This window comes from Cyprinus carpio, chromosome A19 (assembly GCF_018340385.1).
Source record: "Cyprinus carpio isolate SPL01 chromosome A19, ASM1834038v1, whole genome shotgun sequence".
Taxonomy (NCBI): Eukaryota; Metazoa; Chordata; class Actinopteri; order Cypriniformes; family Cyprinidae; genus Cyprinus; species Cyprinus carpio.
The window spans coordinates 13,507,883-13,579,971 of NC_056590.1; the positions used below are offsets into that span (position 1 = coordinate 13,507,883).

The 72,089-nt window shown below is 38.7% G+C and overlaps 2 protein-coding genes across 5 annotated transcripts; one reads left to right on the top strand and one right to left on the bottom strand.

Annotated features, from left to right (window-relative positions):
* Window positions 1-440: 440 nt before the first annotated feature.
* Window positions 441-8,401, bottom strand: LOC109048080 (myelin basic protein-like). 4 transcript variants are annotated; one of them, XM_019065770.2, is made up of 6 exons: window positions 8,110-8,401; window positions 6,823-6,891; window positions 5,677-5,703; window positions 5,221-5,241; window positions 3,711-3,800; window positions 441-1,869 (listed from the first exon to the last, which is right to left on the bottom strand). In XM_019065770.2, the coding sequence occupies exons 1-6, from the start codon at window positions 8,227-8,229 to the stop codon at window positions 1,819-1,821; spliced, it is 378 nt and encodes a 125-aa protein (XP_018921315.2). In that variant the 5' UTR covers window positions 8,230-8,401; the 3' UTR covers window positions 441-1,818. The 4 variants fall into 4 exon arrangements, with proteins under 4 accessions (XP_018921315.2, XP_042632575.1, XP_042632577.1 ...); XM_042776641.1 differs by having other exon boundaries at window positions 6,823-6,927; window positions 8,110-8,399; XM_042776643.1 differs by lacking the exon at window positions 3,711-3,800 and having other exon boundaries at window positions 6,823-6,927; window positions 8,110-8,392.
* A 10,259-nt stretch (window positions 8,402-18,660) lies between these two features.
* LOC109048536 (galanin receptor type 1-like) lies at window positions 18,661-22,338 on the top strand. The gene is made up of 3 exons (XM_019066189.2): window positions 18,661-19,629; window positions 21,040-21,105; window positions 21,447-22,338. The coding sequence occupies exons 1-3, from the start codon at window positions 18,970-18,972 to the stop codon at window positions 21,762-21,764; spliced, it is 1,044 nt and encodes a 347-aa protein (XP_018921734.1). The 5' UTR covers window positions 18,661-18,969; the 3' UTR covers window positions 21,765-22,338.
* Window positions 22,339-72,089: the final 49,751 nt, after the last annotated feature.

A 72,089-nucleotide genomic window follows, 5' to 3' on the forward strand; every position in this document is an offset into this window, starting at 1 on the left:
TTCTTTTCAGCAGCTAATAACGGCTTATTATTACAATTATTATCATTAGCATTGTAGCAAATAAAATAGATAGCGTTCCTGGCAAATCCAGGTCTTAAGGCTAATATGTGCACTCTGTTTTGACACATAAATGTGGCATCTTGAAACGGTTTAAAGGCATTTCAGTGACCTTTCAAGAGACTTATTTTAAGGACACTTAAAGTGAAAGCACCAAGTGTCTGTCTATCTCATGCACAATTGACCAGATTGAGCACACCAAGCAAAGGTCATTTACTTCAGAGAGAATCTTCTAAATCAATTATTTTATTTCCCTTTTTTATTCTTTCAGTTCAGTGTTTTAAGTAAGAAAGAAAGATATAAACACTTAATAAGAGAAAGACAGAGAAACTGATTTTTGAGAACCTCAAAGGATGAACAGACACAATCAAACACAGACTGCATACATTTCTGATTCTTTATTTAAGTTACTTTATAAATAAAGGGAGGGTTAAAGATATTACATCAGAACACCTCGCCACTTGTAGCACCATTTTGGAGAAAAATCCAGCGCTGACAGGGAGAATATTTGACCTAATGTTTATTCAGCAGTATTTCAGAAACAGCACATACAGGAAGAGTCTATGAGACATGCAACAATGAACATTATTAAGACATGTGAGAAACATCACAGAAATAAAAATCAGCTGAATAAACTCCACCACACTCTTTCTTAATTCCTTCTCATTTCTCACATTATCCCTCATACACTTTCAGGTTTCCTTCCACCGGTTTCATACCCTTTATGCTCCCAGTGACTGTCCTAGATTTCTGCATGTCTGTTATTTAAATATTAATCCTACCCCTGGTGATTACATGAGACCTTTCTAAAATAACATCAAAATTGCAGACGTAATGACGCAGACAACATTTACAGGCTGTTTTAACACACATACTGCAGTGCAACATCTGAGGGCATACAATCCAAGCATCAGATATGCTTAGAATCTATACCCTATTCCACAAAATCATGTTTTTAGTCTTTGATTAATAATTTTAAGGCATGTTTCTAATAAAAGAGCTAAATAATTACTGAAATAAATCAAATTTAATATTAGGTCATTTTTTATGTTGCTCAAAACACAATAAAGAATCCTATATACATAGTTCTTGGTACAAAGGAAATAACCAATATATAACACAACACAAGGACCACAATTAACATAAATATACACTACACATCACTGAGGCTGAACACTGATCTCAACCATGGAGAGGCTTCTTCACTGTAGAACAAGGACTAATGTCACACATCAAATGCTGGATAGCACACAAGCAACCCACTGTGTAAGATACATCTGAGGTGAATTCCGAATTATACAATAATGGGGTCTTGATGGTCATTATATCCTAATTTTATGTTTAATGGTACAAACAGAGAAACAATCTGTCTAGTTCGGTCAATTAAGACTAATAATCAAACCTCTTAGTTAATCTGCATTTTTGAGGGATGATGATCTTCTTGGACATTTTCTAACTAAATTTTGGAGGGAGACTTCCAATATAGCAACTAGACATCCAACTATCGCATCTCCTGACCCTTGACAATTACTGCAGCAGTTTTGCACACATACAGTCCACACATGCTTATAAAACCCTGCAGGCATGTAACAACAAATACTTGGATTGCATCTCTATCTAGGAAGCGAAGATGGCTAATGTTAGTCTGTTAAACTTGCTGCGACTTGTGAGTGTAAAGGGCAGAGATCCTCCCTCTCAAGATTTTGCTTTGCGTCCGTTTCACTCTCTTCCATCTTGGTGTTTTTCTGGTCGGGGAAGGGCTCAGAAGATGGTGCTCCAGCGTTTGGGTGGAGAGCGAGATCGGCTTTCTCCCTGAGATCGGAGAGAAAATCGTCATTGTATGGTCATTGTCATGTCAATTGCGTAACACGAAACCTTCTCAACATTGATGTGTTGGATTATGCAAGGTCAAAATCAATGTTAGTTCTGAAACATATTATTACAAAAGAATAAATGCTGAAGCTTGCACAGAAATAGCACAGAGCATCAGCAGAATGGGTGAAGGACCATATGTTCAATGTCAAAACTAGTGAATTTAATAACAAAAAATGACCATGTTGAGTAATCCATATTGTAGAAGTATTTCTAAAAGAGTGATCTGAGCACTCAGCGTTTTAGTTCGACAGCACAATGGATGTGGAAAGCCAGTCTGATTTGATTGTGTCCTCTGTTCAGAAGAGATTGTCATGTGGAAAATGCAAAAGGGAGAAAAGGGAATTAGGAAAAGAGCTGATGAGGTAGATAATTGGAGCTAAACGAGAACACTTAAAACGTTAAAAACAGTACTTGTTTAAAAATTATATGGACCAGATACTTGCAAATATATACATTTATAAATATACTACCATTCAAATGCTTGGGGTCAGTAAGCTTGTTTGTTTGTTTATTTTATTTGCATTTAGCAAGGATGCCTTAAATTAATCAAAAGTGACATTTATAATGCTACAAAAGATTACTATTGTAAATAAATGCTGTTCTTTTGACTTATATTCATCATGATTTCAACATTAGAAAACAAAGTTTCTTGAGCACCAATACAGCATATTAAAATGATTTCTGAGGGATCATGTGACACTGAAGACTGGAGTAATGTTTAAAATGTAATCAAAAACATTCACCTTCTGAATGGTAGTTTATGTACAGTATACACATATAATACATACATATGCATATATACGAATAGTGAACTATGTTTTATCAGTGACCTATTTTCCTATTTTCATTGATTCCATATAATGGTGACCATGGCTGTCAAGCAAATAATAATAATTATTATAATATTATTATTATTTTGGTCCTTATATATTTTTTTGTCTTGGTCCCCCATCTGCTTTCTTTGCATGGAAAAAGCACCTCAGATGTGATGATTAACATCTTTACTTTCCATGGTGAAAGAAAGTCATACAGGTTTGGAAAGACATAAGGATGTGTGATTGATTGCAGAATTTTCACTTCAGTGTGAACGATTCTTTTTAGGAGCAGGTGATATTCCTTAATCCACTGAAAATCAAATGTTACTTGCAGTCAATGAGAATAAGCATGAAGAGATGTGAATACTTGCCCCGCATTGGGCAAAAGTTCAAAATGCTTATGACTGCTCAGTGAACATAAGCAAGGTTGAGGCACACAGAAAGACTTAACTTTGACTGTAAAATTAAAATAGATGAGACAGGCTTTCTTTATAACCTAAATATTGAATTTGAAAAGCTTAAGTGAATAAAAGACCTTCAGTGACTGCTGAAAGACTGCACAGCCCTCACTGACAGGATAGGTGTCATTACTTTAGTGAGAGATGGATATTATTGGACTTGCATACTGAAGGTGACTCTGGGTCAGAAACAGAAGCAGTCGATAGTCTTATCAAGGACATTCTCATTCACTTTTTCACATGCCTCTTCAAGCACAGAAAGAGAGTTCTAGATGGTTTCAAAGCTACAATCTATGCAACAACTCGTTATCGAACGTTTTTAATAGACTTAATTACATCTCGATGTTGAAATTGCTTTCCTTGTAGGCATTTGCATAAAGAAGCATCAATCAACTGTAATTGCGCTTAAATGAGAATAACCTTTTTTTTTAAACAGCTAAAAAAAAGATCTTAAATATGTATGATAGTCTTCTCAGAGAGTTGTTTTCTGCTGTTTTAGGCTCACCAGGTTGAAGATTCTGGAGAGTGTGTTCTGTTCCCTTCTGCGTCTGTGAGGCGATCTAATGCTCTCCGAGCCATGCGTTGATGGGGAAGCCTAAAATACAGTTTATGAAGAAAAGAAGATACCAGCCCACTGCTGTTTACTGATATACTATGAATATGTTTTTCTATGTGATGTTATTTCAAACTGTGAATAATAAAAAAAAAATGTTCTAGTGTTTCTAGTTCCAGTATACATTCTGTGCTATGTTTTGATTAGTGATGCATCAATGCATTTCTGCACCAATGTCTACAAATGAAGAGTGCAATAGGAGGTTGAAGCATAGAGAATGTTACATGTTTGCTACACATCAAGTATTATAGGAGGGGGTGATTTAGAGATGGCAAGAGTGCAGCATAGGAGGATAATCATAACACAGGTTATTTACATATTTTGATCTACAATAGGAAATGTTCTGAATAAAAGAGTTTTGCAGGCCAAAGAAAAACGCTTTTTGTGTCAGTTATTGCTGTCCAAATACATTCAATGCTGCATGCCTTTATGTATTTGAGCCTGTGGAGTTAAACATCACATGAAAAATACCCACAGGAAGCACTGGTAAGTCAGTGAATCAAGACCTGGTAAAGGAGTAGATGGGTTGGAGTATGAGTTTGCTGGAGGAATGAAGAGTTTGAAGACCCCTAGAGAGAAAGCTGCTTTACCGGCTGAGACTCAGAAAAAACCTTGCTGTTTCAAAGTCATCAAGAAGCAGAGAGTCGCTCTGGTTCAGGAGAAATCCCATCAGAAAAAAAGAGCACAACAATCAAGGCAAAAAAAAAAAGAAGAGAAAATTATAATAATTACAGAAAGAAAGAAAGAAACTGAAAAACGAGCAAAAACATGAAAACGCTAATAATGTTCTAATTATTTCAGTGCCTGAGATCACTCTTTTCTGTACTATAGCTCAGCTAAAAGCTGTGGAAATTCAGAATCACATGAAAGATTCAGTTAAAATTACAACTGATTTCTTAAGTAATCCCTATTTCATGCATTTTAACATTACAGTGCTCTGCATTGAAATTATGCATACATAATCTTATGAGAGTGTGCCTTAATAAGCACAATAATTGTATTGAAAGCATTGAATGTGGCTAAACTGAAAGCACAATTCAATAATGCTTAATAAACTCCACTAAAAAAAAAAATGGCATGGGCCTAAACGTCTTGGCCATCCACAAAGCTAAAAATTTGATAAATCTGTAGATTTGTGGAAAATGAACCCATTCAACCTATAAATCATCCAATCCCATAGGTTAACGAGAAGATCGCATGAAGCCCAGTAAAAAGTTCAGCAGCTGTAATTAGAGCGATGCATTGGTTAATTCACAAAGAAGAGAACAAATGATTAAGTAATGCGACAGATCTATTAGAAATGAGACAGGACAAGAAGACTTCCTGTAATCAACCAATCAGATCTGTTCATGAGGGTGTCTGTGAATGCAATTGTGAATCACGTCAAGGATGAGTAACATACCAGACCCAGCAGTTCTCTCCACTGCACATGAAAAAGAAAAAAGAAAAGAAAAGAAATAAAAAAAAAGTAGACTCATTAATTTTCTTCTTAGATGAATTTCTAATTTCATTGCTGGATATGAGAGGGCATAGAAAATGATTATGGGTCAAATCTATTCTGTCTGCTAGGAACCAGCTATATTATTAATTTAAGAGGGTGGTGGTAACCTCATGGTTAGAGGTAATTGTTGACTAATAAAGCATTACGGATATCACATTCTTTCTCTGTCACCATTTATACCCAAGGCAAAGCACTTTTTACTGAAGATTTTCACTGCAAATTTTCTTGTTTAAATTGTTATACTAAGCAAATAACAACTGTGAAAAACAAAGTTTATAACTAAAAATGCATATACCAACCCATTTTAAACAGTGGGATTAGATACATGCCAGTAGAAAAATGGGATGTAAGACTTACCCTCGACTTGGGACGAGGAGAGGACACCCAAGGAAACAAATTGAAACTTTTAGTCAAGGAACATTTTAAGCATTCAAAAGGCACAGGCACAGCTTTTAATTTAGAGGCCTGACTATTATAAAGAGACGTTGTGTTATCCAGTGTAATGCACACAAGATAAGCAATCCTTGAACAACCTTTACACAACTAATCCTTGAAAACTTTTCACTTTAAAGATGGGGGTCGATCATTAGGCTTCCTTGCAGTTCAGATGATTAATGACAGCAGAGACTGTATCTTTTTAATGAACAAGCCCACAGACCTAAGGAACAACTGTGCAATTAGTGCTTGCCAGAATACCATTTTTAATTTACGACTAGAAACGTTAACAGTCGTATCTACTTTCTATAGAATTGATTTTGTGTTTTCAAGAAAATGAGTAATGAGGTTAAATCTGCATGCTGGTTTGAAGTCAAATCATGTCATCTGAAAGTGGAATTTAATATTTACATATCACATCTTACATCACGAAAAAAAAAAGGTAATGTTAAAGCAGAATGATCATTTCAAATAAAATGCTAAACATGCTCTGTCAGGTAAGTTTCCACGAACACAAGAGTATATTCTCATCTTTTCATCTGAAACAGTGACTTTCAAAGAGTGACTCATTCTTTACTACAAACAAGAGAAACTAACACTAGTGATGTAAGTGAGTGTAATGTTTTCTGTCTCACACAAAAACAAGTCTGGATATTGTAGCAAAGAAAACACGGGCTGCATGTTCAACATGACGACAAACTTGGCATGCAAACTTAAGATAGCAAATGGCCAGACACAATGTGGCATGTCTAAGACCAAAGCATGTCTTTGGCATATGGAATTTTGATTAAAAAAGCACGCTTTTCAATAGTCTTCATCAAATATATATGCTCTTCTAATATATTTGAGCCAGCTGAGGTATTGTTTTCCTGCTGCTCAGTGCTTTGAGAGTGGTAACAAACTCTTAGGATCAGTGGGAGCTAAAGATGAGAGCAAGGGAGGTGTGAAAATGTCATTCTCATGTCTTGTGAGGAATTGATTTATTTTCTAGGGTTGCAATTGTTGGTTTCACGTCACTGTTTGAAGTTTGGCACTTAAAAATCCATGTCAGCACATGTGGATACTTACAAGGCTCCTGAAGAAATGCACCACAGGGTTAACATCTCCATGACGACGGGTGGAAGAGTGCTGGGGTCTCTGTGGAGAGGAGGATAGATGACCACGAAATGAGCCTTCATATAAATGAAAGAGAAATGTCTAAAGTCAAGTTGTAACATATATTAAAACAACTTCCGGGGCTGGAAAGTCTATTATTAAAGATTCAATAGATTTTACTACATTACCAATCTTTTTTATTTCTGTGGCAAAAGTCAGCCACAAATACACAGAAGAGGTAAAGATGGAAAAAAAAATATCATGCTAATCTAAATTTACATTTGCATTCAAATTGACATGCTCTAAACATTAAAATGAGAATGCAACAAGGAGGTATGAGTGTCAACAGTATAAAGCTCTATGTAGAGGCAGTAATTGAATCGCACTTTACCAGCAGAACAGCAAACCACTATAATGATATCACTTGCACTGCAAACAGCTGTGCCCAAAGCTTCTTAATGCTGTGAGAATTCAGTGGTTTTTACATTTGAGCCATTTTGCCTTCACTGATTGCTGCTGAAGCCAAATAAATAAATAAATAAACGCCCATAAATGTAATCAGTTGCTAAAGCAGACTTAACAGTGTTTGAACATTCATCTTGGAAGAAACATTATTCTGAACCATATTCAGCTATTTGTTCAACATCAGCAGGATTTAAGACCTAGTTCTTCAGTTGCTTCATGAAATTAAACTTGGGGAATCATCCTCTTATCTGGTAACATGACTGGAAAGGTTGTAAAAAAAAAATCATAATATAATAATAATACTCAATATATTTCACAGTATTTCACTGATATGCACGTTAACTTTTAAATTTAGCTTAAAAATTGTACATTATTCATAGATATAGACTGTATTTTGTGTAAATAAACAGAAACTCAAATACTAGAACTAAAATCATTAGCGATACACGCGTACAATACTATGGAAAACTGCATTCACATAGCAGAATACCATCATGCATGTCAGCCAATATGCAAAACAGAGAATAACGTACATTTTTGCAGATGTAAACTGAGACTCTATAATCAGAATAGTCAATCTATTTGCAGTGGAGAGTAATTTGAATTTGAGTTAAGTATTTCTGTTTATCTGTAGACCACATCCAATCCAATGCGACACAAATGCAATCATCTAATCTATATTCAAATTCAGCTTCTCAATCTGGAACCAATATATCCCCAAGAAATTTTGAGAAGTTGTTATTGACCATGACAATTTTTTGGAAAACAAGTAAAAAAAAAAAAAAACTGACTCACCTTTCCCTTTCTTTTTTTGTCTCCTCCAAAGAACCTGCCAATCTGATCCCGGAGACCAGGTGCCCTCTTCTTCCTGCCCAGCCCAAAGGTACTTTGTCCAGAGGTGCTTGAAGTGGCCATTCTAGGTGTTGATCTGTTTGGTGGTCTACAGTCTGGACAGCCCACGAATGTCCTTTTCCACTCAATCCAAAGTCCGCTCTGGGGACACTCTGCAAACTTTCTCGATAGTCTTCGGCGCTTCTAAGGAAGAAGGGCTGGCCTTTGAAGGTGTCGTCCCCTCTGTTGCACAGCATCACGGGAGATGAGGTGGGTCTCTAATAGCGTCAGTGATTCTGGGCCGGTGCCAGGCATTCTTTCGAGCCCTTGTGTGCCTGCGGAGGGTGTCACTACCCTGCTCTCTGATAAAAGGAGCTGCTATTGTTCTAGTCCACATCTGCCTCAACTTGGGCCGAGCACAACAAGGCCTGTCTATCAGAAAGAACTAGAGCACTGTGCTGAAGCTGTTCTTCACTATCAAACCATTGTTGTGGTGACTCATGTTCATTATATAAATAGTTTACATTGAGAAATTACATATGGTATATTGCAACGTATAGGATTTGGAATTGTTAGCTTCAGACAAATGTTGCCATGTGGTTTATCATACTGTATCAATGAAACGTCTCCAGAAGTTTAAACAACACAGACACACCCTGATGATGTCATGCTACGGTTGAAACACGCCTTCTAGTATTTCATTGATAAATTTTATTTTAAAATGCTGTGAACTAGTTCTTGGACTGATTTCTTAAAGTAAGTGTTGCAGTTTGTATCTTGGATAAATGGTGTAATCTGCACTTGCCTGCTCGCTCTGTTCCCTTCCCATCTTGAAATATCCACAAATGAATTCATTTTCAATGACTTTGCAATTCATTAACCAACCACTGTGTGTGATACTCAGCACGGTGCCCACCATGCTTTTCAGAGAAACATTATGAACACACGGACAAATCTATCTCTGTTGAGGGTAAAGTGCTGTTAAAAATGCTGTTGGCTTCAGCATGCTGTTTTTTCAGCTTTTTTTAAACAATTGACAGTTGTTTGTGTGGTGAGTTTGGCCAAAGAACAAAGGCTACAGTGTTTTGTAATAAAATATGTTGCTTGAATTTTTAAAAATGTATTCTCTTTTTGTTTTTGTTGTACTATCTGTTCCCAAAAACATCTAAATTTCAGATCATATAAATGAAGGCTTTTCCTTCACTATGATCACCCAGATGTGAGGCTGCAATTTCCTTTTCCACAAGGTCATTAGTAGAGGAAATTCATTCCTGTACTAGAAATACAGCAATACTACTGTGCAAATAGGCATAATCTAAAATGTTAAGGCAAATAACAAATCGCTGAGGAGGAAAAAAAAAAACGGCGCAGCAGATATGAGTTGGTAAACACATCCAGTCAATTTCATATACAATCAAATCTAGGCCTGCAATAATTTGAAAAATGTTATACGATTCCAAATTGAAATCTGAAACTAGATCAAGCTAAAGATTCTGTATGAATCCCATGTATTTGAAAGAAAATGTTAAAACACTTTTACTCTTTATGACTTTTATTTCTATAATGCAATTTAAAGATGGTTTAATTGCTCATCTCTTCTTCAATGCTAAAACATATTTTAAATCTAGGACATAGATAATGAATGATTCCCCAAATATTTCCCTATTATATTACTTGTATATTTTGAGTAATAATTAATCTATATAAATGCACTACCAGTGACCAGTAAACTAGCTTTAATGCACATCTTCCATATTGCAGAGCATTACAACAACACACGTTCCTCACAAGTGTTTATCTATGCACATATTCAACTAAGTTATCCTGGCCTCTCAGTCCCAATTTATAGCAAATCCTGAATCTCTATAAATGGAACTAGTAGCTTGTGTTTCTTCACTCTGACCAGTTCACAGAAGCTCATCTGTTGGCTGAAAGGCTGGCTATCTACTAACCTCCCACTGCTCTTTAAGAGATCAGTGCAGGAATGCAGGGAGTGGGCAGGTTGCACTGCAAGTACCCTTGTGTTGAAGACAAGAGGCCTTTTTGCCCTGAAAGGGGTGAAAGACATATAGGGTCAAACTATACAATTCTTGATGTGTTCTTGTGGGACACAAACATGGGAGAGAGCCCAAAACAACGAGAAGTATGCGGATCATGACCAAGACGCCTACAGAGCAGCTATGGCCCGACCACCACTTCCATTTGCTATGGAGAAATCACAGTGAACATGTCTGTAAAATAACTCTGTGTGCAGCTTAAATAGCTATTTTCCTCTGAAGACGTCATTAAATTATCTGCAATTGGAAATACAAGAAGACAAGGTTGATCATCACAGATGGTAACCAATGTCACAAATCCATGAGATCTAAATGCCAAACAAGAGAACTCCGGATGACAGAGCAGGACATATCGGCTGCCTGGACAGCATGTTTAGTACATGTCTAAACAATTTTAAGTTATACAAATTTAAAAATTTTATTATACACTTGCATTATGTGTATCTAACATAATAAAATTAAATATAGAAATACCACCCCCCCCCCCCACACACACACACACATATTTACAGTATAACAATTTAAACAGCTTGTGCTTCCGTGGAAGACCTTTTGTACAAAGAGGCTCACGTGGTCTGATGAATGTCACTAATGAATATTTAAACAAAATAAATAATAAATTATTCATTTTATGTTGCAATATTTAAATCCCATGAGGAGCCCATACCTCACTGGAAAATGTGCATTAACATCCTATTAACCACAAACATAGTTCATGAAGAAAAATGGGACTCCATTAAATTTTAAACCTCTCTGTACTCTTTGTTGTAAAGTGAACATTTCTGTGAGCTTCTGCCCTTGCATGAAAGTGCCAAGTTTGAGGGTATGATATTGTTGTGACATAAAACAAATGGCAGCATTATGCTTATGTCCAGGATTGAGAGAGGATGCCAAGAGTTGATGGAATCATTGGCGGCCTATCACTGAGGCATTAGCATCGCCTTGTTTACCCACCAGAAGGAACAATTAGGACAGCCCTCCGGAACACTGAGATCAGATATACCAAGGACAAAGTGCATAGAACAGTGCTTAATGCATCTTATCAAATCTTATCAAAAAAATGTTTATTGAACTTTGCACATTAGCACACAACACCACCAAAAAAAAAAAAAAAAATAAGAAAAATGTTTGTTTAATTAAAAATGAATGTTTTAAGGGAACTTGTTTGAGTAATTAATCAAATATATTTCCAAGAAAACCCTGCAGTCTCTCATTAAAGCCAGTAAGCAATCACAATAGCTATTCTTCACGGTTCCAATGACCCGAGCACAGAGATGCAGGAGGGAGGCAGCTGCGGTTACCAGCGGACATGTGACATCAACACCTTCTGGTGGCCACATTGATGAAGGATCATGGATCCCTTGGTAGAAATCAAGGACACATGACTTGCAGGCAGGGAGACATATGGCACAACATAAGTGTTTGTCTATAGGATGTGTACAGAACATAGAGGGTTGTGTTACAGAATCACAGCTTTACTGGTGGAGCGCTGTTCCTGAGTTCTGCCAAAGACCGAACGCACAATGGAGTCTTTGTAGCGTAATTCAAGCTGATTTGTTTTTCACAGTTGTTATTCTTTGGCTCAGAAACCCTTGATTTTTATTTCATCTTTATGCACAGCACTCCTTATTGTCCCTTAAACTGTTTTTGGTCAGACATGGCAGAAGATACAGTACTGTGAAATGTCACAGTTTTGCATTGTGCTTTGAAAACGTTAGCGGGTAGCCTAGATTTACATTTACATTTAGTAATTTAGCTAAAGATCATGAAGATTTATGCTTTCAGTTTGAATAGTGATCTTATACAGTACAGTCTGTCGATGGTAATTGTGCATTAACAGCTGTCAACCATGTCGGTACGCAAACACGCGCTCTGATCTAATTTACACAGCGCATTTCTTATTTTGGTCCTGCATGTGGGCCTGCGGACCACTTATGTGCACCCCTGACTATATTTACTCCCATTGGTAGATGCTGCCTCACATGGTGCGAATTATTTGCGTACACTGAACTCAACTGCTCAGAATCGCACCACAAAGGGAAAATCGCCAATTTGTGTTGAAAATTAATGGCTTTTGACAACCCCTTAACTCACAAGGAACTCTAACATTTGATTCTTTCATGCATTAATGGTTATTATTCAATCTCAGCCTTACAGAAAAACCATGAACTTCACATGTGCAATCACATGTGAAATATGTGAAACACATGTGAAAACTTTTGTGAAACACATATGAAACACACATGAAATGTGGCTTTGGAACATTTTCATGGTAAATACGTGAAACATCTGTGATCATGTTTCCATGTTGTCACATATTGTCAGAGTCCACATTTGTTCACATGTGGTCACATGTGATCACATTTGTTTCACACCATGAAAATGATCCAAAACCACATGTTTCATGTTTGTTTCATATGTGTTTTCACATATTTCACGTGATTGCACATATGAAGTGCATGTGGTTTTTCTCTAAGGGCAAAACTTTAGATTGTATACATTCCCTTTAAAGCTTTTAATGTGGATTGGTAAATGTTTTAAAATGTGTTGGTCCTTCATAATTTGTAAACTTAGTAGTAGTAAAACAACATTTGATGCTTGCTCCGTTTCAAAAACTAGGAGCTCTTTATCACAGCCTTGAAGGATTTAAAACTCAATGAGGAATGTGTGTAGAGTCATCTATTACAGTTGTATTATTATTATTTTCTGGATGTTTTATCCAAGTGCATTCAAGTATACTTTCATCCATATTCCCTGGCAATGCAACCCATATGTTGGTGACATGCAACAGTTGAGCTATAAAGAGTCATTTATCAGTAGACTAACTATGCTGCACGAAGTGAAAGTTATGTCTCATTAAATACAAAGGGATACACTAAGTGCTAAGAGTTCTGAAAATCTAAGTTGCATTAACATGGAATTCATCAAATTCTTCAAAGAACATATGGATAGAGGGGAAAAAAATAAAAAATTATCCAGCTTATGGGCCCATCAACTTCATTAGTGTTATTTTTGACCATGAACTATGCAAGCCTACATCAATGTCCTACATCTGTATTGAAGCTCATTAATTCCATTAGAATCCATTAGAGTAATAGAATAGTCTTTTATATTTGAAGCATGTTGCACTAAGTAAAATGTAAGTCTTAGAAGACCCTTACAGTACAAACTTAACTTGGAAATTTTCTGGTTGAATAAGATTCAAAATAAGACAAAAAAAAAAAGCTTCCACCTGTGCCTATGTGAATTATCCCAGAAGAATATTGTTGCATGTTTTTTAGGACTCTTGTGTTCTATTGTGTTTTTGTTCCTATTGTTTCCCTGTTCACTTCCTTTGTTCATTTGATTAACTGACCACACCCATTTCCCTGTTAGTTCCTATGACAGCTCATTGAACCCCATGTGTTAACCTGTGTATTTAAACTCCTATGTTTGCCCTGGTCTTTTTTCTAGTCTTGTTAATTTCTGACAGTTATGTGTTTGGTTTGCTCCTGTTTATGGTGTCTGTCGTCCTGGTTCCTGTTAGTTCCTTCAGTAAACTCATCTGCATTTGAATCCTCTCGCCTTCGTCCTTGAATCACCAAGTGTAACACACACACACACACACACTCACATATGTGTGTAGATATGTGTGCGTGTTTTTGTGACATATCAGGACACAACTTTGTATAATTACATGGGTATGACACAGGTATTACAAGGAGAGGGTGACCCATGTCCCCATTTTTCAAAATGCTTATAAACCATACAGAATGAGTTTTTTTTTTTTTGAGAAAGTAAAAATGCACAAAGTTTCCTGTAAGGGGTAGGGTTAGGTGTAGGGTTGGTGTAGGGCAGGGATAGGCAACTCTGGTCCTGGAGGTCCACTATCCTGCAGAGTTTAGCTTCAGCCCTCATAAAAACTCACCTGCCTGTGTCTATCTAGTAATCCCGAAAACACTGATTGCCTTGTTCAGGTGTGTTTAATTCCTGTCCTACTGCATTTCTGATTTTAGGTGGTGACTTTAACATGAATAACATGCTCCCTGGTGTAGGGCAATAGCACATACAGTTCGTAAAGTATAAAAACCATTATGCCTATGTAATGTCCACACAATTGACAAAAACAAACATGTGTGTATATATATATATATATATATATATATATATATATATATATATATATATATATATATATATATATATATATATATATATATATATATATATATATATATATATATATATATATATATATATATATATCCACATATATATACACATACATGTAAACAGAAGAAAGAAAGTCATTCAGGTTTGGAATGAGTGCGTAAGTGATGACAGACTTTTTATTTTCGTGTAAACTGTCCCTTTAAATAAAACATATTTGATTTTGATGAATGAGATTTAAAAATCAAAGTCATTATATTTAACTTATCTCTAATTACTAACAAAACAGTACGCACAACACAGCTGTTCAAAGAGAGCATATTTTAAGTATAATCGGGTGCATAACAATCACCATTTTCATTTAGATTTTGAATAATTGCATGAATGCAAACAATGTGATTCAGTTTTAAAATATCACATATTTAAAATCAATTTTTATACTTTATGTAAGTCAGGCAGTATATATTTCAGTATAAACTAATCACAAAGGCCATTCTAACATATTTTAGAAATTTTGCACGATTAAGATAGATGTTCCATTGATACAGAAAGTGAGCAATTGATTGATTGAAATTCATCCGCTGTAGTGAGCCAGCCAGAGCTGTGTGCACACAAAGCGTTTGTTTTCCACGTGAACAGTTACTATTTTTAGGGTGCAAAGGTCCCTTCAGGCTCACACAATAATACATGTGGACTGAGTCATCCATAGAATCCATGCTTTTCACTGAGACCTAACCAAACGAGCCAACTCTGAATTAATTAACTGTAGAATTTAACCAATTATGAAATGTGCAAGCACTCATTATCTCTGAAGTGTTAAGTGCTTGAGTATAAATATTAATTAAATTTCTGAAAAGATTTGACAGAATCACAAAAGATGTCTTTTTCTATAGTTTCTGCTCATTTCTCTCTCCCTCTTTGGTTAGGTGTTGTCCAGAACAAGAGCTTCTAGTCTTGAGGGAGTCTCTAGACTAGAGAGTATATTCTCTTACCCCCTCCACAGTTCAAATGAAGCACGACAATCACTCATCCCTCCGTTTCCTGATCTAATGTCTGTCTGCTTCTGTGTAAAACCTCCAACAGGTCATATAGCACTTGTCACAAAAGAGGCTATGCCAGAGTACTTACCTCAGAGGACACATGAGAGGAGAATGACATTGGGCAAGTCTTTTGAGGAAATATTGAGATCTATTCACAATTTCATTTCTGACTGAGCAATATTGCTTTGGGTAAGAGGAAGCAAATGAATAGTGGTGAATCAACAGCATCATTCAGGGCAGCAAAATAGGAGATGTTGCTTTTCATTTTGTGGGGCAGCAACTTTACAGAAAAGATTACATTATATCACTTTAAAGCAATCTGATGAATGTTTAAATTGATGTGGGAGAATTTCTGACAAAAACAGTTCCATATAATGAAAGGTATAGCATATTAAACAGATGTAAATATCATTTTACTGTTCAGTATTTTCAACAAAATATTCAGGGTTTTTAATGAGTTTCATTAGTAATTATATGCAGCAGACTCATGTTTGTACATTCTCTAACAAGGATGATGCAAGTCATTATTTTAATCAGGTGTTTTGAATGAGTGTCCATCAAAATTATGCATTTTATTGACCCATCTATTACAGTAATCAAGAAGATATTTGGCTATTACAGAAATGAAGGAGAGAGACTAATGATTAACTTTATGCATCAGGGCACATTGCGTCAGACTTGTCAAAAATGTGACTACAGCAGACAAAGCACTGAATTACTGTTTTATTTATTGTCATTTATTTTTGTCTCTTTTAAAATTAAAAGAAGCCATCAGAAGTATCTTCAGTGAAAATGGATGTTTTGGTTGAAGAGCTTAGCGCTTGTTGCCTCTGTCCATGGTGCTGAAACAAGCATTATACGGATATGCTGACCATTACTCATTTGAGAGTTCTGATGACACCTTTTAAGCAAAGATTTCCCTACTTTTAATAACCATATGATTAAAATTGATAAGTAACGATCTTTGTAAAGAGCTTAACCACATTGTGTTTGACTCATCTGACCCAGAAAAACATGATCAGCTTCAGCACGGTCTCTCACAGTGGGAGAAAAAATGTTTTGGTCTTTGAGAAGAGGCAACCGGTCACCATGGAAACATCAGTACCTCAGGATCACATAGGGGCAGCACACAAAGGCTGAACGACTCTAAAACAATCTAAACCGGTAAAGAGGAGCCTAATAATCATTCAGAGTGATTATAAGAAAATTGATGAGTGGCTGAATTAATATACATTACATTTTTCTCATGCAAAACAGCCAACATTTCCAAGGATGTCATGTCTGTAAGATGTTCAGGCCTTCCGAGAAGAACACTGAAAACAACCGTTGCATGTCAGAGGCCGATTTGTTTCTCTAAAAGGTTTTTACAAAAGATCCTTTAATTTCTCTGGAGATACTTGCTCTGTTGAGCTTCCTAAGAAACTTGCATTGACTTACCTCATAATCAATTGCCTCATATGTCTGAAATATGCTCAGGTGTTTTAACATTGACTGGACGTGCATTGAAAGCTTTTGTTTCAGGTCATATGCGGCCACATCCTCATTTGTGTTTATCGTTAGAATGATTTTCCAGTAAAAAGACAATGCGTGGTAGCTTTCAAGTTACTTTAAAATAATTTAATTATAAATTCTGTTGTCATAGTTTCCTGGGCCCCATCAATACTGATCAGAAGGCTGGAGATGTGGTTATCTCTTCAATGATCTTACATGACTAAACATTTCTGATTCCCTGAGGACAGCGCAATTGTATTTCCTCTTTGGATATTGGTAGTTGCGCAGCATGGGTTAAAGAAAACCATTCAGTATGAGAGAGGGGGCAATCTGAATGTGTAATCAGCTTTTTAAATAATAACTGTTTTTTTAAAACAATGGTTTTATTAAGGTTTATTTTTCAAAGAAAAAAGGGATACAGAACAAAAAGCAACTACACAAACCTTGAACACACCCCAAACCATGAGAGAGCAGCTAACAGTAAACTTCTTTTTTTTTTTTTTAATGGATGATGATGAACATCCCAAAATCATTCAAACAGAAGTGGTGTGGAGTCAAACATATATCAGTGTCCAACACATACTGTGTGATAAGTCCTTTGAGAGCTGTGTCTAAAAAGGGGAGAGAGAAGAGAACTCCCAGAAGAAGTGCAAGTAAATGCCCTGAGATCCTTAAGAAAATAGATTGCACTTATTAAATAATTACTGTTTAAAAGTCGAACCTCAGTTATGGGTCATGAGGTGCTAAAGAGCCTGAAAAGAAAATAGTTTTCATTTCATGTGAATTTGAGAGGAGGGGAAGATCCATAATGATACTATAAAACAACAGCATTTCCCCCCCTTCTTCTTTAGGTTTAATGTATTATCTCATAGTATCAGTGGTTCTCAGCAGGAAGCAGCAGACCACTTGGGGGCATCAATAAACTTAAAATGTAAAATAAATCATACAGTTATTTTAATAAAGAGTGATGATATAGGGCAACATAAATAATAATAATAATAATAATAATAAACACAGGATTTTTAAATGCAGCACTGAGCTTTTAAATGATTGGATTCCATTTCAGCATTTGAACTTGGCAAATAAAATAGACAGATTCAGCTTCTTAACAGCAGATGTTGGTGTGCACTAACAAAATCTTTTTTATTTATTTTTTTACTCTTAGACTTCACGATGTTTCCTTTAACATTATATGGTAGTTGAGCAGAATGATCTATCTATCTTGTGGTTATATTTTTGACATGTATACAGTACTTGTCAAAAGTTTGTAGACATTATGATTAAAAAAAAAATTTATGAAGTTGTTGCAAATTATAATAATATTTCATAATATTACTGTTCCAATTTAAAGAGCTCGAGGGGCGCACTGTTGCTGTGGTTGGTTGCCTCCTCAGGCCAACAAGACTTTCGATCGCTGACGTCTATTTACCGCACTCCGACAAACTTAAAATTTTGTGAGTAATGAAACGTTATTTTAGGAAGCGATGATATGTACAAGGCTACCTATTTATAAAACGAAAACATACTTTTAAGACATATAAACTTTTTTTTGAACACACGATGCTTATATAGTCTTTGAATTTTTTGTCTCAATGAAATATAAGTTTTAAGTTCACCTGATCCGTATGGATTGGCCTACATGAAAATGTACAGGAGTTGAATGGGGTCTAATGGATAGTGGAAAAGTGGGGAAAAGGGCGGGGGCGGGGCGGCTTGGTGGAGGTAGAATATCTCTGTATATGAGGATGGGTGAGGCTAGGAAATTGGTGTCTCAAGTGGCGTCGTCCAAACAGGGCAATATTTTACTGCAGCATCAAAACAGTGCTTCTCCACCAAGCGCGAGCTCACAAGAAGAGTCCCTGCAGATGAAAACATGAATCTCTAAGCACCATCAGTGTGAGAAGGCAAAGGGATTATCAGGAACGTAATTTCTGAGAATTATTATATTTTAGATTGTTATGAAAGTGTAAAAGATTTTTCAACCAATCCTTCTTTTCTGGAGAATCAATTATCCAAGAAAACTAGCTGCTGAAGATCTTCAAGATTGCGTTTTCACGACGAAGCGTCAAAATAAGCTCACGTTGAAGATGAACATCCAAAACAGCAGTTATTTAGACAGACCTGAAGGCAACAAAGACTTGGATGCACCTGAAAAACCTTTATTTGGCATAGGCAACGACAACTTCGTAACGCTTCTGATCTTTGGAATAATTTTTATTCTAGGCGTCCTGGGAAACTCTCTGGTTATTACTGTTCTGGCTCAACGCAAACCTGGACAACAACGAAGCACCACCAACATATTCATCCTCAATCTCAGTGTGGCAGATCTGTCCTATCTGCTCTTCTGCATCCCCTTTCAGTCAACAGTTTATATGCTGCCCACGTGGAACCTGGGTGCCTTTATCTGCAAGTTCATCCACTACTTTTTCACCGTGTCCATGTTGGTGAGCATCTTCACTTTATCAGCCATGTCGGTAGACAGGTATATCGCCATAGTGCACTGCAGAAAGTCCTCTTACATTCGAGTTGGGAGGCATGCATTGATCGGGGTGCTGGTCATATGGGTGCTCTCTTTCGCCATGGCCACACCAGTTGCCTACTACCAGGGTATCGTGGAAAGTGAGGACAACAGCACGTTTTGCTGGGAAGTTTGGCCAGATCACAGCAGGAGGAAAATCTATGTGGTGTGCACCTTCGTCTTTGGATACGTGCTACCGTTGATTCTGATATCTTTCTGTTATGCCAAGGTCAGTGGCTCTTTAATTGTGACTTGATTATGAATATTTGAATTTAATGTGGCTGGATTATGATCTTTATTAATGCAAAACTAAATGTGGATCTGTTTTAGAATCTGTTAAGGTATATGGGGCAATAACAAATAAGGATGTCCAAAATTATTTAAAAGGAGGAATCCTATTTAAATCATGTGTGCCAAGTTCTTAGAAATACAATCTTTGCATGTGTGTGTGTGTGTGTGTGTGTGTGTGTGTGTGTGTGTGTGTGTGTGTGTGTATCCTATATAGAAAACATTTTATATAGCTTAGGAAAAGTAGGGAACATATTGAAGAAGTTAAGTTTTATTGTATTTGATTTCCATTTTTATTTCAGTGAGTCTAAGGGTATGTTCACACTTGTAGTTCGGTTCGTTTGGTTAATTTGGCCCGGACCAAAAATGGTCCTGGTCCGCTTAGCGTTCACATTGGTATTTTTGACAACGAACCTAAAGGCATAGTGATACACGTTCACAACTTGATTGGTCTGCTTGAATGACGTATATATCTTGACCCCAAACAAAATGTGCGTTAGACTTAAAGCGGCGCTGCGGGTGTATGATATCAAAGCACCCATTAACCGATCGGTCTACTCAGCGCCGCTTTAAGTCGAACACACCTAATGCTTTCTGATGGACTAACTGCGCTCTTGCGTGTACATAGCTAAAATTTTATTGTCACCACCTGCAAACTCACAAGGAACTCATTAAAGGCACTTTACCTCATCGTTGCTCCACATTTGCCCTCTGCTCATTTTTATTTATTTTTATTTTTTTTTTGGTTACACCTTGTCATCAAATAATGTCGCATAGTATCGTATCTTGTCATTACTTCCTGTTTTTGGTTCGTTTAGAAGTATTTGGTCCGTGCTGCGTTCATATTTCATTCGAGCCGCACCGGAGTTCGTTTGGACACCCATCTTTTTAGCGGTCTCGGTCCGCTTGTTTAGTGCGCATGGCAGCGTTCACACTTAAAACGAACCGCGCTAACAGAGCAATCGCACTAGGGTTCGTTTTAATTGAAGCAAACGTGACAGGTGTGAACACACCCTAAGGTTATTCTACTAGAACTGAACAGAACAATACATCTCTTTGTTAAGCGTTTCTTGTCACATGACACCAAAATGGCATCCTATAAGTTGGTTCGACCACACTGACTTATGTTATTCATATTAAAAAAAAAAAGGTTATTTAAAAATAACTTTGCTAATATTCATTTATTTTAAACCATTATAGAAAAGGTGCATTTAATTCACTTGAATATATATATATATATATATTTTTTTTTGAATAATTTTATATTCAGACAAATATCTGTGTCAAATCATTGACTCATATATCAAAGAACCTATTAATTTTTAACTCCTATATGTTGATGTGTCTTTAGGTCCTGAATCATTTGCATAAAAAGTTAAGAAATGTCTCCAAAAAGTCTGAGGCATCAAAAAAGAAGGTAAGAAACATTAAGTGTGATTGCTTCAAATATTAAAATATAATTTAAAGGGATAGTTCACCTTCAGTTGCGGGTCCCCCATTGACATGCATAGTGGGTTTTTGTCTTCCATACTATGGAAGTCACATGGGGACCTGCAACTGAAGGTGAACTATCCCTTTAAATATAATATAATCTTTTGTGATTATGTTTTATTACTTTATATTTATACTTTATATTTATTAGATGTATTATTAATATTTATTATTACTTACACTAACCACACACATTTATGTAAATTGTTGATCATTATTATGTTGTTAAAAAACAGCAAAAATGTCTCTCTCCACTTTTCTTGTCAGACTGCTCAGACAATTCTGGTGGTTGTGGTGGTCTTTTGCCTGTCCTGGCTGCCTCATCACGTGGTGCACCTGTGGGTCGAGTTTGGCTCCTTCCCCCTGAACCAGGCATCCTTTGTGCTCCGTGTGGCAGCTCATTGTCTGGCCTACAGCAACTCATCTGTTAATCCTGTTATCTATGCGTTCCTCTCAGAGAACTTCAGGCAGGCGTATAAGCAGGTGTTCCGTTGTCAGGTGGCTTCTGAGTGCCCTACAAATGAGACCAGAGAGATGAAGAGCAAGATAGAGCCAGCACCGTCCACCAACTGCACCACTGTGTAATTTCTGCAGCTGTTATGCTTGTCATAATTTATGATGGTTTACAAATGCTTAGAAATTGCTTAAAGTCTGTGTAAAGTCAATTCTGAGAATTGTTTCTAAACACATTTGTTAGAAATGCATTGCGGAAATATGTTACAAAAACTGTGAACTATGTAGTACTTAAATGTGGAGTTAAACAGTTAAACAGGTTTTCACCATTTTCGTGTATGGGATTTTTTGCGCGAGGCTAAAATCATGACTCCATGTCATAAGCATGGCCCTTCCCCTAACACTATGATGTGTGTTCGACTTGAAGCAGCACTGCACAGATCGATTGGTGTGTGACATCAAAGTTAAGAGCAATATAGAGTGCAGACGGCTCCTCATGCTTTTGAATCGCTCTCGTGTCATACAATGATCGTTCTGCACAACCCTGCTTCAAGTCGAACACACCTAATAACTACAGGGCAGAGGTTTGCCCGCTCAATTGCGAGTTACTGCTGTTCATTACTACAGCCTAGAGGTTGCTAGCTGGCTATGCCTTCGTCACGTCAATGCATAATACCTGGTTGCAATAATTTACAAAACAGCTCTTCTGTGATTTTTCTTGACACGCCCCCAGCGTTCGAAAACACACAAAAATACTGATAACATATAACACATCTTAATATCTCAATATATTCACTATACCTTATTTTATTCACCTGGCACTTTTGTTTTTGTTGTTTTTTTGTTTGTTTTTTTAGCATTCAAAATTGGCTGGGTGGTTAACACATTTTTTTCTGTGTGATAAACTCAGAACACACATTTAATATTGACTTTACACTGACTTTATTAAAGTTACTTGAGTTTTTAAACTTGGGAGAAGGAAAGAAGCTTGTTTCTTATAGCATGGCTAGATGTTGGGCAATGTATTTATTATATGCTTGGAGGTTTGGATGGTTGCCTTACTTTTGACATGATAAAAAACTGATTTGCTGTGTGCTTATTCATGATGATGCATTTCATTGGACTGCAATCAAAACCTTAATTAGCATTTGCTGTGAAGCCATAATGATGTATGGCCTGTTAATATGTGCAATCAAAAAAAAAAAAAAAAAAAAAGGTTAAAAAAGGCGAAGGGTAAGGATGGTCAGTGAAATGTAATCAGCAGCAATCTTCAAAAATTCTATAAAAGTATAATAATTAATCAAATTTATTTTACAATACATATACAAACACATATACATTCTTAAATTTTCGTGTGTGTTTTGTGTGTGTGTGTGTGTGTGTATATATATTACTTACAAATTGTAGTCTGTTACACATATTACACATATTAATTAATGTATTCTAACTACTTTTTGATTCTTTTAGAGTACTTTTGACCTAACTCATAAGAAAATATATTCCATTTTTTATTATCAACATCATGAAGTGCATTAAACATTACATTATGCCAGGGTTTCCCAAACTGGGGTCCGTGAATAAACTGCATGGGATTTGTGAGATGACGAAAAGCAAATAATTAATTAAGTGATTAATGTCAAATCAAGTCTCAGGGGGGACTTAATATTTTATGTCAAAGGGTTTTGGCAGAATACATTCTGTTTGGTGTGCATGTGTTACACTGTTTAATTCAAACAGTTAAACTAAACTAATGAAAATTAGAAATGTTGCCTTGTCAACTAACTAAAATAAAATACTTTTTTTTTTTTTGAGTTAACATGTATTTTATTTAAAATAATGAAAAAGTTATATATATATATATATATATATATATATATATATATATATATATATATATATTTAATTTTAGTTAACTATATTAACCCTGTTATAAAAAATTACCAAATTGTCTTAATCAGTATCTACTCAGTATCTTTTAATACATAAATATGAAGATATGTTTACTTATTAAATACTTTTAACAACTTTTTAACCATTTTTAACTATTTAAAAATGTAACCATTGCTTTCAGAAAAATATATGAAATGTATAATTAATATTTATTATTAGTAGTAGTAGCATTATAGTATTATTATTATTATTACCGATAATAATGCAGAATAATCTCTTTTCTGAGCTGGCATGTTTTAGTCCAGATTTAAATGAAAAAATGTATAAGTGTAAAAAAATGTTTGAATAAAAATATGACATATTTAACCCGTTCATGCATGAATTATTCAATCACAAAGTAATTTTTTTTTTTTATATGATTGTTTTTACTTTTAAACAAGTGAAAAATCATGCCAATGCAATCATGCACACATACCCCTGCACTCATACAGGACATGTTTAATAAAAGTATTCAAGTGTAAATTTTTAACATAATTATGATAAAACATAGGCAGAATCTATATACAGGCCCAGTAGGCACAATATACCCTTTGGCACATAACGCCCACTGGAGTGGACAGATCTATTTTCTGACACAGAAAAAAAAAAATGTACAAGGAAACTATTATTAAAATATTATTAAGATAAAAGTATTTCTAAAACCTTATTTAGCTGAAAAAATATTTGTTGTACCTGTCTGGTTTTCTGAGAATAAAATGATTTAACACTTATCCCTGAGGTACTTGGTGCATCTCCTCAATTTTGAATGTTTTATGCAATATCACAAAACAAAACAAAAAAAGATACAAAGACAATAATTAAGTGGAATCAAATAGACAACACTTTGGGGATTTACCAGTTGGTGGTTGGGACATGGTGCTACACTCTCCAAATAGCTGTCCACTGTAGTGGACACCATGCATGAAACGGTTGAGTATTTGGTGTTATTTGATAAACACCAAAGTGAAGTAAACAGAAAAAGGAATCGGAAGTTGAGCTGGCGCAGCGCTGCTTTGTGTACAGGGGAAACCATGGTAACAGCATTTTTTTGTTTTGATGTTCCTTAAGCGCCGCCTCCTGTCGAAGAATGAATAGTCTCAGACTCAGACGTCACGCCCACAGACTGCTGGCTAAATATCTGATGCATATGGGACACAAAAGTGGAAACACTTCAGGAGTGTTGAAGTCGTCATCGGATTGGTTGAATTCTACAGGATTTCCACAAGACGTGTGTGTCGCGTTCTTAAAAGTTCCGCCTGGAAACAAAGATACCGTGGCGCCAACCCCCCTCATGAAAAAAGAAAGCTGTTTTGTTTACAACTGTGACAACGAGCGCTTATCGGGATCAACTAAATGCTGGATTTTCAAAAGTATGTGAAATATTTCAAGTTCAGAATCTTTAAAATATGTCCGAGAGTTTTACACACCGGTCTGTTATTGTGGCGACATTTCCACGCCTCAAAACGATATGATGAACGAAACGAACTGTGATTGGTTGTTTGACATGTCGGTTAAAAGGCCTCATGGGCGGGCCTTGGCCAATGAAAGCTGCCATGAATTACAGACCTTCAGTCTGAAGGTCTGGCTACGCGAGACTAAAGAATGAATTTGCATTTTATTCAGCCCGTCTGCTGCTTTTGTTCAGATCAAAGAGAAAAGCTGATCGAACTTTTACGTGGCGCAGTGTTATAAAACTTAACTGGTTGATGGAAAATAAGATAATGTGCGCTCTAAAAATCTAAACCATTCGGACATGGGGCCCCCTGGTGGCCATGGGGCCCTATGCAAATGCTTATATCGCTTATTAGGTAGCCTATTGTGTGAGTAATATGTAATCATGTAATAAGTAAGCCTAACTGTAATCTGATTATGAACAATGTAATAATTCTATTTAAAATGTAATGTAATCTAGTTAAGTACTTCATTTTTGGATTATGTAATACAGATTACATGTAATCAGTTACTATCCAGCACTGTTTGGGGCCTAAAATACAACTTTTTGTTATCATTTCATTTAATTAGACATGTTTTTTTATTGTTAAAATTTAACTGGACCATTAAAACAGAGTCCATAGAAATTTAAATGAAATAGCCTGTACCTTTTTTTTTTCTCAAATTATGTTTTATTTTAGTAATATATTTGTCACAATGTCTTCACGTTAAACCGAGCTTTTAAATTTTAAAAAAGTGACGTGACCTACAGCCAAGTATGGTGACCCATACTTGGAATTCGTGCTCTGCTTTTAACCCATCCAAAGTGCACACACAGAGCAGTGAACTGGGGAGCAGTTGGGGGTTCGGTGCCTTGCTCAAGGGCACCTCAGTAATGGTATTGAAGGTGGAGAGAGCGCTGTACATTCACTCTCCCCACCTACAATTCCTGCCTGCCAGAGACTCGAACTCAAAACCCTTGGATTGCAGGTCCAACACTCTAACCGTTAGGCCACGACTTTCCCAGACAATTTGATGAGTTGTTGTGAAGGCAGTTTCTACTTGTAGACCTATATGATATTATAACCCATCTGGATAATACCTGAATATCCAAAAATCTGATTTTTTTTCCCTTTTTTTTTCTGACAGTCTGAACAAGGCCTAATAGCCCAGTATAGGTTTAATCGCAGACCAGGGCCGGCCCAGGCTCTGTTGGTGCCCTAGGCGAGATTTTAGACAGCTCGCTAGATAGTTAGTCTAATCAGCATACCCATACCTTTCATTTCAATTTTGTGCATACATACAGTGGAAAATGACATACTTAAACTTAATTATTTCATTTTATGAATGCTAGATCATAGTCCTATATGGTCTTTTTCAAAAGACATTTAGACACTTTTTGAACTGATATTAAAACAACATTACAGAAGCTTAAATTTATTTTAAAGAAAATAAAGTCAAATTAAATAAGCAGTTAACTCAAGCAAATACATTCCACGGTGTCAGTGTTGCCAGTTAAGATGTTTTAAAAAGGCTATTCCAAATACTACATAAACATCACGGGCTAATACACTGTCTTTAAATTGTGATTTTTACCTCTATATGGATATTTTTTCTGCTGCTCTTCTTTGCGTCGCTTCCTGCCTTGTGCCCCTGATAATTTTCTTTTTTCACTAATTTTTTAGAAATTATACTTTAAAAACACATAAATGGTAAAACTATTTTAACTGCATGCGCCATGCATAAATAATGCGTTATAATGATGTATTAGAATTACGTCATGACAGCAGAAAGTGTTTAAATTAGTCCAACATGATGTTGTCAAATATTATGATTTTTGGTTGATGTCAATTTCATTTTATTCCAACATTCTTTTAATCAGTTTGATGACCGATAGGTACTAAAATTATGTGAACTGTCAGAAATTCTTTTGCTTAATATATAGGTATAGGAGCGCACGATGGTCACAAGAGAGCGCACTGTGGAGCCCTCCAAGTCATTTTGCGCCCTATGCAATGGCCTATGTCGCCTATGCCACTGGCCGGCCCTGCATGACACTGCTACTATACAGTGCTGGGAGATTCAGTGAGAAAGTGTTTCAATTCTCCACCGAATTAATAAAATCGTTGTGAGATGTAGTGAGAAACATTAAAATCTGGCACAGAATTGTCTGTTATAAACTATAACTATAGCAATGATGTGGAAACCAGGAGAAATATTGTGACATGAGCAAGTTACAGAAGGTTTTTCAGTCCACAAATCACCAATATTCACCATGGATTTAACCCTTTCAGACCTGAATTAAAAATAATAATAATAATTTATCCACTTGATATTTGCTCTTGTATAATTGTATTGGTTTAATCAAGAGACCATGTGATGTCCATTTCAATGAACGCAGGGTCTGAAGTAACGCTAACTGTAACCATGATATTTTGGCAGTAATAGTTGAATATTAATACATTATTCATTTTAGGGGTTTGTACAACTTTTTGTCCATGAAATAGGCTACTAGTGGCAAACAAACACTTTTATTTTTAAATAAAAAAGAAATGAAATTACCATTATAACCAGTAGGTGGTGGCAGAGGAGTACTTGTTGGCTTATTAGCCATTTCCACGGTGAGTGTGTTCCACAGTGCTTTGGAATTTATACAGGTGCATCTCAATAAATTAGAATGTTGTGGAAAAGTTCATTTATTTCAGTAATTCAACTCAAATTGTGAAACTCTGGTATTAAATAAATTCAGTGCACACAGACTGAAGTAGTTTAAGTCTTTGGTTATTTTAATTGTGATGATTTTGGCTCACATTTAACAAAAACCCACAAACTCAATCTCAACAAATTAGAATATGGTGACATGCCAATCAGCTTATCAACTCAAAACACCTGCAAAAGTTTCCTGAGCTTTCAAAATGGTCTCTCAGTTTGGGGAAGACTGCTGATCTGACAGTTGTCCAGAAGACAATCACTGACACCCTTCACAGGGAGGGTAAGCCACAAACATTCATCCAACCATAAACCTATCCTTACAGTAGGATAAATACAGCGTTGGTAGCATAATCTGATAGGTAGCATTATTTGTCAGAACACCTGTACTGAGTCAAAGCGTCAGTGTCTGTGTGATTAGAAATTACACCAAAAAGTACACTACACAGGGGGTCATTTAAAATGGGTAAACTTCTGGAAAGTTCAAGGATCAAGTAAGGGACTGCATTAGTAATAAGTTCAAAACAGCGCTAATGAAGAGAAAACACAGAAGATTTCATTAGAGATGGTGGAGAGAATGTGACTCACGTCCAGATCAGAGGCATGTGCCCCCTCAGATTTCTGAGCTAAGTGGATTTTGAATGCAGCTTCCAAAATACAAATAAATAGCCGAATAATATTTTTTATATTTGATATGATCACAGGGGTGTGATTAGAATGTTCAGTGCGGCACCACCAGCTGTCAAATTTAAACTTTGCTTTGGCTGGCGCTGAACCAGAAACAGATGTGTTTTACAGCGCTGCACATTATAACCAATCACACACAATTCTGTTGAGCTTATGAATGCAATGGCCAATCAGAGGTGTTCAGATGATCTTTTTTTTTTTCAATTCAAAGATTCAATAGCAAATAAAAAAGTATATTTATTGAGAGAACATCAGACGTAGGAAGCGTGATCGTGTGAAATTCCGGTGTGAGACCTTGGCAGCACAGGAATGCTGAGAACAACCTGATCTCTCTGGAGACAAAGAGAGGAAGATGATTTGGGAACAGAGATCTGGAAGATGGTGACGTGAAGAATCAGGAGTACTGAACGTGGAGATCACAGGAGACTGGCTGGGAAACACAAGTGGGAACCTCCACAACGATCTGACAAAGACAAGGTGACAACAGAGAGACTAAAATAGGGTATGCTGATCCATTGCAGCTGGTGCGCTGATCAGAATCAGTTGGCGTGCGGATCAGCAGCCGTGAACAGCGACCACGCCCACCAAACACTCACACAACATGAAACGATAAAAGAGACAGCGAATATACCAACCGTGATAGTACCCCTCCCCCTAGGAGTGCTGCCTGGCGCTCCCAGAGGAACTTACTTGTTGATTTTAATCATTGATAAAGGAGTGATCCAGAATGTCCCTAGCAGGAACCCGACTTCTCTCCTCCAGACCGTAACCCTCCCAGTCCACCAGGTACTGAAATCCGCATCCCCTCCGCCGTGAGTCCAGTATACGATTGACCGAATATGTTGGTTCCCCGTCTACAAGCTGCGGCAGTGGAGGGACCGGGGTCGGCGGATTAAGGTGAGAATGAAATACAGGTTTCAATTTGGAGACATGAAAAACGGAATGAATTCTCCTGTACGCCGGAGGAAGTTTGAGTCGGACTGCCACCGGACTAAGAATCTTGGTGACAGTGAATGGGCCGATGAATTTGGGAGCTAATTTATTAGACATGGAGCGAAGATGAATGTTCTTGGTAGAAAGCCACACTTTTTGACCGACGACTTATACGGGAGGCCTTGACCGGTGGCGATTGGCCTTGGCCTTGGTGCGCGCCCCCACCCGGAGCAGAGTCTCACGGGCTCTGGTCCACATGCGGTGGCACCTCTGGACGAAGGCGTGAGCGGAGGGGACCTCAACTTGGAACCCGGGCGGTATGAGAGAGAAAAGTCAAAACATCTGAAAAAAAGTGCCCATCGAGCCATGATGTTGTTCAGCTCTCAGTAATCAATACAAGGTCACAAGGAACCATCCTTCTTTCCTACAAAAAAAGAACCCTGCCCCCGCTGGAGAAGAGGAAGGACGGATGAATCCGGAGGCTAGAGAATCAGAAATATATTTCTCCATGGCCTCCCTTTCAGAAACCGAAAGTGAGTAAAGTTTGCCTTTAGGTGGAGACTTACCTGAGAGTAAATCTATAGCACAGTCATAGGGACGATGCAGAGGTAGATAAGCAGCACGGGACTTACTGGACACCTCCTCCAGGTCAAGGTACTCCGCGGGCACGTTTGATAAATTCACCGCCTCCCTCTGAAAAACAGAACTAGACACAGACGAACAGGCAGACATCAGACAAGATGCATAACATTGAGTGCTCCAAGATGAAACTGAATTATGTCCCCATTCAACCCTTGGACTGTGTTGTACTAGCCAGGGATGACCAAGGATGATGGGAGCCAGGGGTGAGTCCAGAAGAAGAAATGACAATTGTTCCATGTGATTGCCGGATGTGACGAGTGTCAGAGGGTGAGTGGTGAGTGTAATGTCAGGAAGTACTTGTCCGTTGAGTGCGCTGACTGAAACATAATTTTCGAGAGAAGTGATAGGTATCCTGAGTCTTTGAGCTAGAGTATAATCCATAAAATTACCTTCCGCTCCCGAGTCCAGAAGACCTTGACAGTGGTATGACCGGGTTGCCCAAAGCAGTCTTACCGGAAGGAGAGTGGAGGATGAGGTCTTGCCCATGGTGATCCCGCCTGACAGTAGCCTCCTGTTTACTGCCGAGCTCTTTCTTTTACTGGGCAGGTGTTCAAGAGGTGTCCCGCTCCACCACAGTAAAGGCAAAGACCCTTTGTTCTTCGACGTTCTCTCTCCTCCCGGGAAAGCCAAGCCCTACCCACCTGCATGGGCTCGTGATCGAAAATGGGACTGACCGCATCACAACCACTGGCCTGAGGGCTCTCGATGCTTCCAGGAAGCAGGGTCGTTCTGGTACGCTGTTCCAGTCGATGTAAGCAAGCATCCACCCTCAGCGCTAAATCAATGAGTCCGTCAAGCTTCTTAGGCAGGTCCAGGATGAAGATCTCTTTCTGGATGCGGTCAGCCAACCCATTCAGGACATGTCCCACTGTGCCTCCTTGTTCCAGTGGCACTCGGCAGCCAGGGTACAGATGTCAATCGAATAGTCTGATACAGATCGATTCTCTTGGCGAAGGTCAGAGAGTTGACGGGCTGCCTCCCATCCTGCAACTGCTCGATCGAATACCCGCTTCATCTCGTCGGAGAGTGCCTGGAATGAGGAACAGCATCGATGTTGGTTCTCCCATACCGCCGTTCCCCACAAAGCCGCCCGTCCTGAAAGTAGGGTCAGTACGAAGACCACCCTAGATTCCTCCGTGCAGAAAGTCTGTGGTTGAAGGGAAAAAAATTGAGCAACTCATCAAAAATGCCCAACAATAGTTTGGCTCACCGGAATATAACTCAGGAGTACATAATCGTGGTTCAGGTTGGCGGCCAGATGTAATAGGTGTGGAGGTAACAGGCGGTATGCTGGGCGCAGTGGGTTTAGCTAGATGTTGAAGCTGTTGGGTAAGCTCGGACACCTGTGCTACCAAGGCTTTCATTGCTCGTCCCGTAACGGCCAGGTTTTCCTCTTGTTGATCCATTCTGGAAATATTTCGGGATAAGAACTTGTTCAATTCTGCAGTATTTGCTGAATCCATGTTGGTCAGATCATTCTGTAATGATACATTCAAAGATTCAATAGCAAATACAAAGTATATTTATTAAGAGAAGATCAGACTTAGGAAGTGTGATCGTGTGACATTCCAGTGTGAGCCCTTGGCAGCACAGGAACGCTGAGGACAACCCGATCTCTCTGGAGACGAAAAGAGGAAGATGATTCGGGAACGGAGATCTGGAAGACGGTGACATGAAGAATCAGGAGTGCTGAACGTGGAGATCACAGGAGACTGGCCGGGAAACACAAGCGGGAACCTCCACAACGATCTGACAAAGACAAGGTGACAACAGAGAGACTAAAATAGGGTACGCTGATTCGTTGCAGCTGGCACGCTGATCGGAATCAGCTGGCGAACTGATCAGCAGCCGTGAACAGCGACCATGCCCACCAAACACTTACACAACATGAAACATGAATTCTGAACCCCTGTCAGTTTATGTACCCCCTGGTTGAAGTCGCTACTTGATTGCCTAATCCCAGCCCCACCACTAATCCTAACCCCTCCCCCTCACCTACTCCTAAACCTACCAATACTAGGGGGTGCATAATCTGGCAGGGTGCAAATTTCGGCACTACACTGGCAGTAGTTTTTTTTTTTCCACTTCAAGCACTGGCAGGGGGTACTTTATCATTAGGATTAAAAATCATAAGAGTCCTTCACTGTAATGGAAGCTCAATTTATATGCGGTACAGTGCACAATAAATTTAAAAAATCCAATAATAAGACACTGCACTGCCTCAGAGTCATGAAAAGATGCTATGTTTATCTTATCACTTCAACTGGAGACTTGACGAGATTACCTTTGTGGCTAATGTAGCTGAATTACTGATAATGGAATATAAGAAGGTCATGCGAGGCAGCAGCAGCATCACAATCTCTCAACTCTCAGAAATCGGGGGAGGGGAAGAGAGGATTCTAAATGTGGAATATACTGCAGATTTGCAGTTAAATTTATAAATATATTTACAACTATATTTTGTGATCATGTGTTTTTGTTTCATGATATAAGCAAATTTCTTTCATGAGCTGCAAAGAAGAGTTGCTGTCTCAAAGTGCCCTGCTTTTGGTTGTCATGGAGACAGTGCGGTACCTGAGTGAGTCCTGCACTCTCAGGCTTAAGAGTGAGCAACAAGAGTTGTAATTCTGCATCACTGGTACATGCGTTAGTGTGATAGGTCACTGTGATCCACAAAAACACATGCTTCTGGAAGCTTCTCTCCAATATGGGAACACTAAAGTTCTGTCAGGACCACTATCGTCAAAATGATAGACACTTAGCACAAAGTTTGGGTTGGTGGTTTGGTTCTGTTTTGGGCAAAAACTCCCAGCCCATCCATGCAGCCTATCATGAATGAGCAGGGAGAGCAGCAATAATACCCATTCTTTCTTTCTTTCTTTTCCCAATCTGCAATTCATAAATTGGATATTAATATTTGGTATAATTGTTGTCATATATTGTTGTATTCATGTTGGTCTACAACGTTGGATTATGTCAAAGCACTTCTGTTACCTATGTAGTAACTTCAGCCAAATACTTTACTGTAGTATTTGTCGCACTTTTAGTATTTATATCTGTACAAATGTAAAAAAATAAAATAAAAAAATAAAAATAAATGTTTTTTAAGTTGTGTATAAAACAGATTATTGGAATACAAGAAAATACATTTTCAGTTTTCTACTTTAAAATTCCAGATTAATTTAATGTATTACTTGCAATTTCTTCATAATTGTTTGTGAAATTACTAGCAATTTGTATGTGAAAATTGTTTCTACACCGACTTTTCAGTCTACAAGTTCTAGATATACACAACTTACAGATAAATAAAGAACAGCCTTTGAATTTTAGGTTTAGGTAAATACATGCCTTCTATAAAACCATCATAAAAAACATCACTGCAGTCTGCGTTTGCTGTAAATGATGCAGTAAGATTATAAAAGGATTCGCCAAAAAGGGCTACTTTTCTCTTCTCTGTGATGATGTGCAATTTGTAACTTTCAAGTACCTTCCTCTGACTACCATTTTTACAATTTCAAGATTTTCACCCCAGGGCCTCTCATGAGGAATCCATTTTGACTGCTGCATGCGCGCGCATGTGTATGTGTGTGTGTAAGAGTGAATGTATTTGTGTCTTCACATATGATGAAGTTTACATGTGTCAATTGAACTTTGTTCTGTTCCCAAAATATTTCATTATTTCATATTCTTCACACAGTTCACAGTTTAAGTGCTTTATTGGCATGACAAATATTTGTACATTTGTATGGCCAAACCAATGCAGTGTTGATGCATACAGGTGCATCTAAATAAATTAGAATGTCATGGAAAAGTTCATTTATTTCAGTAATTCAACTCAAATTGTGAAACTTGTGTATTAAATAAATTCATTGCACACAGACTGAAGTAGTTTAAGTCTTTGGTTAATTTAATTGTGATGATTTTGGCTCACATTTAACAAAAACCCACCAATTCACATCTCAACAAATTAGAATACTTCATAAGACCAGTAAAAAAAACATTTTTAGTGAATTGTTGGCCTTCTGGAAAGTATGTTCATTTACTGTACATGTACTCAATACTTGGTAGGGGCTCCTTTTGCTTTAATTACTGACTCAACCCAGCATGGCATGGAGGTGATCAGTTTGTGACACTAGTGAGGTGGTATGGAAGCTCAGGTTACTTTGACGGTGGCCTTCAGCTCATCTGCATTTTTTGGTCTCTTGTTTCTCATTTTCCTCTTGACAATACCCCTTATATTCTATATGGGGTTCAGGTCTGGTGAGTTTGCTGGCCAGTCAAGCACACCAACACCATGGTCATTTAACCAACTTTTGGTGCTTTTGGCAGTGTGGGCAGGTGCCAAATCCTGCTGGAAAATGAAATCAGCATCTTCAAAAAGCTGGTCAGCAGAAGGAAGCATGAAGTGCTCCAAAATTTCTTGGTAAACGGGTGCAGTGACTTTGGTTTTCAAAACACACAATGGACCAACACCAGCAGATGACATTGCACCCCAAATCATGACAGACTGTGGAAACTTAACACTGGACTTCAAGCAACTTGGGCTATGAGCTTCTCCACTCTTCCTCCAGACTCTAAGACCTTGGTTTCCAAATGAAATACAAAACTTGCTCTCATCTGAAAGAGGACTTTGGACCACTGGGCAACAGTCCAGTTCTTCTTCTCTTTAGCCCAGGTAAGACGCCTCTGAAGTTGTCTGTGGTTCAGAAGTGGCTTAACAAGAGGAATACGACAACTGTAGCCAAAGTCCTTGACATGTCTGTGTGTGGTGGCTCTTGATGCTTTGACCCCAGCCTCAGTCCATTCTTTGTGAAATTCACTCAAATTCTTGAATTGATTTTGCTTGACAATCCTTATAAGGCTGCGGTTCTCTCGGTTCGTTATGCATCTTTTTCTTCCACACTTTTTCCTTCCACTCAACTTTCTGTTAACATGCTTGGATACAGCACTCTGTGAACAGGCAGCTTCTTTGGCAATGAATGTTTGTGGCTTACCCTCCTTGTGAAGAGTGTCAGTGATTGTCTTCTGGACAACTGTCAGATCAGCAGTCTTCCCCATGATTGTGTAGCCTAGTGAACCAAACTGAGAGACCATTTTGAAGTCTCAGGAAACCTTTGCAGGTGTTTTGAGTTGATTAGCTGATTGACATGTCACCATATTTGTTGAGATAATGAATTGGTGGGTTTTTGTTAAATGTGAGCCAAAATCATCACAGTTAAAAGAACCAAAGACTTAAACTACTTCAGTCCTTGTGCATTGAATTTATTTAATACACGAGTTTCACACTTTGAGTTGAATTACTGAAATAAATGAACTTTTCCACAACATTCTAATTTATTACGATGCCCCTTTATAATCAAAACAGTGCAAGAAAGGAGAAGTGCAAAATAATAATAATAGTAAAAAAAACAGTAATTGAAGTAAAAAAAAAAAAAAAAAAAAAAAGCCAGGTTAAAGAGATGGGTCTTAATCTAGTGTGACGTGGGGAAGAATCACTCGACAAGTTTTTGGTTTCGTGAACAAAGGCCCCGGAGGGTGGATTTTTATTACAAGTGCAGTGCAGGGTGGCAAGCCGGTGTGGGTAGGCTGGTGCTCAACGGTGCTCTTCCGTGCCCAATCCGAGTGAAAGTGGGTGTCCAAACATGCTCCAAACGTGGTGGGCTGTCGGTCACTCGCTGCTTTCTGGAGAGGGGGAAAATAAGAGAGAGCGTTAGTCCAGCGTCTCATCGGCTCGAGACCAGTGTCTGTCTCGTCTGCTCAACCGGTGCTGGTTAAGAGCCGTCTCCTAACGAGCTGCAGCGGTGACCGATCAGCCGGCGGTGAGGACGTGCAGGTGTGCCTCGTTGGTTGCCAGGGCGACGCTGATTCCTCCTAGGACGCTCGTCACACCCCCCCCCCCCCCCCAAGCGTCGTTCTGGTCCTGCGGATAAACAGTGAAAGTAGGGGTGAAGTTAGGGGAGGGCGGGAAATGACCCCTGACAGACCTGCATAAGCTGTCCAGATTCGTGAGAGGCCATCCGCATTCGCGTTGGCGGCCCCGGCTCGATGGCGCACCTCAAAGTGGAAGTCCTGGAGCGCTAAGAACCAGCGAGTCACCCTGGCATTGGTGTCCTTGGAGCGGGCCATCCATTGTAGGGGCGCATGGTCGGTTACCAGGGTGAACTTGCGTCCCAGAAGGTAGTACCGCAGCTCCAGGACTGCCCACTTGATGGCCAGGGCCTCCTTCTCCACGACGGCGTAGTTCCTCTCGGCCGGGGACAGCTTCCTGCTGATGTAGATGACCGGATGCTCCTCGCCTTCCTGGACTTGGGACAGGACTGCTCCCAGTCCCGCGTCGGAGGCATCCGTCTGCAACAGGAAGGGGCAGCTGAAGTCCGGAGCGCGAAGGACAGGTGCGGACGTGAGCGCTGTCTTGACCTGGCCGAAGGCCTCTTCTGCCGATGGGGTCCAGCACACTTTCTCCGGCTGCCCCTTCCTGGTCAGGTCTGTCAGGGGGGCGGCTAAAGAGGAGAAGTTTGGGATAAAAACATCGGTAATAACCCGCCAACCCCAAGAAGGCTCGTACCTGGGTCTTTGTCCAGGGCCTCGGGGCGGATAGGATGACCTGCACCTTCTTTTCCTGTGGCCGGATGAGACCACGGCCGACTTGGAAGCCAAGGTTCTTGGCCTCAGAGAGGGCTAGGTGGCATTTTCGGGGGTTGGCGGTGAGTCCAGCCCGCCGGAGCTCCGAGAGCACCCTCCGCAGACGATCCAGATGTTCCTCCCATGCCTCGGAGTGGATCACGACATCATCCAGGTAGGCAGCCGCGTACGCCTGGTGGGGCCGTAGGAGGATGTCCATCATCCGCTGGAACATCGCGGGGGCCCCGTGTAGGCCGAAGGGAAGGGTCCGGTACTGCCAATGGCCACTGGGGGTGGAGAAAGCAGTCTTCGGCTTGGCGGCCTCGGAGAGCGGTACCTGCCAATAGCCCTTGGTGAGGTCCAGGGTACTGATGTACCGGGCCCTTCCCAGGCGGTCCAGCAGCTCGTCGACCCGAGGCATGGGGTACCCGTCGAATTCGGAGACTTCGTTCAGGCGGCGGAAGTCGTTGCAAAAGCAGAGGGTGCCATCCGGCTTTGGGACCATCACAATGGGGCTGGACCACGGACTCCGGGATGGTTCTATTACCCCCAACTTCAGCATTTGTTGGAACTCTTCCTCAATAGCCTGCCGACGAGCTTCCGGGACACGGTAGGGCCGTTGCCTAATGACGACTCCTGGGGGTGTCCGAATGTCGTGCTGTAGCACGTTGGTCTGCCCGGGTTGGGAGGAGAACACATCCTGGAACTGACTGACCAGGTGCTACAGCTCCGTCTTCTGGGCCGCCGAGAGATGGGGGTGGACATCCACAACCACGGGTTCGGTGAGGCTCAGAGCAGCTACTTGGTCCCGGGTCCCCACCCATTTCTTCAGGAGGTTGATGTGATAGAGTTGCTCCGCCTGCCGCCGTCCCGGCTGTCTCAGCCGGTAAGTGACCAGTCCCACTCTTTCCACCACCGAGTAGGGCCCTTTCCAGGAGGCCAGGAACTTGCAGGCGGAGCTGGGGACCAGGACCATGACCCGGTCTCCGGGTTTGAACTCCCGTGGTTGGGCTGCCCGTTTGTAGTGACGTTGCTGCGCTTGTTGGGCCCTGGTGAGGTGTTCCCGGACTAACGGCATCACTCGGTCGATCCGTTCCCTCATGTGTCGGACGTGTTCGACGATGGTGCGATGAGGGGCAGGCTGCTGCTCCCACGCTTCCCGGGCCACGTCCAAGAGCCCCCGTGGTTGACGGCCGAACAGGAGCTCGAAGGGGGTGAAGCCAGTTGAGGCCTGAGGAACCTTGCGGATCCCAAAAAGCACGTAGGGGATCATGAGGTCCCAATCCCGCTTGTCCTCCGTTGCCACGCGTCTAAGCATTTGCTTGAGGGTTTGGTTAAATCTCTCCACGAGCCCATCCGTCTGAGGGTGATACACGGTGGTCCTCAACTGCTTCACCCGCAGCAGCCTGCAGAGGTCCGCCATTAGCCGGGACATGAATGGGGTCCCCTGGTCAGTCAGGATCTCCGAGGGGAGGCCGACTCGGCTGGCCAGCAGAAACAACTCCTGGGCGATGGACTTCGCGGTGGCCTTCCGCAGGGGGACTGCTTCTGGGTACTGGGTGGCGTAGTCGACGATGACCAGGATGTGCTCATGCCCCCGGGCAGACTTCGGCAACGGCCCCACTATATCCATTCCAATCCGCTCGAAGGGCACCTCAATGATAGGCAGCGGGATGAGCGGGCTGGGGGGAGGGGTCCTGGGCGACGTGGCCTGACAGGTCGGGCAGGCTTGGCAGAACCGCTTCACTTCGGCCTCCAGGCCTGGCCAGTGGAAGCGGTCGCGGATGCGTTGGGTGGTGTTGGCTGCCGCGAGGTGACCTGCCGTGGGGTGGGAATGTGCCAGCTCCAGGATGGTCTCGGTCTTGGCTCGAGGCACGACTAGCAACCTTTTCTCCTCCCCCCTTCGCTGGGCGACACAGTACAGCAGGCCGTTTTCTACGACAAAATGTGGGAGAGGGTGGGGCCGGGGGAGGACGTCTTCTCCATCTACTATTCGCACTTGGGCCCAACAGTGCTTGAGTCGGTCGTCCTCCCGCTGTTCCCTGGCGAACGAGCCCCCTCCTGCCGCCTGTTGGTACACCTCATAAAACAAGTTAGTAGGCTGGGAGGGGGACTCACCTTCTCTCCCACTGTCGGAGGCGAGCAGCGCCGGACGGCGGCGGGGTGCTCGAGGCCGTCTCCGTCTCCAACGGTTCCCCTCGGGGCTGGCAGGCTGAGTAGCGGCGGTGAGCAGTCTGTCGAAGCCGGGCCAATCCCTTCCCAGCAGTACGGCCACCGGTAGGTCCTTCACCAGGCCAACCTCCACCGGCCAGGCGCCTTGGGGCGAGGAAATGGTGATCCTCCGGGCCGGTACTTGGCGAGTGTCTCCATGTACACAGGTAATCGGGAGGAAGCTTTTCTGGCCGCTTCGAGGGGGGCACAACCGCGACTGGATGAGGGTGACCGCACTGCCTGAGTCCAGCAGGGCCCGGAAACGTTTCCCTTCCACCGTCACATCTGCTTCGGGGGCTCCCGATGGTATGCGCTGGTGGACGATGCAGCCTGCCAGCCATGCTCGCGGGGGTGACGGCGGTTCAGCGCTGGGCATGGGCTCATCCCGCGGTAGGGGAACCATCGGCCTGCTGACTGGTCGGGGTGCGCCTTCAGCCGGCGGTGAGGACGTGCAGGTGTGCCTCGTTGGTTGCCAGGGCGACGCTGATTCCTCCTAGGACGCTCGTCACACTAGATTTAAACTGACAGAGTGTGTCTGCCTCCCGAACAACGCTAGGTAGATAGTTCAAGAGTTTGGGAGCTAAATATGAAAAGGATCTGCTGCCTGAAGTTGATTTTGATATTCTAGGTATTGAGGAGCTAAACCAGGGGTGTCAAACTCAATTCCTGGAGGGCCGGAACCCTGCAGAGTTTAGTTCCAACCCTGTTCCAACACATATCATGTAGTTTTCAAATAAACCTGAAGGACATTATTAGTTGGATGGTGTGTTTAATTTGGGTTGTATCTAAACTCAGTAGGGCTCCAGCCCTCGAGGAATTGAGTGTGACACCCCTGAGCTAAACCATTCAGGGCTTTATAAGTAATTAGCTAGATTTTAAAATATATTTGTGACACTGGACCACAAAACCAGTCATAAGTGTCAATTTGAGATTTGTACATTATCTGAAAGCTGGATAATGGCTTTCCATTGATGTATGGTTTGTTAGGATAGGACAATATTTGGCCGAGATATAACTGTTTGAATATCTGGAATCTGAGGGTGCAAAAAAGTTGTCCAAATGAAGTCCTAAGCAATGCATATTACCAATCAAAAATTAAGTTTTAATATATTTATGGTAAGAAATTTACAAAATATCTTCATGGAACATGATCTTTACTTAATATCCTAATGATTTTTGACATACTGTAAATGAAAAATGTATAATTTTGACAATGTATTTTTGGCTATTGCTACAAATATACCCCAGGGGGGTTGGCAGAATTTAGCAGTGAGAAATTACTAGTCATACAGTTTTTTATATCAACTATGCATTCCCTTAGTATGTTTCATCAGCTACAAAGCAATATCGAACTATCAAAAAATTTTGAAGTATCATCAGCATAACAGTGCAAGCTAACACCATGTTTTTTGATGATATCTCCCAAGGGTAACATGTAAAATGTGAAAAGCCGCGGTCCTAGTACTGAACCTTGTGGTACTTCATACTGTTCTTGTGATCAATATGATACCTCGACATTCACTGCCACAAATTGATGATGGTCAGATAAGTAAGATTTGAACCATGACAGTGCAATTCCACTAATGCCAACATAATTTTGTAGTCTACTCAAAAGGATGTTGTGGATGATAGTGTCAAACGCAGAGCTAAGATCCAGTAGCACTAATAGAGAAATACAACCACTATTGGATGATAAGAGCAGGTAATTTGTAACTCCGATGAAAGCAGTCTCAATACTATGATAATCTAAATCCTGACTGGAAATCCTCACAGATACCTCAGATTCTCTCTAAGAAGGAACATAGCTGACATGATACTGGCATTTCTAGTATTTTTGACAGAAGAGGGAGATTTGAGATAGGTCTGTAATTAACTAATTCTCTAGTATCAAGTTGAGTTTTTTTTATTTATTTATTTTTTTTAATGAGAGGCTTAATAACAGCCAGTTTGAAGGTTTTGGGGACATACCCTAATGATATTGACAAATTCTTAATATTCAGAGGATCTATGATTTCTGGAAGCACCTCTTTTAGTAGCTAAGATGGAATTGGGTCTAACATACATGTTGCAGGTTTTGATGATTTGACAACTTATACAATTCTTCCTTTCCTATAGCAGAGAATGAGTGGAATTGTTCACCACTTGTTCCTCAGGATCTATGATCTGATGTGATACTGTGGCTGACAGCTGTATGGTTAGAATTATATCTCTAATGGTATCAATCTTGGAAATAAAGAAGTTCATAAAGTCTTTACTGCTGTGCTGTTGGGGAATGTCTGCATCTGTTGATGCTTTATTTTTAAACATAGTTAATAGCTAATTCTCTAGTATCAAGTTGATTTTTTTTTTTTTTTTTTTTAATGAGAGGCTTAATAACAGCCAATTTGAAGGTTTTGGGGACATACCCTAATGATATTGACAAATTCTTAATATTCAGAGGATCTATGATTTCTGGAAGCACCTCTTTTAGTAGCTAAGATGGAATTGGGTCTAACATACATGTTGCAGGTTTTGATGATTTGACAATTTATACAATTCTTCCTTTCCTATAGCAGAGAATGAGTGGAATTGTTCACCACTTGTTCCTCAGGATCTATGATCTGATGTGATACTGTGGCTGACAGCTGTATGGTTAGAATTATATCTCTAATGGTATCAATCTTGGAAATAAAGAAGTTCATAAAGTCTTTACTGCTGTGCTGTTGGGGAATCTCTGCATCTGTTGATGCTTTATTTTTAAACATAGTTAATAAATTATTAAGAATCATCTTTTCTTCTCTTCTTTTCAACCAACTCCGCCTGCTGCTGCATCGTCGGGATCCTAAGGAATTTTTATGGCGGTCACAGGCCAAACCTTAGGAATCAGTCTCTCGGTGGGTGAAGGGCAGAAACTGCATTTTGACCAATGAGAAGTCCTGTCCTTCCTGGGCTTGGTACCAGAGGTGGTCTTCTTGCCCTCTAAAGAGGTGTCTGGCTGTTGTCCTAGCATCTTTATCTGAAGGAGTTGGACAGTTTGCTTATGTTAGTCCACCAAGATCCAATCAAAATGTAGCAAACCTTTGTACACCTCTGTGGTCAGAGAGGGGCCCCGCCATAAACTGGGCCCTGGAATGTGCTGTTCACTACACAGCAATGCTCTGCTGTGTTGTAGTTGAGCATGTGCTGTGAAGGCCTTGGCATGAGGGAGAAAGTTGTTCCCTCTTTCTTCTGAATCGGTTCTTTCCTCTGTACTGGCATGGGTGATAGACTCAGTATGCTCAGATGTCCCAGGAATGAGGGTTTGCTTGCAGGAGTTTGCGCCCTCCCTTTCCACTATTTCTTTTAAGGAGTGGAAGGCCTTTTCAAAACGTGTGAGGGCAGCATCATTTCCCTGTACAATTACAGTTCCATTCTGGTAGAAGTTTAATGTAAGTTGCCTGTTCTCTGGGTCCTTTACTGAGTCTTCATATATACACAGCTGCTGCCTTTACAAATTCCATGTTTTGTGAAATGTTATCTGTGTGCAGAATGCTGTATGCCAAACATTTAGGCGATCTGTGTAGAAGAACAAGTTGGTGGTAATGATTTTGCCTTTTTTTTATGATGTGTCTTCAAATAGGATTTTTGGGTTTTCTTTTTGTTTCTTTTGTTTTGTTGTCTGCTCTTTTCAGACTGGATGTCTGGGGGGTAGTCAAAGGTTTGAGCTCCAGGCCCCACTGTGGAAGTGCCATCATGCTACAGTTCACACATCTTTGATATTCAGAACAATAGCTCAGCTACTTAGCTAATCCGGGGTGTGGAGGCCAACTATACTGTGTCGTTGTTATCTTGAATTTAAGTCTAATGTTGGTCGAGTTTGTATATAAAGTTTTCTTTTTAATTCAGCTCTTTCTTTCTACTTTGTTGTAAATATTTTGAGTAGGTAAGAGTTTTTATTTGCTTACCTCTGGGCAAGTTAAAGGTCTTTGTTGGTCTGGTTAGCACTTTCACTTTTGTTGTGTTCAAATTGTGTTCACCATGACACTTTGTTAATTTTGTGTGTGTGTGTGGGGGGGGGGGGGTTCTTAGGTTTATCTCTATCTCTCTTACATATTTTAACAGGTAAGGCTCGAGAAGTTTATTCTTGAGGCGTTTTAGAACGGCCTTCCTCAGACTGTGGTAACATTCTTAAATGAACAGAAGGTGCTTGAGGTACCCAAATCAGCAACTCTAGCATCATCACTTGCATCTAGTATAATGTTTACTTTAGGGGTTTGACTACTTTTGCTTTTTGTATGGTTGAATGTATTTGGACATTTGTTTTGTTGGAGCGTTCAACTGAGTATTTGATCCATTAAAGTAATTCTTCAAAATAATTATATTTAATGTTTTTATGGGGTGTTATGAGCTCTTTCATGTGTTTTATTTTTTTTATTTTTTATTTTTTTTGTAGTAGTAGCAGTAGTATAGTTGCCAATTGGATGGATTTTATTTTAGTAGTTGCCATCTGAGGCCTCTGCATATTTAAGAACTGCTGGTGGCATTTCAGAGTGGCCTGGTCTAGGAAACATCCTGTTGTTTGTGTTTTGGTTTCTTTTGTTACAGTTCTTTTGTTGTTTTTGTTCACCAGTCTTTGTCTAGTTGATGTACTCTTTGTTTTTTACCATGGTCATTGCAATTTGTAAATTTTTTTTTTTATTTTTTTTGGTTTTGTTTTTTCTATGTTGATTTTTTTATATTATTTGGAATTTATCTGATTGGTTAAGCAGTTATAAACTGCATGACACTTCTATTGGCTTTTTTTTATTTAATAATTAATATGTTATAGAAGAAAACTCAAAATGAGTTCAAATGTTATTTAAAAAATATTTGATTAAATTATTTTGAATTAACACAGAATATAATTTGATTAAATAAAAAGTGCACAAAATATTGCAACAAAAATGTTGCTATATTAGGTTCTACCAGTAGATGCCAGACTTGCACAGCATTTCAAAGATTGCGCTTCACATTATGTAAAAACCCCTCTAGAGATTCACCCAAGTGTCATTTTAGTGGCACTAGAGTCGTTAACCACTAAACAAACTACAGATTAATCTAAAGCAATAATAATCAAGCATAGCACTCATGATACTCTTCAGATTGTATCAGAATTCCCTCCTCCATTTTTTCCTCCAACACAGACAGAACACAAGTCGCACCCAGCAACATATCAATGTTTTATCATTAAAATCAAAACGGTGGTAATATCATTCTGGTAAACCGACGTGTAGCAAATAGTAACTTAGTTAATTACTTAACTTAAAAACTCAACTTAAAACTGAATATTAATAAGAATAAATTTTTTTTTTGTTTTTTTTTTTTTAAACTTATTAACTATAAGTCGTAACCACAATTGCTAAGCGATGTGGAAATGTGGCGCATTAACTTATAATTATATTATAATTCATTCTTACGTTCAATCGCAGAATTAAGATTTCGGATGTTTTATTTGAATGCGGCTCATCCAATTAGAACTGAGTTAACTATGTGTTTATAATTATGGAATTAAGTACGCTACAAGAATACTATATTGTAAGATAAAGAAAGTGCGTTGCGCAGAGGAATGTCTGCTAGTAAATATATAAATATTGTCACAATATACATGTGTGTATTAGGACCCCCTTAACCTTAAAGCTTCAATAAAATGTTTACTAAACAATAATAAAAAAAAATCATTATGTTAAATTAATGCCTTAATTAAAGCATAATTAAGTTCTGCTATATTAGATCCATATAACGCGTTACACAAGGAGGTCTAAGCGCACTGCATGAATGACCAAGATAAGGGGTGTATCCCAGCAGCTGTGATCCTTGGAGAATCTTTGGCCAGTAAAGATTTTTTACATTTCCTTTTGATTGGAACTTCTTAATGATTACCATAATGGTGGAAACTGGAATTGTCAATGCTTTAGCTATTTTCTTACAACCACTTTCTAATTTGTGAAGCTCAACAATCTTTTGCTGCATCAGAACTATATTCTTTTTTTTTTTTTTTTTTTTTTCATTGTGATGGATGATTAAGGGAATATGGCCTTTGAGGGAATGTCTTTGTTCATTCCCTCTTAAAATCCTGTCAAACAGGAAGTCATGGATAATTTCATGTTCCCAGTCAGCCTGGTGTGCTAAATATATGAATGGGAATACACTTTAGAGATATTTTAGTCAGAAGAATTTCTAGGGGTGCCAATAAATGTGGGTATACAATTTGGGCACCAGGTTGTATTGAGCCTATCATCTGATCTGTGAATGCCATGTGACTAATGACTAAGGTAGCAGCATAAGAACGCAGAGTCCCAAGCCCTTATACCAATTTTCCAATGCTGTGACATCAATATGATCCATTATACGCTTTTAAGAGTCCTCTAAAATATAATTTAATAGTAGAAGCTAACAGGGCCATGCTATCCAGCAAAACCTTGACCCCCTTGGTCTGAAAGTTGCTATATATTAATATTAACAAAATATTAATAATCTATGTATGTTTACAGTGATATGCTGAACAGCTGTTCCACATCATAGATATATACAGAAGGTATTAATACAGCTGTAGTGACCAATTAGCATCTGATTAACCATTTTATAACTGTATAACTACATGTAAAGATCGAGAGAGATCATGCTGCTGTTGTTCCAATTTCTTTCACTTCCTCTTCCTTCCCCGCAGTGAGCTGATGGCATACATCTCTTAAAGAGCCAATAGCAATCAATAATATTCCACGCTAGCCCTCAGTATTGGACTCTGTAGTCGTATAATACCACAGCATTTGTCATTATTCGCCCTGACGGCTGAGGTCTGTGTTATTCTCCTGGGAGCTGTTCCCCAGTCATTACCGCTGTCATAAATAATATGCACTAATGAGATATGAATTGATTGCTTGTGTGAGCCTGACATTTTCATCTCTCACAGTAAATGCTGTTTAACAATAGATTACCACCCAATCGTTCCTTCAGTACGGATTGAGCAAAAGAGTGAATGGACTACACATCAAACTGAATGCGAAAAATATAGGTCTATATACCTGCTATAGATGTTGCACAAAAAGCTGTCAGTTGTTTTTGTTTGTTGTTGTTGTTTTCAGTCTGTTTAAAGAAATACTGATGTTTATTTGAATATTAATCATAAACAGTTTGTAGAGGGCAGGGCAGGATTTTTTTCAGGGTCAGTTCTCATTATGCTAGTGAGAATTACAGCATTATGCTGCTTAAATTTAATTTTTCTATTACTATGCTTTAGGTAAATAGGCTCTTAGGCAGCAAAACTGACTGAAAAGTTTGATTTATAAAAGACAGCACTAAAAGCTTTATTCAGTCAATAGTTTTATTACTCTCTATTAAATCTAAAGCAAACACATCAACAAAACCTTCAGTTGAGCATCACAGAAATAGTGTATTTGTATGGCTGTCACTTTTACTGATTAATAACTTGGCCTGTTAATGTACATTGAAGACCAAGCATTTGTGTGAGTAAGTGTGTGAGACAGGAGAGAGAAAGTAAGGGAACGAGAGAACGAGAGTGGAAGAGATGGAGATAGGAACATGGAGAGAGAGGGATTGCTGTTGGTCTGTCCCTTTGTTCTCAAAGGAAATGGTGTCAGTGGTTCAGTGTAGCTTGCCATTGAGAGGTAAAGATTTACTGTCATCATAGAGCAGATTAGAACACACAGACACACACATTGATTTGGGAGAGAGAGAGAAGAAGGGAACGAAAGAAAATAGAAAGAGAAAGAGGGAAAATAGATAGAGAGAGATTCACATTTTTGGTGAGGAAACTCATTTCGCGCTGGGAAAGATATGATCAGCTTATTTCGTGAGAGGGGAACATGGCAGCTCCTTCCTGAATGAACGTTGAAAGAAGTAAATTGTAAATATTGATTTCTGCAATGAACTGTCAATCTTCCTCGGCCCAAGATTATGCCGATCATCGCAGACCGACAAACTCGAAAAATGCTGACAGAGACAGCTGTATGGGATTCGTTTTAGCAGTGAGTGGAGTGGGCTTTATTTTCTGATGGCTGGTAATGGTTGTTCAATTTCATCAGATAGCAGCTGAGATCTCATCGGCGGGAAACCAAGCGTGACACCACAGACAGTGGGCTTCGTCCCCCCAGAAGGATCTGAGGCACTTCAGTGGTCCTGTATAGCAGGTCAATTTTGAAACACCAGGAAACCTGTTTCAAACCGGGGCAAGTCACTGAACTGATGTCAGTTCACTTAAGTGAGTCAATTTTTTGATGTAGACAAAGGAGAACTTAACACATTTGTTCCAAAATAAGGAATTGTTGGATTGTTGTGTTTTGCCCGTTTCTGTTCCTGTGTTCCCTTATTTGGTCATGTTCCTGTCCTCATTTAGTTTAATTAGTCATTCAATGCACCTGTGTTTGTTAATTAGCATTTAAGTTCTTGTCTGTGCATCTCTCCTCTGTCGGGTCTACTCGTTATGTACGTGTGTTTGCTCCTGCACCCATTGTGTGGATTTCCCCTGTGTTCCTTGGATTAAAGACTGTTTACATTTCCTTGTGCCTCCTGCGTGCTTCCATAATAGCGTATCGTGACAGAAGACCAGATCTAAAACCGTTACCTCTGTGTGTCTACCCTCTGTTTTTGTTTCCGTTTTTCCTCAGTGTTTTTTTGTTTCCAATGTTTGTATGGACCCCTTCACCCACACTGTTCTGGCTGTTAGCTAGCACCACCAGCTACCCGGACGACATCCGAAGATGGTCCTCGAGAGGATTTCGCCGCCTTCGCGGAGTGGAGTCAGGGGAGAAAGGAATTGCCATTCACCACCAGCCCCATGGATGATCTACTCCAGACCCAGTGCCCAGCCTACTGCGGTGTGGAGCATCAGCCCGAGCCCACCGATGATGGAGAGCCCATTACCGCCGCGATAAACGAGCCAGCGCAATGCCGAACAGAGGATTGCCTCGGATGTGGAGCCCCACCCGTCAGACCAGGTGCGAGAGCCCGCCGCTAGGGAGCAAGCCGTGGACAGTGACAGCGTGGAGTGGAGCTCCGCCCACTGCACCACGGCAGAGGGTGAGCTAATAATTCATCTGGAACTGCTGGACTTAGAGGGGGACCTGATAGACTGGGAAACAGAGCTGGAACCCGACTTGCCCCCACTCCACTCACCTTCGTCCCCACTGGTCCAGTCCTGCCCTGAGGGGGCTCCCGTTTCCCAGTCCAGCCAGGTCTGCCATCCTCCATCATCCTTCACCTCCACCTCCAGCCTCCAAGGACTGGACTCCGCCTCGGCCTGTAGACCCAACAGCTCCACCTCGGCTCCATTGGGCTCCTTCCTCCCGCCAGCTCCACCTAGGTCCTCAGTTGCTCCGGCTCCGCCGCGGATCCCCGGATCTCCGCCTCGGTTGCCAGAGCCCTCGGCTCCACCCTGGCCCCCCAGATCCTCGGCATCCCCCTGCTCGTTGGCTCTCCGTCTCTGCCTCAGGCTCCTCCGCCTCCTGCTCTGCTGTCGTTGGTCAGCCCCCTGGAGACGGCGGCCATTCCTCCTCCATGGCTCCTCCCTCCGTCCTATGGGCCACCATAATGGCTGTGGCCTTGGTCCAGCTCCTCCTGCTCCAAGTCCTTCCTGTTTCCTCCCTGGCTCCTCCCTCCGTCTGATCTGCCCTGGTTCTTCCTGTTTTCTCCCTGGCTCCTCCCTCCGTCTGATCTGCCCTGGCTCGTCCTGTTTCCTCCCTGGCCCCTCCCTCCATCGTCACCTCCCTGGACTCTGTCTGCCTGCCCCGTCCGGGGTGTCCATCCTCTTCCCGAGCCTCCTCCCAAGTACCCACCCATGCCAAACACCCCCTCCCCCATTGTTCTACAGCGCGAGGATGTGCCTTACGGGAGGGGGCAATATGTCAGGATCATGGACCTGTTTTGTTGTGTTTTGCCCCTGTTTCTGTTCCTGTGTTCCCTTATTTGTTCATGGTCCTGTCCTCGTTTAGTTTAATTAATCATTCAGTGCACCTGTATTATCCCTAATGTGTATTATCCCTAACACTTAAGTTCTTTTTTGTGCATTTCTCCTCTGTTGGGTCTACTCTTTATGTACATGTGTTTGCTCCTGCGCACATATATATATTTTTCCTGTGATGGCAAAGCTGCATTTTCAACAGCCATTACCAGTTTTTACATGTCTTTTGTACTATCAAAAAGTTGTGAAAAAAAATAATGAAAAAAGTTTTGCTGCTTCATTTTTTGTGGAAACTCTTTTTCAGGATTCTTTGATAAACAGAATGCTCAAAAGAACAGCCTTTATTTGAAATGGGGATCTTCTGTTACATTGTAAATTTCCTTACAGCCACTTTAGATCAAATTAGTGTGTCTGATTAATAAAAAAATAAAAATCTAAATAAAAAAAAAAAAAAAATCACACTCAAAATTGCTCTATATAAAAAAAAATTTTATTAAGAAAAAAAAAAAAATGGGTACTTATTTTTTTTTTAGCTTTTTTTTTTAGTTTGCATGATAGGACTAGGTGTTATGATCCCAAAATTTCATCACCATTTAGCCACACCATAGAACATTTTCCCTTAACTGTGAGCAGAACACAACGAGACACAGCAATTGTTACGCACTGATTCTGGTTCAGCAAGAATCCAGGATCATGGCCTTATCCATGTCCGTGGTACTTGCCTCAATACCCAATAATCAGTCGTGAATTTACAATTGCTTTATGCGTGACTGGGGAACAATAGGAAAAGGATTGGTATGGTAAGAAGGATAGATGAAGACATACAATTCTTCGCTGCAGTCATGGGGTGGGGATCTTTGACATTTTCATGATACGTAATGCTGTACATGATGTTTACTTATCTTTCATGGATGTTGCCAGTGAGACACCTTATCTGATGTCCATCAGATCCCAGTTTCTGTGCAAACTTTAGCCTGGGTGAAAGATGCCTTTTGTTGAGGTGATGTTGCCAGTGACCTTTCTATGGTGTTTCCACCAATGCAACACATCATTAGTTGTGTACCCCAGCCTCACTGGGTGTTTCGGCCCTTTATCACAAGACACCCTCAGCTGAGGCAGGCCCACCATACACTGATCAGACCAGGGTGTGTGTCACTTTGTTACATGGTCATTTGGCAGTCCACACAGTGTTTCCATCTGCTTCAGCCACAGCCAGTGGCTGCTTCTTTCAGTGACAGTGGCCAGTTCCCTGGCTATCCTCCGCTGGATTTGTCCTCTGATGCCCAACTCCTTCAGCAGCCTTATAGTTATATTATATTAAATTAAATGAAAACTTCGGTCATGACAACAACCTAATAAAAGTTGGACATTTTCGCTTGCAGAATAAATTCACTCTGCGTATAACATATTTCTATAACTGTCACACATACAATAGCTAATGTATTTTACAATGGCTTCAAAATATGTTATTTTTTGACTTGTTTTGGTTTTGGTGCATTTTCTCATAATGTGCCCCATAAGGATCAATACTTCGGTCCAATATGCATTCAAGACAAATAGCGTTTTCATTAGAAATTAGCGTTTTTGGCTACCTCCCTATATGGTTTTTTCACTTCCACCTGTATTTTAGCTGACCTCTTGTGATCTGACCACTAAAAACACATCTTAATACCAGGCAGAAGCAGGGCAGGAATGAAGCAGTGATATTCAAGTGACAATATATTTTAGTGTTAAAGAAATACAGAGCAGCAGTGGGCTACACAAGGTTTGAGCAGGTTGCCCCCCTCTGGTCAGATCAATAAGGTTTCTCTGCAGGCACAGATCTGGTTATAATCCTCAGATGAGTTATGTTTCTGTCATAATCATGAGAAGGTTTTAACACTGACTTTCAGCCCAGATAAACAGTAGGTGGTATGTGTGGAATGGGGCAGAGTGACGGTGACAGCTTTTGAAACATTAATCCAGAGGCGAGGAGCCTGAAATGTGCTGTTTGTATGCTGAACAGTCTGCCAATCTTCATATTGAATATGGGTTCTGGAACACTGAGTGCTTCGTGGACTCTATTATATGGTTTTTTACTGATAAAGGAAAGAAGTCACTTTCTGATGATTAACCTGGTGATCTACGATCTAAGAATTTTGAAGTAAATATTAACAAAGGTCGTGAACACAAACACACTGATAAGAAACTATTCTCATTCATCACGTATGTGCTCAGAAATGCTTGACTGTAATTGGTCAGTCGTGGCACTCTGCGGTATATATGGAAAAACAGTCAGTCGCTCATTATTGTTTATTTTGCGATAAAGACCGGCTGGTGCACACCTTCCCGCTTATTTTATGGCTTATTTTAACTGCCACATAAATACATACGTAGACATGAAAAATGCTGTGATTAACCAATGGAGCCTTTTCACAGACCGTGATGACGAATATTGTAAATCTAGGTTTTTAGCATTTAAAAAAAAATCGCATGTACATTTATAATACTATAATTTGTGTTATATTGGCATTAAAGTACAGAAAACTGTGCGAGTGTTTCTAATACACGGGTTGAAGGAATGGTGGCAAATTTAACATGATGTGACATACAGATGACCCATACTCAGAATTCTTGCCCTGCATTTACCCCATCCAAAGTGCACACACACAGCAGTGAACACACACACAGCAGTGAACACACACCTGGAGCAGTGGGCAGCCATTTATGCTGCGGTGCCCAGGGAGCATTTGGGGGTTCGGTGCCTTGCTCAAGGGAACCTGAGTCGGGGTATTGCCAGCCCGAAACTCAAACCATCAACCTTAGATTAGGAGTCAAGCTCTCTAGCTGTTAGGCCACGACTTTGACATCTCTCTCTTCCGACCAAATTAATCAATCTCTCTATATTTTTTCCCTCTTTTGTGAGGTCATAGAAAAACTATCATGGATATTATTATTATTGGATTTGAGAAAGCAAAACAATTGTAGCCTATTTGGTGTAGTTCCCGTTCACTCCATTACGACTTCCGCTTCTAAGAACCCTCCTGGAAATGTTAAATCCATCAGAATCAAGTATTATACTTGATACTTATAAGCCTATAGAATGCCGAGTAATAATTTTGTATAATGATAATTTCCTACATCACTGTGTTTCATATATTTTGTAGGCCTATCACTCTGCACTCTTTTTTTTTTTTTGCTCACATAGTTAATATATATATTTACATCACATGACATTCCCTCACATGAAATTCCCATTTGATTTGATTCCTTTTAAAATGACAATTTCACCCAGCAAAATTCACCGAACAATGGTAATTGTGACCACACATTAATAACATTATAAAAACATGAAAAAAGGAGGGGAATGAAAAATGGAGTGAAAACAAGCAAACAGACAAACATCTTTGCTAAATGTCTTTCACAGATATACACAATTCAATCTGAGAATGCTGCACAGCTGTGAATGATGTGAAGAAAGCAAATGCTGGCACTTTGTTTTGTTAGCATGTGCACATCCAGGTCTCATAACATTAAGACCACTCAATGTGCTGCTCTTTTGAATTACTGCTCCTGGGCCAGGCCTGGGAAGGCTCATTTGCAAGCAATCGATATGGGAGAGGGATTGGGTGCAGATGGAGCGGTACATCAGGTCGGCCTTGATGGGGAAATCATTGAGGTCAGCGCTGAGAAGGCTAGAGCTGATCAGCTGTGTTAAACTCCTGCAGTGTCTCAGACCTCGCAGGACAGGGCCGGATGCATACACAGACTGCTCACCACCGCATTATACTTCTGAGAAACGTGCTTGATCGTTCAAAGATGATGGCAAGACGGCAGCATTAGGTTTTAAAGCATCTAGCTGTTGTTAGATTCGATCTTAGATTACTTTGACAAATGAACAATAGCCTTAAAGTGATATATGCAAGCTGACAGGCTGCCCATAATATTGTTTTTGGCTGTGCATGACTTCAGGTCAAATCAGATGAGATTCAGTGAAATACGATCCTTTCTCAAAGAATGTCTTGCAAAAACACACAAATCAAATGTGATTGTTTTTTCATAATTGATTCTGTCTAACTGACTTCAGAAAAAAAGGGCTTCTATTGGCAAAAGAAAAAAAAACAATTTACAAAATCAAAATGTTAGTGATAGGTCACATATACAGGCTACAGCTAAACAAAATGAATTCAAATATTCAAAACCTAATTTAGCATATATTTCACTAAGTGAACACTGAGCCAATGATTTTAGCTCTATTTATTTTTAACTAGCCAATAATGTAAATGGTTTTCCACAGATCACTTACCTTACTCTTGCAAATCACTATTGTCAAAGCTCAAATATGGTAATAATAAACTTGAGGAACTAATAAAAAATTAATAACATCCACAGATGGCTCAATAAGCAGCTTTTATATATAATATATAATATAGCATATATAGTATCTTACTAAATGAACACTGAGGCCAGTGAATTCAGCACTGTTTCTTTTTAACAGCTACTGTAGTATAGTGTAAATGGTTTCACACAGCTCACTTTCTCCTCTTGCAGTCATTATTATCCTAATTCAAATATGACAATAATAAACTTTAGTAATTAATATTAAAAGCATCAACAAACAGCTCAATAACCACATTTTAATAACAGCTTTTAAATATTATATGGCATTATATCACTAAATGAACAATGAGGTCACTGACTTTATCACCATTTTTTTTTAATTATAGTGTAAATGGTTTCACACAGGTACAACTTCCCCAGTTCTTGCAGTCACTATATTGTCAAAATTCAAATATGACAATAATAAACTTCAGGAAATAATAAAATACTAAAAACATCAACAAACAGTTCAATAAGCAGCTTTTAATGAAAGCTTCTAAATATAATATAGCATATATTTCACTAAATTAAGTCTACTATAGTGTAAATGGTCACTCTCCTTGTCGTCACTATTGTCAAAACGGATGTGTGTCGATCATTTTACTCACATTAAGCACAGTTGATTCAGTTGTGTTAATGGCATTTTTGTTTTCTAGTATGCATGCATCCATGGCAAACAGCCGTACTTGAACTTTTGTCCGAGTGATTAGGACACAAGGACAGTGCCTGCAGCATTAGGTGTCCTTTAATTGCCATTTGCATAGTAGGTTAATCATTTTCCGACTCCCCAATTACTTTACCCTCTGTGTCCATGTCAATGACGCTCTCACACAAATGGCCACATTTGGGATTATGGAAGCTTGGTTTTGCTTAAATGGCTATCATCCCAGGATCAATCACAAACTGTTCATTTAGAGAGCGGAATGTGGTTTTCCATTTGGACGCTTTCTCTGAATTCTGATAAGACTTTATGTCCTCCATTCATAGCATTGTAAAAGATTTTTAAATTTAAATTTTTTTTTTTAATTTTTAAAATTTAGATTTACAATTTGTATTTATCTGAATTGACTATCTATCTATCTATCTATGATACACACTGATCATAGTTTTTTTAATATTCTAAATTAAAAGAAACATAATAATAATAAAAAAAAATAATAATAGTAATAATTCTGGAATTATTTATAGTTTATATTTAAAAGTGCCTAGTTCTTAAATCATGAAGGAATTTCTAGACAAGTAAAAATTATTGTCTTTGGATGAAAACAAGAAAGAAAAAAAAAACTAAGAAATTTTTTTTTTTGCAGTGTATATATCTGATATGAAAAAAAGTTCCTGACAGTGAAAGGAAAGTAAGCTGGAACACAAAGAGCTGACTTCCAAATTATTTATTGTTGATTCCCTACATTTTGGCATCTTGTTTTCTTTCCCCAGCTGTGCAGTGCCGACTTTGCCCTTTTCCTGAAAGGACAATATGAGTGTCAGATTTATGACCTGCTAAACGAGGCTGCTGGCCCGATTGAAATCTACTGCAGTGAGTAACAATGACAGAGTGAGGATGTTTGCCCATGATTAGCAGAAATGCTAGAGGTTAATTACGCAGATCTACATTTATTGTTCCATTTGCACATTTCAGACAGACTGATCGTTAATAATTAGGGTCACCGATCCGATCGAGGCGAACAAGGAGCCCCTACAGCCATTTCAAGCAGGCAGAGACCGAGGCACCATTACCTCGGCAGAACAGTTAGCGCTGTAAGCTATTGGCTTCATCTAAGAGCTGCATTAGTGTGAAGAGCTGAGCTCATAAACAGTGTGGGCCGAGCTTTAAATGGCTGACTGGGTTTATGTGCTCTTCTGTTTGAAAATGCTTTGCACTTCTAATGCATTTTTAAGTGGCCCTTCACATACTCATTTCCCAATAAAGTGGATTAGTTTGCTTTAAGACCTGGTATGAAGGGGTAAATCACAGCAACAGCCAAAAATTTTTTTTATTTTTATTTTTATTTTTTTTGCATATGGAAAGCATTACCTGGCTAAAGAACCCTCAAGAACCTTCAGACGAGGCTTCGCCACTAATTACAGGAAGTGTTTTTTAACTTCCTGTTTTGCAGTGTTGAATATACAGTGCAAAAAAACGGTTCGATGCACAATACAAAACAGCTCGCATGCAGTGAATGTAGAAATCAAATAAAATCAGACAATATGCTAGTATACTACTATTAAAAATGAGAGTTTGATCCTTGATATTTACTAAATATTATTTACTTAATCTTGAAAATTGAATCAATACATTTCGGCAGTTCCATAAATGTAAATCAGATCTTTAAAACAGGATTATCCTCTATGAGGTGATGTTATTCAGAGTGAAATGACTGACCGCAAGAAATCAATTCTGCAAATTAGAGAAGGATGAATCAGACGGCACCCATGTGGACATGGAAAATCAATAAAATAATTTAAAAGATAAAGGCTCCGGGTCCTTCAGATCTCCCCTGTGGCTGCACGTGACAGTTTATTCTCATTAAAGTTTTTGATAAAATGCCATGCAATGGAATCTGAGGACTCATCCATTAACTTTGTATACATAAACAGAGTGAGTCTTACTAATTTCCTGTACGGGGTGAGTAAAGTTGGCGGAAACCAGGTGTTTTTAATAAGTAAGTCTATGATGAGGCATTTGTTGTAACTGATGACTCAAAGATGTTTCAGAGACCTGGCATTTCTGCTGCATTAGCTTTATTGCTATATTTAGAGTTGCAATGCACTTTCTGGCTAAGGGATATGATATCTGAATGGCTTCAATGGAAATATGATGGCAATCATATTTCATACCATGTATTCATGATAAAGCACAATTAATACTCCTTACATATGCCGAAGTAAGCAAAAAATTTAACAAATTAAAAACTATATAATAGCAGACCCAACAAGCACAGCAGGTGAGTTGGATTAATGCTTTTTTTTTTTTTTTTAAATAGACCTAAGCAACGACAACAACAACAAAAAATGGTTTTTTGTGCTTTAGTGCCATCCATTCTTTCTCAGCATGCATTGTGGCATGATTAATTAATATGATTGTTTTATTTGACTGTTTGCCAGTTTTTATGTGCATTGCTGTTGCTTGTTTTTGTCATATTAATGAGCTTGCTGTCTTGTGGTGGCAACGTGAGTTTGTTTCTCTACTTAAAATGTGTTCAAAAAAAATTGGAATACTTCAAACCATGCAAAGAAATGAAATTATTTACTTAGAACTATTTTAAAGTCTTAAAAAACTTATACTAGACTTAAAATACTAGTTTTAAGTCTTATGAAACTAAAAAGATAGCTAGGTAATAGTTAAGGTAATTGTTAAAATGACTGCAGATTTTAAGTCATGGCGAACTGCCATTTTAAATTCAGTCAAGTTATTTAATGACGCAAATAATTACGCAAAATAATCAAAAAACAAACAACAAAAAAAAAACATGTAAAACTGTTGTCTTCATTTTTTTAAAGTTCAACAAAACATCTCATTTTTGTGAGTGTATATAAACAGTGTAGTAATATATGACAAATGCGTGACCACATATGACAGAAAATCTATCCAATAAAGAACAAATATTTAGACTTACCCTAGAATGATGGTTCATTTTAATAACACTGCTGTGATGAAGGTAAATAAGATTGAAAGTTTGTCTTTCTGAAGAGAGACTCAGAGTTTCACAGAACAAGTTATTTACAGACACACTGAAAGGTCACACTGATCTCTGAATAACCAGCCATTGATTTTCAGTTATACCTTTTAATAACGTGGAGAAGAGAGGACCTCCTTTATATACAATATTTATTAAGTGCCTCTAAATTATTAAGGGCCTTTAAAATTGAGAAATTCTCTTAGGCTTTGTTCTTAATCTTTTTTCTTTGAAAAAAAAAAATGAAAGCATTTTTCACGGTTTGGTCTATTTAAGATGTTCATCGACACAATGTAGGCACGAAAACCTCCATAATGGAGATGCCAAAAGTGAGCAGAGATTATTCTTTTGAAAAGGCTAATTGGTATGAATTACTAAAGCTATGGCTGTTTACACCCATCTTCTTGTTGGCTGAAAGGTCTGGACCTCACAGGGCACCCCTTTGATTGAGAATGAACTCAGACAGCATCTGATGAGGTCAGGCTATTTGTTAATTAATATACAAAGAGTCACACTAGGACTCCATTAATCAAATGAGAATGTCACGTTCCGTATGATTTACATGTCGCCTCTCCTCCAGCAATTCTGTTTTGGACATGGCTCGGGGTGGGAACGAAAGGATGAGGGATGAGTAGACAGGATGATGAAGGGTATTTTAGACAACGCGTTTACTGTATGTGATGTCACTCCTCGCAGCGGGACTATTCACACAGCAGTGAATTTTCATTTCTGTCATAAATCTATCTGTTCAAAATACACAGTCAAACGAAGCCTGCAGGCATACATCAACTTGTTTATTAGTTTTGTTTTAGATTGGGCATAGGTTTTCCAAAGAAATGTACATCTAAATTTTATGGAATATATATATTTATATGTATGTAAAAAAAAAAAAAAAATCCATAATAAAAAAAATATTTTAATATTTTATAATAAAAAGTGGATATTAATTTTATTTTATTTTTTGTTTATATGCTTATATGACTTCTATGACTTTCTGTGATCAAACTAATAAATAATAATTCTCATTTAAATTCTGATTTATTTATTTTTTTGGTTTCAAATTTTTCAAATAATGTTTATATGTTTGTTTTGTTTCGTCATACCCTGTCATCAAATTGATGTTTTAATAATGAATCTAATTCAAAATCTTATTCTGATTTTGATTCATGACTGGAATTATATTTGTTTGTTTGTCATGTGCTGTGATCACACTAATAGGTTTTAAATCATTCTGGTTCTAATTCTGAAATTAATTCTCACTCTATTTTGAATGTGATTCTGATCATTTTTTACTTTTTAACATTTGTTTACTTTTTTGCTCACACTGATGAATATACAGTATGTTTATGACAGATTAATAATGTTTCTTGTTCTTATTAAATTTCTAATTCTAATTTATATTTGTATTCTAATTCTGACTCTCAGTCTGACTTCTGATTTAGTTCTGATTCTCATTATTTTTGTTACGCATCTGGTTCCGAATCTAAATTTCACCCTTACTCTGATTAAAATTCAGATGTTGAGTGTTTTATTGCATGTTTTATTATATTTTTTTTATCACATTGATACATCAATAAAGTTTGTGGCTCTGAAGTTTTGAATTTCTGATTCTAAATTTGACTCTTATTCTAAATAAATTTGGATTTGAGTGTGAATCTGATCATGTGTGTTTGTTTGAATTATTATTATTATTATTATTTACACTGGTTGATATATTAATGTTTCTGGTTCTAATTTGAAATCGAGTTCTTATTCTGATTCTTAATCTAAATTCTGACTCAATTCTGATTCTTGTCATACAGTGATGGATTTATAATGACTCTGATTCGAATTCCAAATTAAAATTCCGACTCTAAAACTGATTCTAGATCTGATTCTGATATGGACTGACGGTTTTATTTCCCTCTCTGTATCTGTGTGCAGGCTGGTGGTCAGACTCTGACCCTGTCAGTCGGTGACCCTGAAAAATGACACACCGATTGACTCTTCTTCACCAATGTGTCATAAGGACGGTTGTTGTGGCAGTTGCGGAGTTTTCTGAGCATAAAAGCAGAGCCATCAATCTCTGCTGGAACAGTCTTGTTCCTCGCTGCCCTGAAATGATTTTCAAACACCACAGGTCTTTTCCCATTAACCTTTAAAAATGACAGATGCTTGCCAAGACTGCTTTCTTGCTGTATCAATACGAATACACATTAATAAAAAATACACACAGAGTGTGTGTCAGACAAATTCCCAAACTTATTTTTGATGTTTCCTTCCCCACTGAAGTTGCAACTGGTTTCAGAGGGATCACAGTGCATGGGAGCAGATGTCAATTTCATTTATATGTGACGTTTCCCAGCATGCCCCCATTCAGATGCCCAGAGCATAGCAGGGGGGACACTCCGTTTTTATTCTTTCAGTCTCAGGAGATATTCTCCAGCATTAAAGATCTCACCAGAAGGGTGAAAGTCAACTAGCAAACATCCCACAATAATGGCACAAAGTGGATTTAATGTCTCACAAAGTTATCAGCCATAATCCACAAAGATGACTCTCACAGACTTTCAGGGAGTTTTTATGATGCTAATCAGATCGCTGACAGCTTGAAGTCCACGGCTGACAGCGATGAAAGCAAATTTAATTTTCTGTTTTCACAAAACGCAACTTTATTGAAACAAACTTGTATCTCTACGTTGTGATGATGCATGAGGAGCTGTTTTGAAGCATATGGTGAAACTAACATTTGGGCTAAAATTGCCTCAGAACTGTGTCCAGTCGGGTTTTCATTTAGCAGCTGATTTTTAATCTAGACACAGGACCCCCCACAGTTAGGCCAAGTATTTACTTTTCTCTCAACAGTTTACATTTGATAACAAGTGCGATATGTTGAAAACTTCCTCAAGACACTCTCATGTCCCATTCTACTTGCATAATAGACCAGTGAACACAAAGTGAGAGAGTATAGGTGACTTTAATGATATTTTATTAAGCTTAAATAAATAACAACAATAATAATAAAACATAATTATAATGACTTATTAAGATGTCTAAAATTATGTTACAAATTAAAAACTGACGTACATATGCCTTGCTGCCTTTATATGAGGAACAATCTGACCTTGTCTAATACTTTTTTTTAAAGTCTTTTAAATAAGACTTGTTGACTTTCACCTATAGGAAATTTGGTAATACTTCCTTTTTGTGTCGCGCAAAGCACAAATTTTATTCTGTTACTAACTGTTACATGAAGAACAGTTAGTAATCTGGCCTTGTCTAATACTTTTTACTTTTATTTACTATAATAACAAACCAAATGATTAAATTGTATTTTCTCATTTGTTTTCTTTTTTATTATAGGCCTATATATTTTCCTTTATATTTTCTTTTCTCTTATTATTATATTTTGTCTTACTTCACCCATAGAAACTTTGGTAATGCAAATGGACTTGATTTTGTGCAGATGAAGTACTAATTTTATCCTGACTTTACTCACTGAAACTAAAGCATAATTGTTATAAAAGTTTCTGATATTTAAGTAATCTGACCTTGTCTAATAGAATATTATATATGTATAATATATATGTATGTATACACACACACATATAACACTATTTTATTCTATTTTTCTCGAAATGTCTTCTGACCTCTATAAATTGTTTCAGCATAAGAAACAGAGTAAAATTATAATACTAAAATAATAATAATAATAATAATGTGCACATACCTTGCATGTCATCAAATGCCACTGAGCAATCTGCCTGCCTCTTATTTATATATATTATTTACAGTGATGGTAATATCTAATAAATATTTAGTACAATAAAAAAACACATATTGTGTTCTTTCATTTTTTTATTACATCAATTATAAAATATTTTCAATTATAATTATTTTGCATTCTATTTATAAACTATTGTTTCGACCATAACACTGATAATGAAACCTAACTGTTATCCCTTGTGCTGATAAAGCACATTGAAACACTGAGAGAGCTAGAGAGAGCGAGAGTGAGAGAGAATGTCTGTGCATTCGCTGCATGTTCTCTGTGCCTCAGTCATTAGTGCAGCAGTGTGAGCGAGCGGTGAGACCTGCTCTCTCTGGCCGCCCTGCTCTCTGCTCTGTTGTTGTTTATGAGGGCCGAGGAAGGGCCGGGGAGTTGCTGAAATGACAGGACATGCCAACAAATTGCATCACTTCTGCCTCAGTAGCTGGGGACAAAGCAACGCATAAATGCTCAGAGCCGGCGATGAATGGGGCTCATTTCCATGGCCGCACCAGGCTCCCAGCATCCCCTCTGTCCACCCGGGAGACAGCTATGCCAGGACATGTGACACAGATGAACCAGTGTACTCCATCTCACCAAAGAGAAAAAGAACTTTAATGCCAACTACTACTTTGTTTTATGTTTAGGTAAAGTTGCTCACAATCATAAAAAATGATAATGAACTTTGGGTAGATTTATGTAGCTAGTTTATGCACTTTTATGACAGTATTGCATTACTTTTAAAGTCAACATGAAATCAAAATAGGAGTCCATTTACTTTCCCCCAACCAAACATTTCTGGTCCTACTGAAACAAAATATAATGCTGTATCTTTACTTTGATAGCTTGCTGATGTCTTTTACAGTAGGCCGCACCGAGCTTTATAATGTTAACCAGTATTCAAATAGCAATTCATACTTATTTTAGCAACACACATTCAGACTTGCTCCATTATTGTGTGATGTGTATACAAACACATACACACACAATTTAGATCCCTTACAACTTGTTTCACCCACTGGAACTTTGGTAATACAAATAACTACTTTTGTGTGTGTGTGTGTGTGTGTGTGTGTCTGTGTGTGGGTGTGTGTGTGGTGTGTGTGTGTGTGTGTGTGGTGTGTGTGTGTGTGGTGTGTGTGTGTCTGCTGATAAAAGGACATACTTTATTCTGTTTCTCACTGTTATATACATAAATAAACATAGAGTTTGAAAGAGTTTTACACTAATTCGATGCCAGATTAATTTATTTTAATTCTAAAGTGGGAACAATAATTTTAAACAATAAACATATTTTGTTAGAAAAACTACAGTTGCTAAAATAAATTTTTCATGGTAACTATAGTTCCATGTATTTCTGAAATATAAGACATAACAAATATATTATATTTTGTACATGCATAATGAATAACAATCTCCTTAACACCAAAATACCCATTATTTCTTGTTTAAGGACACTGTACCTTTTTGCAGTCCCCACAGAGGCGCGTCCCTCTCTGTCGCCAGCCTCTGCTCCTAATAATCACTCTAATTAGAGTCGTGTGCTGATAATCAATCAAAATGATGGGGCTAATCTGTTAACCTCTCTGTCATTCTGCGCCTAATCCACCACCCCATATAGCAAAACCGCTTACGTCACTAAAGCTGTTTAACTGAAAATCGCAGAAAACACCCCAAAACCTTCATTGGTGGCCGATTTGTGTATATAATGAGCGCTGATTACTTATTTTGAGTGCTTAGTGACAAAGCCAATTACAAATGGCAAGAGAGAGAGGGAGAGGCAGAGTGGAGATTATGATTCTGTCAGTGTTAAATTGAGCATAGAAAGTCCACAGGGTTTAGGCATGTCTGCACAGATGTTGTATGGCTGAGTTGTATTCATTACTTCCTGAACTATTTCTAGATAGCTGACCCTCCGAGCCTAGACAGACATTTGATTTAAATAACTTCACAAATCGGGATCCAAAACGAAAACCGGACGTTGATGGAGAGTATGTGGTTTGCTTGATGTATAAGTAGAGAAATTCTACAACAGGAAAAGATACGAGTATCGGACATATAGAGCTCAAACAGCTGCCAAAATGTGATAAAAAAATAAATAAAAAAAACTCTGATATCACAATGGCTCTATGTGAAGGTGTCATACATCCGCACTAACTTTTTAGGCCAGAAATAGTTCAAGGTTATTTTGTCAGCATTAGTTTTACTCCGGGGTGGGGGCTGACAGGGGTTGGGGGGGTGGTCTTCGAGTCAGACCCGCTTATGATGTTCGCTGGGTATTCTCCAGCCTTCTCTTTGGGTGGTGGGCCAGCTACTCTGCCGGTGATCCTCAGCTCTGGGCACAGGTTGAGATCAGGCATTCGCTGGTGCTCAACTCTTTTCTGTCGTCCGACGCCACTCCTTTATGCCAGGAATGTGTGACGCCGCTGAGGGCAATTTTGTGCGACAGGTGTTGTGAGGGGCTGAGGCTGCCATTGACAGTGGATAGTCCTGTAAGATAGGGGGTCAAGGGGGGAGGGTTGTGAAGATCTTGCCAAGAGGGTTTCCTCCTCATGACCTGCTGGAAGGAGTTTAGGCTCTAGGTTTAGAGTAAATAAGGTGTCTTGGGGGCGGTGGTGAGGGCTAATCTGTTCAATAGTGTTTTTAAATCCCAACAGTTTAATGGCATGTGGGCACTTATTTCTAACACTGAGGTTTTTACTGGGTAAGGGGTTGTACACTAGACTGTACAAACTTGAAAAAGAGACTTAACAGAAGGTGTGTTTAAGTTTTATGTTTAAAAATGTTGCGAAAATAGTTAAATTTATTATGTTATTGCTCTTGCTACATGTAAAGGTGCAAATGTCGTTCAGTTACATTAAACAGGACCGGTTCTACTAACATGTGCGAACCAGAAAGAGTATAGCAATTATTGGTTTATGGGAATCTGAAGGTACATTAATCATAATATTAGGAGAGCAGATTTTTTTAGGGATAAGATTAATTGGTAACATCATATTATAATTATATTCATTAAGTTTAAATAATTTATTAAATATTGTTGATAATATTTTAGTCATCAAACAAGCCCGGTGACTCTACATATTATAATAGGCGTGTTAGTGATGTTACCAGCTAGGCGAAAGGTGGTGAAAAGGAAATGTGTTTATTATGAAAATAATATATAAAGGAGATATATTAATATATAATATAGTAAAAAGTATATAAAAGAAATAGGATCAATGAGGTGCACATCTAGACCGATGAAAAAAAATGAAACAAATCATAGTAATATTATATATAGCATATTGATGATATATATATATATATATATGATTAGCATATATTATTAATAATATTAATATATGCTATATATCGTATAATATATATATATAAAGAAGTCGAAAATGTCCACACAACTGAAATTAAAGCTGAAATTGTTAGTGCAATGTTACACAATCTTTTTCTTTCTTAGTGTCTGGGGTATTTTGTTTTTAGTTTTTCTTTTGGGGTTTGTTTTTCAATGGACTTGTTCGTACTCTAAAGAATTTGTAGGCAAGCAGAGACTAAGAATGATGTAGCAAACTCTTTGATAGTGCACAAGCACTAAAGAACGGAAATCTCATGGGGGGTTTTTTTTTCCCGTCTCCCTCTTTTATTTTTCTGAAAGGAGATTAAATATTTCTGCATGAGGACGGGTCTTTTTAAATCCTGCAGTGACTACCGCACTGGCCCACACTTATTTCTTAGGACAAGACCGAGAATGCACGTAGAAGTGACTGAAAGAAAAACGCTCCCCCTGCCCAGCGTCCGACGAGTAGGAAAAAACAAAAAAAAAAAAACGCATTTTATGGGGAAGACAGAGCGCATTGTAAAAAAATGATTTCTGACCTGTTGCTGTCTGTAACAGGTGAGATAAAGCACTGTTAAAAATGTTATAACCCAAGACATCTAACAATATTAGTTCGGAGTGACGGTTGTTCACTTAATAAACAAGCAAACATTGATTCTCATGACAGCACTAACAGACACAACAACACGGTTCTCTGAATCGATGCGTAGAATGCTCTGAGGTGTTGCGGTGGGACAAAGGGACGGATTACGCTGTGTGTTTGGGAAGAGAGCTGATCTCCCTGACGATCATCCATTGTGATATGATGGGAAGCAGAAGACAGCCAGAATAACGGGCCAGGACAATGAAGTTATGGCTGTGTGAACATAACGACTAATTTTGGAGAAAGGTAAATGTTTTCATATCCATTTTTTTTTGCCTGTTGTCTTTCAAGCACGCCAGCTCGACTAAATCCAAGAAGTCAAAAGACAACATGTTTAATGACATATGCGAAGCAATTGCTTCTGTTTCGATGAATGTCGCCACAATCCTATCAGTGCCGTCATTTTTAGCATAACTCCAACGGATACAAACAGCTTTTTTGAAAGATGACTTGGAGTCATCAATCTGATTCAGAGCCGGGACTCGTCCAGCTTTAAAAATGGTGTTTATGGCAGATGGCGCTGTCCCGAAAAAACTCAAAGGCTCCAGCTTTTATCTACGTTAGGTTACCCCCCCCTCCCCCACACCAGGATCGGTCCTCCAACATGGATTTAAACATGATTGGTGTTTTTCCACAGGAAAATTCGATCATTGACGGCTGATCACTTGATTCTACCCCGTTAGCCCCGAACCGTCCTCACTATGATACACGTGAATCTGCTATGGAAAACGGCCGGTTTCCAGGGACTAGTTATCATTAAACAAACTAATCCGTGTCCACATAGATCCCACAAAATATGGGACCTCCACCTGTTCAAACCTGTAGAGTTCTTGTGCTTCTGTTGAACATAAAAGAAGATATGTCTGAAAAAAGTTGATAACCAAACATTTGACTGTAGCCCCTGAGGTCCATATATATAATGTTTAGATACTTTAGTGGAAAAGAGCATCACAAATACTTCTCGTCATTGATTGGTAGTGTGTTTACATTGGTGTTGATATTATTTACTAAAACTATTAAAATACAAACTCATTACAAGTTTTGAACAATTGGGGGAGAGTAAATGATGACAGAATGATGACACAGAATGGGTGAAACTTTCTCTAAAACATCGTAATCCCAAAGTCTGTTCTGCAAGAGAGCCTTCATGGAGTGTGTATCTCTTGTGTCTGCGTATCTATGAGTTTCTAATGTGCAGAATAAATGACGTTCCTAAACGGCGGAGTCCCCACGGTATGCTATTTGTGTTGAGCCACACTGTTGTTTGTGTTCGGACACCGTCTATCAAACACATCCCAAGTGATCCAAGATTCAATCCACGCGGTGTGTGTGGTCTGTCTTCTGTCCCTTTATCAAGGCTCTCTTACTGTACCAGGACTAGAGGGGATTACGTCTAGAGACCGTAGACCCCTAGATAGACAGGGGACAATCACCGATACCCCTGGCCTTTTCAGGGACACTTGGTGGGTCAAAAAAACTTGCTTTTGTTCCTCAGACAAAAAATTAATTACTATTTTTAATAACAGATCCGAGATGCCTGAAAATCGGCTTAGAGAAATGGTGATGTAATGATTGCTGGAGAGGAGTGGTTTTGTTAAGGGGCATTTGGGGTGGGGGCTGCCTTGAGGGCCTCCAAAATCTACTATTTGCCACATTGAAAAAAGTGCACAAATGAAAGAAATCTGCGGGAAAATGAAAACCAACACAGTAGGTTTGAGAGAAACCCAGGGCCTATTGTATGAATTCCTGCGTGTCGTTGTGACAGCTGCACGCCAGTGTGTGCTTCCTTTCCATCTCGCAATGGACGAGTTGCACTTCAGTTGGCGCCGCTGAAAGAACTCAAGTGAGTGTTGAATTTCACAAATGCAAATAATAAATTTGCCATTATCCCCATTTTGAAGCACTTGGGTTCGCGCGCTGGCCTGCCGAGTCTGCCGAGAACAAGAGAGGGAAAGTTGATAAGCTCCGTTTTTGATGAGCAACTTCAATTTGCATGTGAACACACACGAATGGTGTTCTCTTGCTCCCTCTTTTACCCTCCCTCACTCACTTGCTCTCTATTTTTCTCTCCCACTCTCTCTCTTCCTGCCCCTTTCCCCCTGACCTGTGATTAATACACACATGTGTACAAAGGGCTCCTTGTTAGCATTAATGGCAAGGCTGAAATGGAGACTTATATTTCCAGGATGATATTCTGTATTCAATTGCAAATGATTTTTTGGGGGGACTTTTAATACCATGCTCTCTTGTCTATGAATAATAGTATCATTTAAATGGAGCAGACACCTGGTGCAGGGAGGGGGGAGCTCAGGGTCGTGCAGAGTCTGGTGGGCTGGGCACTACTGCCAACTTCCCTCTTTCCCAGCATTGCCTTATCCCAACGACCAGCCCCGATTTCACTCCTTACCTTCAAAATGCCATGCACTCTGAAAACTTTCATTCTCCCCTTAGTAAAAAAATGCAGGCTCTCCTGAAAGGGAGAGAGGGATGGAAAAAAATGCAGAAGAGATTTAAGAGAGGGAGGAAAGAAATTCTTATCAATCTTTTCTTAGATTTGGGAAAAAGTCATCTGAAGGAGCCGTTGTAAAATTTCAAAGGTGACCCTTCCAATTAAATACTTAAAAAAAAGGCACAATAACAGAAGCCTCTCCTATACTCAAGCGGAGGCATTTAACGCTCTTTTGTTGATTTATTGTACATTACTTTATGAGGCCGAAGAGAAACAGGGGGTATTTTAGACGGGGGGCCATTTGTATGCGTCCCGCGTCCGTCCCGCGCACAATCCGGCCTGTATTGCGTTTTGCTATACGGTAGGTACCAGGTGTTGGTTTAGAGTGTTGTCCCTGGAAAAAAAAGAAAAGTTTTTTCCAGTAAGGTGTCTGGCATTCATGAGCACAAGTGACTGAAGCTTACAAACAAAGCTTTGTTTTTTCAAAACTCACAGATGTTATGGACGAAGCATGACTTTGTCTCCAATGCTGTTTTTTTTTTTTTTAGATTTTCTGTAGAATGCAGACAAAAAATACTGGTGAGCACAGAATTAGACTAAGCTTTCCCAGGGTTATATTTTTCACCCAAGGAGCTTGTTTCTAGTTTTAAAGCATCGAAACGGGCAATGTGAACACTTTTCTGTTCTCAGGGAAACAATTAAAATAACCTATTGTTTCCCCATTTGTGAGGACGTCAGTTAAAAGAATCGATTAACAAAATTAATCATATACTAATACAATTTTATAGTAAGCAAACCGGAAGCATTTCACTACAAAATAACACACTCAGAATCAGGAATTTTATTTATTATTTAGTATATGTATTTATTTTATTTTGGAAAGACCCTGACAAATATTGTTTATTAAAATGTTGGCTGCTATCAACACCCCGGCATTCACACTGTTCTTCCTCAAAAGTTTTGGTCGGAATCCGTTAGCTGCTTATGCAAACGGCAGGCATGTGTTGGGGACTTGGCTTGCCAACGTTTCTTTGTGTGTCTAGACTACAGGAAATGCAAAATTGCATTTGTTACAACCGTTAGGAAGTCAAAGCCAAAGCAACGATTAAAGAGCACTGCTCCAAGGAAAAAAAAGGCTAGCAACACGTAGCGCAGATTTTCTTTAGAGGGAGGTAGAAAAGCGAGTGAGAAAAAACCCAAGGAATATACAAAGGGGTCTGCCTAAATAAAAACATCTGTAATATTATCGTTCGCACTGAGCTCATATTGTTTCTTATTCACTGTCCTGACATTTGCCCTGAAGCTGTAAGTGCTGCTGTTTTCAGATCTAATCTCGAATCAGTCATTCTCTCAGGCTTTTTTAATGAGTCACATAAGGATGTGAAGGGAGGAAGTCGATCCCTAACCAGAAATTTCAGGTTACCACAGTAGAGTAGCCTTCACTTCAATTTTTTCTGATTTTAAGAATGTTCGCTTCCACGATGTGCAGATTACAGTTGTCATCTACAACCACCGCCTGCTTCCATTTGTTTATTTAAGTTCCCTGACCATGCCTCACATATGGGACTTTAGGTTTTTCACCCCTTTGGGACAATAACAGTGAATGACGCTGGCCTTGTTCTGTTTTAACCAGTGCAGTGAGATTATGTGTCTTCTCTGTGCCATGAGAATTATAGTTTGATATAGCTGTAGGACTGAGCTTTCACCAATTCAATGCCGGACGCAGACAGACAGACCGGCAAACACTACACTGTTGGACTTGACTGTGTCTACGCTTCTTTCATCACTGTGGGCGGGTTATTCTGCTTATTCAACTAAGTAACAGTTTTCTTTTAATTGTCAAGGCTGAGCCATTGAAAAACAGCTACAAAAAAAATATATCATTCACACTTGATGGAATCTGATACAATATATAAAATCAAGTACAAGAAACGATGCCAGAAATTATTCTCCGAACTACACTTCACTTTGCATTTCAAGTTCTGCAATGACTTTTAAATAACTGGTATCAAGATCGGTTTTAGTGGATTTAATGACTTCAGTGCATCTCAAGTTCACAAGTTGTTCTAGCCAGCAGGGTGTAGTTCCGCAATTAACAAATTAAAACAAACTCTTTTAAAAAAAAGAAAAACCTTTAGTGAAACAGGGTGTTTGCCCTTTTTTTAAATTAAAAAATTACACTTGATTTAATATTTTTGTGTATTTCAAAGGCATTAGCGCATTTGACCTTGTCCCCACTTTAGGCCCACGTTTTTTTTTTGTACTATATAAAACAAATAATGATGATGATGCTCAATCAAACTCCCTAGTAACAACCAACTAAATTTTTTTATTATTTTTAGTGATTATCCTTGTCTTTATTATTATAACTGCTTCCCATTATTTTAAACCTATGTAAATAATATTCTACTATCTGTCTATGATTTCAAGAATTATAATAGTAATGATATTACTAATCTTCTCTTATTTCATTTTACCATTGAAATAATAATATTTTATCCTTCCCTTCCCTGCACCCTGTACCCCGGATTCTAAGCGGACCCTGCTCGCTTGACTTTGTTTGCTTTGGGCCGTCTCTGCTTCACCTCGACTGGGGCCATATGGACATTTTTCGACAGAATTAGTTTGCATGCCCATCGTTCCAATGAGTGATATGTATTTGGAAAAAGGATTTGAAATTATATATATATATATACTATATATACTATATATATATATCATATATATATATATATATATATATATATATATATATATATATATATATATAATAGAGACTGTCAAATGATTAATCCCACGATTAATCACAATCAAAAATAAAGAAGTTTTGTGTTGCATAAATATATGTATGTGTACAGGGTATATTTATTATGTATATACCACATCCACACACCATAGATTACTTAATATTTAGAAAATATTTACATGTATATATACATTTATATATACATATTCTTATATTTTATATTATATATAAATATATTTAATATATAAACATAACATATTCTTCTTAAATATATACATGCATGTGTGTGTATTTATATATACATATATAAATATACAACAGGCTAACCATTATTATGTAAAACAAGCTTTTTATTTTGGATGTGATTAATCGTGATTAATCATTTGACAGCCCTATATATATATATATATATATATATATATATATATATATATAATAATAATATCTTATATATATTATATATATATATATATATATATATATATATATATATCCATATATAATCTATAGTCTCATTCAGCACGTCCAGGGCAAGCCTGGGCCTCCAGCTACACAAATAATGGTGCACAGAGATAGTTTTAAAAGAGGGTAAAGGAAGTGCACTGAGTGATTTATAACAACAGCTGGATTTTAAAGCTATTTTTATCTATATTTAAACAAAGCCATTTGATTACAGAAAGCCATCAGATCTCGAAATTGCGATATATGTACGATGCCATTCCCAACACACAGAAGCTATTCTAAAAATGGGGAACATCTTCTAGGACATTTAATGAGGTAATTTCAAGTTCTACTCTTCCATCAAGGGACATGTATGGTGACTTCTCATAAGTCTGCCCTCAGAAGCGGTCTATTTTAAAGACATGGAGAGGGAAGTCACTATTTCGGAGAGTTTACACAGATGGCCAGCCCACTCTTCGAGTCAACACTCACATAAAAAATCGAGCAAAGGCTTGATTTTTTTTTTTTTTTTTTTTTTTTTCCGTGTACCACACAGATATGTTTATGGCCGCCATCGAGGTGCCACAGTTTTGTTTATGAACAAGCAAATGCACATGAAGTTTGGCTCACTAGTGATAAAATATCAAAAGGGATAGTTATTGTCCTATGTACTACACACCCAAAAATCATAACAACGAATTTTGATATCTCTTGAACAGGAGTTGTTGTACTTACTAACCAGTTGTAGATATCATTACACAATTTTGAATTTTTTTTTTTTTTCTCTCAGATAAGCTGTTAGATAGACTTTTGTCCTTCATTTTGCCATTAAATTAAAGTTAGACTTTCTGCTTCTGTTGCTGCGGTTTACTGAACTTTGTGTCTGTGGCTTTACAGCAGAACGCTGAGAGCAGCGGTGACTCATAAACCAGGCACACACGTCCGAGCTAGTCACTGTCTGTTTACTTTCTGACAAGCTCTTTTACAATCGTTAACTGTAAAATGTCACACAGCATCCTGTGATCTAAGGCCAGTGGCACGCAAAGAGAATGAGCTATTAATTTGTTTTTACTTTTTCATAGACACCAACAATCAGGGCCCCCGGCTTTGCTCTTGCGCTAACCTTTAGTATATGCAGTTCAGAGGACCTATTCAATGGCAACAGGGCCTTAAGTCAAAGAAAGCCACTAGATGCCGGATGATCATGCTAACCTGGTTTTGCATCTCTCTCAGCCTGTTCAGGGAAACAGAACTTCCTAATCGTTATCTTGTCCCCAGCCTCCAACTGAGAGAGTAATTTGGACATGGACGTGAGATGTCCACCATGTGCTCTTTATTGGAGTTATCAGTGAGGAGTCTGACTTAGAAATAGCTAGTTTTGTCACCAGTGTCCATTTAATTCTATAGAATAAATTCAAAACTTCCCCTTAAAAAGAATAACCATGTTTTTTGAGCAAATTTATGTAAGTTACATACTGTAATTTTTTATTTTGTATTATAAACTAATACATGAGTCATTGATACTTAATTTACACCATCTGGATCTAAGAGAATAATATTAAAAAATTCACACATAAACACCAATATATTAATATGAATATTACATTTATAGATATATATATATACTATATATATATATATATATATATATATATACTAGATATCGATTCTATCGATTATCAATATCATATTTTTCAAATTCCGAGATTAAATGGTCATAAAAAAAGGAAGTTAGGAAGTAGTGCAAAGAATTTAATTTTAAAAGAAAAAGTCTCAAAATTAACAAAAAAAAAAAACAAAAAAAAAAAAAAAACTTTGACATTAAGCCATGTTTAAAGTTATCTGTGACTATTATTTAAATAAAAAATAAGGAGTGCAAGCTTATTTTGTTTTTAGTATCCCAAGTCCTTAGAAAAATTTCGGTTACTGCCTAAACCATAAAAGTCAATTAATAGTGTAACCAGCACGCAGGAAGATACTTGTTGTAAAT

Bases quoted from the DNA above. Each gene is read 5' to 3' on its own strand.
- LOC109048080 (XM_042776641.1), bottom strand. From the start codon at position 8,229: ATGGCCACTTCAAGCACCTCTGGACAAAGTACCTTTGGGCTGGGCAGG. The intron at 6,928-8,109 runs GTGAGTCAGTTT...CATTTATATGAA, and splicing joins ACAAAAAAAGAAAGGGAAAG to GGCTCATTTCGTGGTCATCT. The intron at 1,870-3,710 runs GTGAGCCTAAAA...CTCCGATCTCAG, and splicing joins TCTCCAGAATCTTCAACCTG to GGAGAAAGCCGATCTCGCTC.
- LOC109048536 (XM_019066189.2), top strand. From the start codon at position 18,970: ATGAACATCCAAAACAGCAGTTATTTAGACAGACCTGAAGGCAACAAA. The intron at 19,630-21,039 runs GTCAGTGGCTCT...ATGTGTCTTTAG, and splicing joins TATCTTTCTGTTATGCCAAG to GTCCTGAATCATTTGCATAA. The intron at 21,106-21,446 runs GTAAGAAACATT...TTTTCTTGTCAG, and splicing joins CTGAGGCATCAAAAAAGAAG to ACTGCTCAGACAATTCTGGT.